The 72,089-nt window shown below is 38.1% G+C and overlaps 1 pseudogene; it reads left to right on the top strand.

Annotated features, from left to right (window-relative positions):
• The first annotated feature begins 37,029 nt into the window (after positions 1–37,029).
• LOC142450821 (zinc finger CCHC domain-containing protein 9 pseudogene) lies at positions 37,030–37,889 on the top strand (annotated as a pseudogene).
• The last annotated feature ends 34,200 nt before the right edge of the window (positions 37,890–72,089 follow it).

Here is a 72,089-nt window from a genome sequence, read left to right as displayed (position 1 = left end):
GTCTTGAAGCATGGTGTAGCATGGGTAACAGTCTTACTATAATATGTGTTAATATGTGTTCTCTGATGGTCTTAGGTGACTCCTGTGAAAGGGTCATTTGACCCCCAAAGGGGTCATGGCCCACAGATTGAGAACCACTGCTCTAGACTATTTCACAAATCAAAATCCTGCATAACCGAGACATAGTTTACTCACTGGTCTCTTAACAGCCATGTCTGCAGTTGGAAAACTCCAGCTTCTCCATGGGAGAAAGAGGGACTTTCTAGTCCTCTAAAGAATTATAGTCGCGAAAAGAGACAGGGGCGGTTCTACTCGGTCGTACAGAGTCGCTGTAGGTGGAATCAATACTATGGCAGTGACAAGAGATGTCTCTTATCACCTTTTATGGAATCAAAGATAGCATGCTTGCTTTAAATTAGTAGGTCAGTATGACTTGTCCATGTATCCCTTTTCCAGCATGACTTGTGTTATATGACACTGTGTGCATCCCTGCAGGTTTATACCAAGCAAGCCTGCGTCCTTCTGCATCTTTACACTAACCTCAAACTCCCAGCCTTCAAGTGGATGCCGACGCACAGTGACAGCATAGAACTGCACCTGTGGGTTTCCGAGATTCTCACTCTTTATGGGAGTAGCATGAATCAGCTTCCCTCTTGTCCCTTAGTGTCTACACACCCCAGTCGAATAAGTCTGCCCTTTGCACACCCACCAAGTTCTAAGTCTCAGTTCCATCATTTACCCCTGACTGTGAGCCTGCCTGGCTGCCTAACTGACTCCGGTGCCTCCACGGGTCTGTTTGTCCCTCCAATCGCATGTCTGCAAGGGCTTTCTTAATTTTGGTCACCAGTGTCTTAAGTTGCTTTTGTCGAGGATGAATTCAGCTATTTAGCATGGGCTTTTCCTATATCATATTTTTAAAAGTTGAAACCATTATTGTTCTGCTCACTTCAGCTGTGAAAACCTTTGATTCCCAGAGGAGCAGGCAGTCAGTCTGAAAGTAGAGGTGAATTGCTGAGAAATGGAAGATCCTTGGGTGATTTTGTTTCTAGTAGGCTAACGGCAATTAACGAAGGTAATTTTCACAGCTGAGTTAGCCTGTCAAGGAATTGGGAGAGAAAAGAGATCTATGCTTAGACTTCTATCCGCAGACTCCTAATTTAGAAAGCAGATCCTCAATACTAGTCAGGATCCTTAGGAACATGATGCTTTCATCTGATTCCAAATTATTTATTTTCCAAGTTGAATGTTTGCCTCTATACTTATATCACCATAGAACTTTATGATTAATAGTCATGACCTTTATTATTAGTATTTATAAATATTGTACACTAGTATCATGTTTTCATATGATATTCCAACATTGCTGTGGAAACAAATTAATCTGTGGAGTGTCTCCCATCTGAAGCGTTCAGGTTGATATATGTTACAATAACATACTATATTCTGATATCGCATGATGATATCCTGTCAAGACAACCAATAGCCATCATTTGAATGCTGACAAGATTCTTGTTGAATCTCCTTGCCTGCATTTCCAATTTATAATTATTATCATTAAAATCACATTTTTAAAAATTATGTAAACAGTAAAAAAGAAAAAAATACCCGCTGAATTGGGGTGGACAACCAATTCTGAAAACAGCATACTGTTTTACCATCTTTTCCTCAGACGCATGAAGCCCTGATCATCTAGAAGATTACACTGGACAGATAAATACCGGGTCTGCGTTTCCAAACCACAGGGTGTCCTTCAAGAGAAATGAGGCTTTCTGCTCCTGTGAAGATTTACAGCTTCACAAAGCCAAACGGGGCACTTCTGATCTGTCCTAGAGGGTGGCAAGAAGTCAGAAGTGACTGGACACCAGTGAATTTGGAAAACATACAACCCCTGCCAAATAACAACTCTCTAATGCCCTGTTTATAGCCATAAGACAGAACCCTACCAAGAAAGTTGGAAAACTAAGTAAATACACACACACACACACACACACACACACACACACACACACACACACACCTTATGGCTTCTGGAGGTCAGATAGATACACATATGTGAGGATAATATATATATATTCACCCAATATCTTCTTGAGGTCTTATATATATATGAAGATATAGATAATGTATTATATATGGATATATATCACTCACTATATGTATATTCTCTTTCTTATGTTTCTGTTTCTCTTTTCACACACCACCAACTCCTCTCTTTTCCTCTCTCATAAAGATTTGAATATATATATCCAAATCCAAACCAACAACCACTATGTCGACTGTGACTCACAGTGACCCTGTAACAGTTTCCAAGGCTGAAAATCATTATCAGAACAGAGAGTGTCCTCTTTCTCCTTGAACCCGTGGTTTGCAGTCCAATGCTTACCTGACAGCAATGCAAGAGCATACATATATGAATCTATATGTATCTATATGCATGTATATATTTAATTAAAAGCATCTGAATGTAGTGAGACAAGAAGGAAATATATCCCTAAAATTAAATTGCAAAGAATATAAACATGTCTCCAAGGATATTTTTTAGAGAAAGAAATATCCTAGAAAACACAGGAATCATAGCAAGGAAATGCCAATATGGGAGTAGGGATAAGGAAAAGCTGCTTTCCTTTAGGCTACATGATAGCTCCTTATCAAGAGTTGCCCCAGGAGACATGCATACCAATGGTCATTGCAACACCGTTCACATTTGCCAAGAGACAGAAATAACTTTAATGTCGACCAGCATACGAATGGATAAACAAAATGTGATTGACCAGTGGTTACCATGGGTGAAGCAGAGTTTATTCTAAAGGAAGTGGAATAATTTGGAAAATGTTCTCAATAATGGTAGACAACATGAAGAGTATAATCAGTGACACTGAATTATACATGTAGAAGTTGTTGATTGAAGAATGGTTTGTTGTGTAAATTTTTGCCATAATTAGAAAAAATAATATTTACATGAATAACAATGAGTACAAGGAAGAAGAAAATGCCCTAAAACTGACTGTGGTGATAACTGTACAAGTCTTCTGGGTATGATTGAATTATTGAATTGTATGATATGTGGATGAAGTGCTAGTAAAACTGTTAAAAACCAAAGATCAAAATGTGATACGCACTTTTAATGAAGTAGTATTCAGTCATTGAAGTGAAGTCTTCATATAAACTACAGTACGCATTGAGTCCAAAGACATCACGTTGAATAAAAGAAGCCAATCTTAAATGAACAAATGTTCCATGGCTTTACTTTTGTAATAGGAGCCCTGGCGATGCTGTGGGTTAGGTTGCTAACATCACGAGGTTGTCTGTTCAACCCCAGTTGCTCCTGTACAGGAGAAAAGGAGGCTGCTAAAGATGTACAGTCGCACAAAGTCTATACAGGGAGGGTTGCCCTGAGTAGGAGTTTATGCATTGGCAGTGGGTTTTACCTATATAAAAATAAAAGAAAGAAGCAATGTATAAAAAACAAAGTTTGCTAATAGTTTCCAGGTTTATAAAAGAAGAGGAAAGGGAGGTTGATGGTGATGAAAAGTCTCATTGATTAAAGGGTCAATAAATTGGAAAAAACTTGTTTGCTTTGATAAATTTGCAATAACAACAACAAAAAAGTAGCTCTGGTGTGTGTTTATGTGTATCTGAACCCTCCACACAGAGTGATAGCTCTGTTTGAAGGTGTAGGGTCACGATTCATGGGAGAGACTGGTTTCACGCGTACCTCTCCAACACACAAAAAGGTGGAGGACAGATAAGGCACGTGTCCTCCATGGAAGAGACCATCAATAGAACTCGGTGGGGAACGAGAGGGTACTTACACTACACCCACAATGACTAAATAGACTCTTGGGTTTGGGGTCCAGAGACAAGGGCACAACATAAACTATGGAAAGCTGGAATGCAGGTACTCTCAGACACAGAAAGAGGAGGTACACTACACAGAACCAGCCGATATCAGCAGACCCTGTCAGAAAGAGTCAATGGTGGGAAATTAGCCAAATAAAAGGTTCAATACTACATTCTACCAGGACTTTTAGACTAGCAAAGGACCATTAGGACTCCCCCACTCCCCCACCCCAAATATTCCCTTCACTAAGCTCACCTTTTCTGTTCAATCCTGCCTGATTCTGGTCCAATTTTTTTGTCCCTTGCCTGAAATCCTTTTTGTGCACGGGACCAGAACTGAGCAGCAAAGAGGCTCGAACCTTTTGCGCCACCTCCAGTAACACTGGCAAGCACTAATACACTCTTCATCTCTCTGATTTTGTCATTTCATGAAGTATATATAGAGAATAGACATAGGTAACCTTTTGATTTTAGATTTTTAAATATTTCACACTTGAAATCCATTGAAGCTTTTCTAGGTAGACACGGTTTGCCTCTTCTCATTGTTGTGTAGTACCCCATGATCTAGATGTACCGCAATTTGATTAGACATTCAAAGGACGTCAAAGAGCTCAAACATTCAAAGAGCTCATGACATTCAAAGAGCTCAAAGGATTTTTAAGTTATTTTCAGTATTACACTCTATACATTTTCTATAGCAATTTTTGTTCACCCCAGAATGTAACTACTGAGCTGTATACTGAACATGTTTAGTTTTATATAAAATTGCCATATTCTTTTTTTATGAATGACTATATGCTTTAATATTTCTACCAGGTTCTTTGCATATTTACTAGCATTGATAATATCTCTATTTTCTATTTTGATAATGTACAGAGATATGTTATTATAATTTAAATTTCATTTCTCTGATATTTAATTCTTTTATGTAATTAATTGCCACCTGCATACAACTTCGGCGAAATGTATTCATGCCTTTTGTCCATTTTCGAGACAGATGATTTGCTGTATTACTATTCATTTTATACATACTTTAGAAACAAGTCCTTTGATGATAATATGGCTTGCATTTATCTGTTTTCTTTTTTGGCTTGTAGACCGAATCTCATGTCTAAGATCTTTTCACTTAGTCTTGAACCCTGAAAGTTTCCAATTTCCCTTTTTTAAAATTCTAGTATTTTGCAATTTTATTTATTACACTTAAGTTCTATAATCCCCTTTGAATTTCATTTTGCATACAGTGTGAATTTAGGTCAGAATTCTTGTTTCCCCTAACTATGGATGACTATTTGCTCAAAACATTTGTTTAGGTTTTTTTTAAAACATTTTATTGTTGAACAGACTTAAATACAAAATTCCATTGTGAGTTAATGGTACATTTGCTTATATATTTTTTAAAATTTTAATGTGAAAATTTAAAAGCTGTAATATTAATCTCAATGCTAACTCATCAACATCTTTACAAATATATGTAGTAGTTTGGATTACTCATTAGATTTTTTTTTCATTTTGAAACACATAATCATAAATGATCCCACTGTTTTGATCATTTTAATTCTTGTAGATAGGATTTAAATGGACAACTTTAGCTGTTGCAAGTGTATTTTGGCCCTAGTACAATGTTTAATATTCCTTTTATTTTGACAACATATCACCAAAGCTTTGTATATATGTTATAATTTTTAAAAGTAATATAGTGAAGGAAAAGGATAACAAAGAGAATAAACAATACCTGTAAATAAAATGTTTCTTACATCTGTTGCTATGAGTTAGAATCACATCTTTGTGAGCTCTCTGCTGATACTAAAATGAGGAGTTCATTTACTTCCAGACTTATATTTTATACGTCCACATAGGTCTTTTTGGCCCTCCATTGTCTGTTATCTTATTTGTATACATTTTCACAGAATAACCTGCATAAAACAAAGATTGCTTACCTTCATGTAATATGACTTTTATAGAAAAACAGCTGTTAGAGGAAAAAATTAACTTATATTGAAAAATGTCTGCATCTGTTCGGCATGAATTTAGAGAGAATAAGTTCTTTCCAAAGCACCCACCAATCAGCAAGAGAGAAGCCCATAAGCATGACGAGGTTTCCCCAAGAGATCGAGCATGTGCTAGAAGCTAGAGGTCAAGCATGTGCAGTAAGAGTTAATTACATCCCAAGCCTACCAAAAGGCAGCCATTGAAACATGTACACAATAAGCCCACCAAGTATCCAGTCACATGCGCACAGTCACTGGAATGCCTTCCAGCACTTAAAACATCTTTTAAGTGGAGGGAGAAGGACATAAGCCACGGAAGGACGCATCCAGAGCTTTCTAAGCATACATCTCTTCATTTTTCCTGTGGAGATGATCCATTCTAGTCTGTGAGAGCATACTCTTAAAGCTTTACTTTTGCTCACTTTCCTGCAATGTGAGTTCTTCCCACACCAAGAAACAAGAACACAGATAAGTGTCTCAGTACCTAACATTTCCAGCAATGACAAATTATGCAAAATGAGCCCATTCTACTGCAAAAAACTAGAACATACATCACAATTTGTCTTAACAGGTCTAGGTAAGAGTTAACACAAACAAGCAAAAAAAACCAACCCTATGACTTACTGCTATCAAGTGGATTTCGATTCAGAGTGACCTATTGGACGCGGTAGAACTGCTTCACATGGGTTTGCAAGACTGATCACCTTTATAGGAGTAGAAAGCCTCATATTCCCCCTTGACTAGTGAATTTAAACCACTGTAACCCAACGCATAACCTACCACACTACTAGGGCTTCTTAGGATTCAGTATATTCAATGTAAGATAACATTAAATACATGCATGATTTTGCTATATCTTTAATTATAGTATCCTCTTTAAAAAGCCTTTTTCAGGATCACCTTTTTAATTTTCATAAAGTCCAATTTATCTGCACTCTTTAATTGCTATACTTTTAGTCTCCAAGTCTAAGAATCCTTGTAAACAGATTCTAAATGAGGATGAAGTCTATATCTGTTAGCAGATCTAAAGACAAACTTTGAAAAATGCACTGTCATCTCTGCAAAAAACTTCTTAATGATTTTCTGCCCTGTTATCACTTCTTAAATAAATGAAGCAACCTACAGAGTTGAAATGTTCCTGCCAGATGCCTGCATTCTCTTACTGAGCCCCTATAATAAGCATTCCATACCTATTTAGATTAATTATGATTCAATTTAAAAGCTGAGCTGGTTGAATTGCCCCACCATTTAATTAAGATGGAGACAAATTAATTGTTTTTATATGCTTCTTTTTTGAAACTCTGCGAGTTTCTGATTGTTGCCTTAGTTAAAAGTATTAGGATTTAGAATTGAAGCTTTGATTCCAACAGAAAATTTAACTGTCTCATGATTCAAATAATATGTTTTGTGAGAAGATTCTTTACACATATGTTATAAATTAAAAAAGAAATCTCAAAGGTAATATCTCAGATCTCAGGGGAAAATTACTAATAGAGAAGAATTCATAATCTCTCCCTTATTACTTGTACATATTCATACTCACCTTCTGTGGAGGTACATTTATTTGGTCTACTTTTTTGTTGGTCTTTTGCCGGATTAATCATGATAAAGTAAAGATTGGAAAAAGGGCAAGAGTAAATAAATGATAAATCATATAAAAGAGATGTATGTTTGTTAGGTGCTGTTGAGATCAATTCCAACTCATAGCAACCTGTATACAGCAGACTATAACCCTGCCTGCTTCTCCACCATCTATATAATCATTGTTGTGTTCAAGTCTATTCTTGTAGCCACTTTATCCATCCATCTATCTCATTGAGGGTCTTTATTTTTTTCACTAACTCTCTATTTTATAAATCATGATGTTCTTCTCCAAAAACTGGTCCACTGTGGGATCCAGTCCCACATCCGGATGGATCCTCCGGGACAGTTGTGTAATTGAAGGGAAGAAATGAAGAGACACACGAGTTTGGGGATACTACCTTGGTAGTGGCAGGAACCAGGTCCAGGACAGAGAGAAAATGTATTCTTAACATCTTAGCATTCAAGACCCCCAAATTACAGGTACCCACATAGGTAACAAAGTGGACTCTCTCTTAACGCTAAAGGTCCCTGAGTTCATTGGGGGAGTAAGCTAACAGCAGTGCTGGTGGGGGGAGGAGGCAGTAAGGGGTAGAGACTTTTCCCTGAGTCAGGAGAGCAATAGCAATATGTCTGCTCCTATAGGTAGAGCTGCTGGCCAGATAGCAATCAGCTATGTGCTTGCAAAAAGGTGACTTTAAGGTATCACTAGGATATCGGGGATATTAATTTTAGTTATGAGAATACTTCTCTTAAGGAGTGGCTGTTGGATTTGAACTGCCAACCTCTGGTTAGCACTCAATGCCTAACCCACAGTACTACCACAACTCCTTCATTAGATTGTGTTGTAACTATTAGGTACCTTTGGGTTAGCTTCAACTCAATGTGACCACATGTAGCAGAACAAAGCCCTGTCTGTTGTGCTCCATGTTCACAATGGTCATTGTGTTTGAGTCCATTTTTGCAGCCACTATGTCAAACTTACTGACCCAGCAGTCCCAGAAATATGATATGTTAAAAATGCTAATAGGAACAAGAGAGATGAATCTCTCTCTTTACATTTTCATTTTAATTCTAAATCTTTCCTTTCCCACTCTATATTACCAGGTTTAAAAAAAAAGTTTACTGGCATTGGCATTTTTGAATCCAAGTATTCAATAAGAGTCTCCAAACTCTTGTCTTGACAAAGACCAATCTGGTTTAAGAATTCTTTCAAAATACATCCCTCAAGCTATATGGCTGTATTATCATTTTCATTAGGTTTTGTCTCTGTGGTAATTAGGTTTTGTGTCTATTTGACTGGGCCAGTATTCACAGTGTGTTAGTTGGAACCTCCCCATAATATGATCTAACATAATAGAATCACCTCCCTGTGATCACTATGAGCAATCATGCAGTTTGGGAAGATGAGGCACACATACTACTGTCATGACCAGGTCACAGCACTGATGTAATTAGAAGGAAGTTCAACAGGTCTGTGTTGACGCTATGGAGAAGCTAGCTCATTTGTTGTTCAGATCCTGCATTTGACACACAGATCTGCCATACTGCATGCTGACCCTGGGAAATATTAGCAGCCTGCCATATTGTCTGTCAACCTTGCATTCATTTGGCTCTGCAGCCACTAGCCTGACTTTCTGTCTGGTTAATCTCCCTGCTTCTGGATTCATTAGTCCCCACAGCTTTGAAGCCAGGAAAAACCGAGTCTGGTTTACTGAATTTGGATTTATCTACCTTTGTCTCAACCAGCCTATGGTCTTCCTTTCAACTCCTGACCCACAGAATTGAAACAGGCAAACAGAGTTGAACAGGACTAGATTGAATTGCTATAACAACTGTGTGAGTCATTTTATTAATATAAAATTCCTTATATCTATCTATTAAGAGAAATATAGATATAATGATGGATGTAAAGATAGATGTAAAGAAAGAAAGGTACTCTTCATTACCCTTTCATTTTTAATTCTAAATCTTTCCCGTCACTGACTTCACATCTCTAGAGAATCCAGCACCTAAGACAAGGATGTTACTTTGAGTAAAAGGTAGAAAAATTAAGGATAAAGGGCGTTGTCTCCACCAAGTGCCTAAGCTAAACAAAATTAGCTGGTCATTCCAAAATAAAGAGGTTTGAAAGAAATCAGGCACACATTAGACATTTATAGGGACAATCCAAAGCTGGGGATGCTCACACCAAGGTCACCTAGACATAGATGAAGGTCAACAGGGCACACACAGTAAGCAACACCAACGCCACACCACAAGTGTGCCTGAACTCGGCCACTAAGAATGGCCCATACCTTCAGCCATGCCCCTGAAGTGGGGGGTGAGGGCTAAATAGCACAGCCTGAGGGGAGGTCATGCTCTCCCAGAGGGCTCTTCTGTTAGGTCAGACGGTGGATCTCTCCTGTGTGCGAGTCCTCCCAAGGTCCACTTTTCTTTTTTTGGTTCTAGGACTTTTCTCTTGGTTCTGTGGACTCCCCTTTCCAACCATTTTTGACTCCCTTGAAGCAGCCATTTTGGGTCATTAACTCTCCCACGCCCTGCTGCCATGCGGCCTTGCACACTTTCCAGAGACAGCATGTACTATCTGAGATAGACTGTATTATCTGAAACTTCCCTTTCCCTCAAAGAAGTTACTTGGATTCTGCCTCATGAATTCTTTTAACGTTGAGAAGCAAGAATCAACGTAAACCATCCCAGAAACCTAACATGGGACGAAGGTGTGCCTAACTTATTTCAATTGCTTCCTATCCATGTGGAAGTTGGACATCGAATAACGAAAACTGAAGAAGAATTGATGCATTTGAATTATGGTGCTGGCGAAAAATACTGAAATATGGAATGCCAGAAGAAGAGCCATATGTGTCTTGGAAGAAATACAGCCAGCAGTCTCCTTAGAGGCAAGGATGACAAGATTTCATCTCATCTCCTTTGGATATGCTGTCAGGAAGCAGCCCCTGGAGAAGGACGTCATCTTTGGTAAAGTAGAGGGGCAGCAACAACGAAGATGACCTTCACAGAGGTAGATTGCACTGTGGCTGCAACCATCAGCTCAAACATAAGAGCAATGGTGACGAAGACACAGGACTGGCCAATGTTGCCTTCTGCTGTACATGTGGTCTCTACGAGTCTGCACTGTCTTGATGGCGCCCAACAGCGAACAGCCTACCTAAAACACCATCAGTTCAAAGTTAGGCCCAGCCAGTTAAAGGTACCTTTATTTTTCCTTACACACAGCTCCAACCATGAGTCTATTCTGTTCACATCCTCATATCCAGGTCTTGTGTGTTCTTCTTTTTCTCTGCTAAGATGGTACACCACTTCATTATTTCAGAAAATGGATTTTGTTGACAGCCTCCAACCGATCTTTTGGCTCAGTCTGACTTTTGCCACATATCAGTCAGAGTGACTTGTCCAACATTCATGTTACCTCATTCTCTTGCTTATAGAGCCTAAAACAGTCCTCTTGCCATGACAATGACAGCCACATTCCTTACCCTAGTATGCAAGAGCCTGTGTAATCTGGCCTAGTTAAACTCTCTTTAACCGTTCCTCTAGGTTTTTTCACATTCTTTTTGTTTTTCCCAACCGTGGTATTGACACACAATTTACATATCATAGAATTGAATAGTTCGATCATTCAAACATATCTAGGGCGAATTGTACAATCACCACCACATCCCTCCTAGGGCATTCCCTCCCCTGATGGCTGATTTATCCCCAAAGTAAGCTGTTCAATCACCTTCAGCTCCGGTGTTCCCTCTTACTCCCCTCCCCGTCCCTTTTATTCGAGGTCACACCTTGTATCAGTTGTTATCATTTTACATCCACTCCCCCCTGCCCTTCTCAGCTGGGAAACTCCACAGAAAACAATGAAAAAGAAATCACAATAAGGTGGTAAGAATAAGATCACATTAGTATAAAGGCAAAAATACAAATAGTCCATGAGAGGGAGGAGACCCCATCAACATTCCAGAAGCCAGGGAAGAAGCTTTTGTCATGGAATAACTAAGAGATAGTTGTCCCCCCAGAACAAATTCAGGATATGTGTATGGGGAAGACAACTGGCCAAATATCGAGTTGTATCCAGCATAATCAAGGTTACAATGGTCTCTGCTTGCTGGTAGGGCTGTTCAGGATTCTTGCCTTCTGCTATAGGAGACCTGCCAGTGGCTCAATCTGCCTATACACTTTCAGATGGGTTTGTGGGTTTCCACTGTCCTCCATAGCCTTCCACCAATTGGGTGTTCACAATGTGAGCTTTGATATTTTGTACCTTATTTGAATTTTGTAATTGCCATCTTTGAATCACACTGTCTGGTGTGCTTCTTCTGCGTGGACTTAGTTAATATCTCGCTCAAATGGCTGCTTATTTGAATATAAGACTTTAAGACACCAGTTGTTATTTCTTTTTTTTTTCTTGAACCCTAACCCTAACCCTACCAGTTGTTATTTCAATTGATAGCTGGGCACCACCTATTTACTTCACCACACTCTGCTATTGCACCCTTATTTTTAGTGATCATTTCTTGAGAGTGCATATGGAACAGGGCCATAATATAAGAAATAATGGTTTCTAAGTTGGAGCTAGTATTTAGTATGAGCATAGATCCTGGATCTATGCTTTTTATTTATGTATTTTTATTAATTTGCTGTAGCTTGAGCATTAATACATATGTCATATAATTCAAACATATTTGTATGATTGCTTCCATAATCCATCTCAGAACATTTTATCCTTCTTGGACTTCTTGATGTTCTTTCCTTGTTATCTACCCCACCCTTCTACATCACCCATACCCCCTACTTATTATATCTTATTTCCTCAGAGGTTCCACACCCCTGGGTTTCATTTACTGAAGAACAGAGAAACAAATAACATCGCTTCAAGAGGGTGCTCCCTACTGGCGGCGCACCTCTCTGACATACTCCAACATACACGAGCATTAGAAAACATAGGATGCCTCTCAATATGGTACACAGGGTGCTGATGTAATGTCATCTTGTTTTCCACCAACCACGCAGCACACCACTTCTGGCAGAGGTGTCTTCACTCTCCTCAGCCATCATCTGTTTTCCAAGTTAAGTTGTCAGGCCACAAGTGTGTCCCAGGTAGAGACCAGTTCACCCACTGATTCCCACGTGGGGCCTCTCTGATGCAGTTTTAACTAATACCAAAATAATCTTCATATAGGGGAATAAATCCACCAATATGCTCAGGTTATTAACATTTAAAAGTCTATCAGAATAAGACATGTATCTCAGCAGTTTTATTGACATATAATTTATATATTATACAATTGAATGGTCTAATGACATCAAGAAAAGTTGTACAATCATCATAACAATCAGTTCCAAGGATTTTCATCCTTCTTCTATTCATCATTTTTAGCTCTGCATTTTCCGCCAACCTCCTTTGCTGTGCTCTGAAAGAACCATGAATCCAATACAGTCTCCATAGAATTACCGCTCCTGGATTCCATACACAGAAAACAGACCAAAAATACCCCGAACAAAAACTAATTTCACCTTCCTTTTGACCCATTTAAAATTTGTTTTAGTTTTTAATATGTTCTATTTTCTTTTCATTTGAGTTTTTCCCTGTTTTATTTTTCCATTATTATGAGGAGAGGATTGCATGTTTTCTGCATAAGGCTTCATTTGGAAAGTTCGCTGGAGCTACTGAGGACCCAGAATATGCACACATAGGAGTCTGTTTACTTAAGGGAACAGCAAGAGAAAATATTGATGAAAAGTATTCTGGAAAATTGTCAAGGAGTGGCAATGTAGCACTCTCTTATATATTGACTAGTTAAATATGACATTACTGAATTATAATAAGCCACTAAATTAAGTCTATTAATCTTTTCGACGTTTTTTAGGTAAAAAGTCCAAAACATTTTAAAGAAGGTTTAACAAGTTTTACTGTTCGCTAATTTCAAAGAAACAATATAAAATAGTTGAAAATTTTGTGAAGAGGCTAATTGTCTTTCCAAAGATATATAGGCATGCAACATCCACATCAAATTATAGAGTAATTGTGCCTATCGTGAAACCAAAACCCAATAGATCAAGTGTGCTGTATATAACTATGCACAAATGAGTGGTGAGACTTCTCTAACATCACCGATGGTCAATGTCCCTGCCCTTGCCCAATGCTAGCTTTCTTGTCAAAATCTGCAACAATTCCTCATTTAAGTTTACCTCTTCCACTGATATGAACAGGAGCTCAACTAACAGATGAAACATTTTAACTATGGTCAAATTACATCTTTTAGTTCAGATGAAAATCACATGCACCCTAAGAAAACTGTGGTGAGACCCTGGATTTGGTTTTGTGACACGAGGGAAGATTCGCTGATTCTCTTATTAAGATGGCCTTCCGTGGCACTTTTGTTCTGCACTCTAGGAGCTCTGTAGGGAAATGGGTGCTCCCCTTTATTGTTTTCATGATTCAGGGGTTTCTTTGTCACACTGAATATCCTTAAATATATTTCTAAGCCTTCTTATTTAATCTGTCACCAGTGCTTTGGCTCATTATATACATTTTACAGCCAAAAAACCCCCCAAAATAAGGCGTATTAGATTAACGATCTTTCCTCGTTGCTTTCTGCAGAAAATGTGGTGAGTTAGTGCCTACAAGTCACTCATTTCATTTAGAATTCTGAGTTGAAAAGTAACTTAATTACCTTAACCATTATAATTTTATGATGAAATTTCTAAGCTAATATTCTAATACATTGAAGGAATTTAATTATGTGTACACACATATATCACTGAAATAATTAAATGAGCAATAATAATCATTTCAGATTTATTTTGTTAGTGTTGTGGGTTTTTGTTTGTTTTACCTGTTTTCAAGGTGATGTAATAAAAAGTAGATGACTTTCTTGTTAAAATTAAGCTTTATTTTTATTTTAGGAGTTGCTCAGGAAGGTGTTGAGACTCACTGAAATATCTGTTATTGATGGAATTCCATCAATACTGTTATTCATGAAATTTAGACGTAAAAGAAATTAAATCTTTCTTTTGCTTAAAATATAATGATTGAAGGCTGGGTATTTGTAAAGCAAGAGGCTATCAAAATGTCACAAACCCTGTGATTTCCTTCACTTATTTTGAAATTCCTTTGATTAAATAATTTTTCTTTTGTCTTTATCCCACACAGAGCTTCAATGTTGGCTTCATTAATTTAATTTTTTTAATTACTACTTGATCTTCAATAAGTGACTAAATGGCAAATACTGTAGTTTCTACCTTCAGTCTAGTATTTATAAACATAAATAACTTATTGTAAGTCGATCAAATGAGAACCAGGATAAAGGATACATTTCCCCCCTTCTCCTAGGTAGAGTTTTACCAACCTCCATAAGCTGGATAACATGCTATTTTATCTGAGGAAGAAATATAAAAGTCTCCATTGATTCTTGAATTTCATCACTGCTGAAAATATTTCCCACTTCAAACTTTCAGAAATCCTATTGATTTTGCCTCTTATATTTAGTTTTAGCCTGCTTTTGTTCTCTGTACCTGGACCGCACCAAGGTCACATCATCACAGGATTCCTGTAGAAAGCTTTCCATGATCATTTCCTTTATTCATGTAGGTCTATGCACTTCTGACGGTGGTGGTTCCATCTCTTTAAAGAGTCTCTGAAGAATTTTGAGCTCTTTGGCATATACCATATGAAATAGCATTTGGGCATTCTCAAGGGACTCTGACCATATATTTTTTAAAAAAATTCTTTGACTATTGGGAACAAAGAGAAGTCTGAAGAGATAAGGTCATGGCTGTACAGTGGATAAAGTCAATCCTAATGAAATTCTCATAGGACATTCCTTGTTATCCTTGAAGAATGAACAGCTGCACTATTTCAATTGGGGTGGGAGAGGTTACGCAGAAAAAATGCATGTGTTTATTTTTCTTGCTCTCACCAGTGCAATTCTTAGTTAATGGAAAATTTCTTCAGAATAAGTCCCCATGATTACCCTCTATGCTTTGAGAAAATAGATCAAGATAATCTTTGTAGAATCCAAAAAATGAGCCCTCACATAACCTTCAGATCTAACCATTCTTCCTTGAACATCTTCAATTTGAATACTGACTCTAGTTTTGTCTTTAATTGAGACTCACACATTATAATTCATTACATATCCTTTTATTGATAATTGTCCTTGTAAGGTCTGTCTATGCTGTTAGCCTTCACTAGTTATATGTGGATATAGGATTTTTATACCAGCTTATGTTTTATGATTCTATATTAAAAAAAATACTTAGTGAATGCATATTTTATTGTCTGTTTGGATTTCTTATAAATCAGTATTTATTACTGCGTTACTAATAAAATACATACATTTTAATTACTTATAGTATGTGAATACATTGCAATTACTTCCTCATCTGTCAGTTTGCCATTGAGTGGTGGCTTGTGTGTTGCTGTGATGCTGGAAGGTATACCAGTGGTGTTTTAAACCCCAGCAGGCTTGCATAGGAGTCTGCAGCAGTGTGCTCAGACTAATACAGCTTAGGAATAAGGGTTAAGTGATCTACTTTAAAAAAAACTCAATGAAAACCTGTGAGTAGCAGTGGAACATGATTTTATATGGTTCATCTCAGGTCGAAAGCACAGAAAATTTGACTGGGCAGACCTGCCTGGCAACGCCGAGTTAATCTACGTGACAGGGATGAATAAAGTTTTTAGGAGTTATTTGCCAATGAAGAATGTCTCAAAATGACAAGAAGTAGTTGATAAAATGGACATAGAATGCACAAGCTATATATCTCAGAAAATTTGAGTTCATCAATGAAAGAAACAAAAAATGACAAAGATTGATATCCTAGCCACAAAGAGTTGAAATCAGCAACTTTTAAGCAGAAAATTATATGGTTTATATTTGTAAGCATTATAACTGAAGGGATATGTTATCACATTTACGGACAAAAATCCCCCAAACACTTCAATATCTATCCTCAAGTACAATACTGTTTTCAGTGATAGGACAATATCTATACAAATACAGAGAAGTTCAGTTTATGTAATTAATATTAGATTTGCACACCAAACATAAAGGCAAAGATAAAGAAATGGAACACTAGCAATTTTTTCAGTCTGAAACTGACAAGTATGCCACTGAAGTATTAAGTATTAATTATTATTAAGTATTAATTACTGGTAATTGGAAAGTAAAAGTTGGAAGCAAGGAAGGCTTAGCAGTTGGAAAGCATGAGTACGACCTTCATGATCAAAGCAAAACCAGGGTTCACATAATGGAATTTTGCAGGACTAACAACAAATTAATTACATTTTTTTTTCACCAACAAAAATTGGCGACTATCAATGAGACCTCACTGGATAGAATCCACAGAAAGCCAAGAGACCCCCTCTGTAGAAAAAGACATTGGAAACCACGGTATTAGTGGTCAGAACAAGTCAAAGGGTCACCTGAGGAGAATATCGTCCTTTACTCACATGCAAGTTCAACTTGAAGCTAAAGAGTAATAAAACAAGTGCAGAAGAGCTTACATTCCACCTTGAGTAAATCCCACCTATATTTACAGATAATCGCAAAAAAACACATTGTAGGATGATACCAGGGCTTTCAAAATGAAGACATCCAAAGGTCATTATAAAGAACATAAAACAGAATAACCAACAAATACAGATGTCTCTGAAATTTTCTCTCAGATGAAGAGTAGTTAAAATAAGCAGAAGAAATGATGAAGTAAAAGAGGTGAAAGAAAAATTCAAAGGAGACTCAAAAGGAAAAGGAAAGTATTATGTGCAAAGGACTTGGATTAGAAAACACAAAGGAAATAAAGCACAGACAGAACAAACTAAAGAAAAAAAACTCAACCCTCAAAATTTAATATTGAAGTACCTATGAACAAAATATCAAACAACACAAGAATCATCAAAATATTTTAAGGTGGAGAATATATGGTACCCCCCAAAATTGGTCAGTGTTCAACCATATCAAGAGTAGCATATTACCAAGAAATTACAGTATTGAAGGAAGAAGTATGAGCTGCACTGCAGTCATTAGCAATAAACAAGGCTGCAGAAGCTTCTGTCATGCCAACTGAGACATGGTACCAAAGAAATCTAATGCTGCAGGAGGTCACTTGTCTCTGTCAAACAATTTGGAAGACAGCTACCAGAATAACCACCTGAACGAGATTCTTATTTATGCGATTCCAAAGAAAGATGGTTCAAGATAATGGGGACATTATCGTATCCAGGAATCTCATTAATGTTACATAATGCAGTATTTTACTGAAAACAATTCAATAGCATTTGGACCAGTATATCCATAGTGAACTGACAAAAAATAAAAGCAAGATTCATATGGAGTGAAGAACATTATGGCTGATGCTAAATAGATCTTTACTGAATGCAGAGAATATTGGAATCTTCATATGTGTTTATTTCATTATGCCATTTTACCTTGTAGACCACAACCCAGAGAGAATGCCGAATGCCTTCAGGAGGAGACAGAAGGTAGAGTATAATGCACTTTGGAAGTTTATTGGCAACGCCAAAGCAGATTTATAGCACTTGTGCAGAGAGACGGGGTACCAAAGAGAGACATACCTGTGACCACGGCTACGGTAGGCACAGCTCATCATCAGATCATCTGTATCCTGAGTCTTGCTAATCTCTCTGTAGCCATTGCAGTGGATTCTTCAACCCAGAAGAGAAGCCAAACGTGCTGTCAGAGAGATGGTGGGTTAAAATTGTTTAAAGAAAGGACAGAGAATGGAGGCACGAGTGGCCTCTAATTTAGAGTAATTGGCCATAGACTGGTCACTTTGAGAAATCAGAGCCGGTCAGATCCTGTTCCGACAGAGCCCAAGGGGCAACAATTTGAACAGAACAAGAGGATACTCTGAGGTTTAAATCAAGAAAGGTGTGTGTTAGGGTTGTAGTCTTTCATCATATGTATTCAACCTGCATGCTTAGCAAATAATCCATGGACTGTGTGAAGAACAATGAGACATGGGGACAGGAGGAAAACTTATTAACCACCTGGGTTATGCAGATGGTATAACCCTGCTTGTTGAACATGAAAAGCACTTGAAGCACTTACTGATACAAATCAAAGACCATGGACATCAGCACAGACTACACCTCAGCATAAAGGAAAAGAGTCCTCACACCTGGACCAAAAATTAGCAACATGGTGATTGAATCATATATTGAAGCTGTCAAGGATTTTCTTTTTGTTGGGTCCACCTCCAACACCTAAGGAATAAAAGCATTGACTTTATTGGCAATTCTACTGGAAAAACACTCTTCATAATGTTAAAAAGGAAAGATGTTCCTCTGAGGACTAAAGTAACCCTGATCATAGCCCAGGTATTATCTGTTATGTTATATTCATGTGAAAGATGGTGAGTAAATAAAGAGTACTGAAGAAGAAGTGATGTCTCTGGTTATGGCATCAGCAACTAATATTGACTAAACCACAGATTGTCAGAATGAAGAAACAAGTATGTCTTAGAAGATATATAGCCAGAGGGAGACGCTGGACAGGGCAAGATATGACAAAATAATAATTTGTAAATTATCGAGGGCACATGAGGGAGGGGGCAGTGGGGAGGGAGGAAAAGAAGACTTGATGCAAAGGGCTTAAGTGAAGAGAAAATGCTTTGAAATGATGAGGGCAAAGCATGTACAGATGTGCTTTACACAATTGATGTATGTATGGATTGTGATAAGAGTTGTATGAGTGCCTAATAAAATGTTTAAAAAATGGACAAATTATAAAAAACAGAAGTTACAAATAAAGCTGACTTTAACACAGGGGAAAAAAAAGATATATAGCCAGAATGCTCTTATAAGAAAGGATGCAAGACTTTGCTCCATGTACTTGGTCATGTGATCAGAAAGAATCAGTCTCTGGAGAAAGACATCATGCATGATAAAGTCATGGAAAAGGTGAGGCATACTCATGGGAACGGGTGACACTGTGGCGCCAGCACTGGGGTTAAACACAGCAATGGTTGGTGGCACAGGGCCGGGCCATGTGTGCCGCTCTGACTCAGAGCCAACTCAACAGTATTTCACAATGATAGTATAGCAACCAGAGTAGGAAAGCCATCTTCCTGGATTGTTTATAGCTTTCAGTACTAATAACTGCTGTCAAATTTGTCATATTGAAAAATCTAACTCACCTAGGATATATTCAATTACTACAACATATATTGTCAGTCTCACAGGCACGAGGACCTTCAAATAGATGTCAATCTTTGGTTCAAAAATAAGATTAAATATTAAGTATTTCAACTGTCTTAAGAAGTATACTTTATTTTTTAAAGAGTACATCTTATCTTCCCATTGTTATCTAACAGTAAACAATTGCTATGTCAACATACAAAAATGAATGCTTCCTCAAATGATTTGCCAGCTGGGAGCGGTAAAGGCACGTGCTGACTGACCTTGACTAGGACTCCCAGTGGTTGCTAGACATTGAACAGGTCACTCTTTCATAGTATAATACATTCGAATCACAGTTTGTGATTTGATATGATGTGATCTGTCACTCAGTTGAAAAGGGTGTTTTGGGGAGTGTGGTCTGCCCCTGGAATATAAGTGATCATGTCTACTCTCTCAACCCTGCACTCTTCTTGTCGATTGACCCCCTAGTTCCTGTGAAAAAAAACTTGCTGACCTGCATTTTGAGCTGCCAATTTGGACATGTCAAAACAGACCAGTCCCCAACGTCCTGCTTGGAAAAGTAGAGGAGCAGTGAAAAAGTGGCAGGCCCTCCATCAGATCAAGTGACACAGGGGCTGCAAGAATCAGCCCAAACCCAAGGATGGCAGCAGACTGGGCAGGGTTTCCTTGTTGCACAGGGTCACTGAGTTAGAAATGACTGGACAGCACCTAGCGACCATGTTGGCAGCCTAGTGACAGGAGTGTTGGTGGCATTGTAGGTTAAGTCTTCTGTGGCTCACAGAAAGGTCAGTGGTTCAAATTCACCAGCAACAAAACTGAAGAAAGATGGAGTTATTGGCTAGCAGAGCGAGTTATAAGATCTGAAACCCTATATAAGGATAGGACAGCAGTGGATTTAGTTTGGTGATAGGCCTGTGAGCCCGTAGAAGTCTTCATTCTCTTTGCTGTCTGACATTTGGATTTGGGACTTGTCAGCTCCTGAAATTGTGTGAACTTTTTTCTGAAGTAAAGTTTGATCCTCTGGAGAACACAAAATAATAGCAGAAAGGAATCTTTTCGGGGAAAGAAATATATAAATTGACTTTTTTTTCCCTGCATCTAGACAAGTAGATTTTATAGTAGAAAAGAAACATGGCAATAAATCTCTACAAGGATTTTATTTTTAAATGCGTGTCCATGTACAAGTAAACAGCTAAGCAACCCATGTAGCCTTACTGTTTCCAGACATCCAGATGGTGAGCAACATGGCCATCATTCACTCTGCGTTTGACAGGAAAGCAACTGCTACACTGAGATGCTGGTTGACAAAAAACAGTGACTCCTTGTTTAGATTTGCAACATTTGTTTCAGTCTCAATACCAGCCTATTCATCTTGAAGTACAGTTTCAGACATGAGTTATTTTCAGACAAAAAATTAGGGGGAAGAATTCAACCCAACTTATTGCCATCAAGTCAATTCCAACTCAGAGCAAGCTTATAAGACAGACTCAAACAGCCCTTGGGTGATTCTGAGACTGCCAATCTTTACAGGAGCAGAAAGCCTCGTCTTTCTCCTGAAGAGCAGTGGCTGCTGGTGTAAAGCTGGTGACCTTGACATTAGCAGCCTGATGCATAACCACTCTGTCGCCCAGGCTCCTTATCGCGTCAGACATCGCAATAATACAACATATTTCAGGTAGTTAGTAACAAATAAGTCAGAAAACAAATGGGCAGAAATAAATAATTAAATTATTTAAACATTGACTGTAATCTCTTTCGGCATCCATTATCTTTAACTTCATTCTAACTGTAATTCTAATAAATGAAGTGTAATTCAAACCTTTACTAAGAAATCAAACATCACCATCACTGGAGGAAGAACATTTCTACCCTTATCCCTATCCCCACCTTATTACTAGAGGTATTTTATGAATTATGGATTAAATTTCAATGTTTTAAAGATGCACATAAGTTAAATATGAATGTATTTCTCTAGTTCTGATCACACATGCTTCTTCACATAGCCAAGCTACTAAATGTGTTAGCTCATCAGACAGATTGAATGAATATGACAAGAGGATGCACTGATGCATACTTTTCATGATTTTGAACCATATCATACTCTTTTGTTCTTTTTATACATTCCAAGTAAGTATATTGAAGTTTTTTAGAATTCCCATTCTTCACAAGCTTATTCATAGTTTGCTATAATCCACCCAGTTGAATGCATTTGCATAATCGATAAAACATAAGTAAACATATTTTTGATATATTTTGCTTTCAGTCAAGTTCTGTCTGACATCAGCGATTATGACCCTTGTTCTGCATCCTCTTTGGAATCCAAGTTGAATTTTGGAAGTTCCCTGTCAATGTGCAATTGCAATTTTAGAATTCTCTATCCAAAATTTCACTTGGATGTGCTATTAATGCAACTGCTTGTTGATTTCCATATTCTGTTAGGTCAGCTCGGTATAGATCTCTTCCAGGCTGTTGGCCAGGTAGCTATTAAAAAAATTCCTTGACATGGGCAAGTGAGTACTTTCAGTCTTTCTGTATATTCAGTTCCATTTGTTGGAACCTTTAATCAGTATTTCATCAATTCGTACAGCCTAGTTTTTTCCTAATGCCTTCAGTGTCGGTTGGACTTATTCCTTCCTAACCATTAATTCTTGATCTTGCGATGCTTCTTGAAATGGTTGGATGGTGACCAATTATTTTTGGTACAGAGACTTTGTGTATTCCTTTCATAATGTTTACTGTATCATTCATTATTTTTCAACTAGAATCCTTCATCATGGGGATTTCAGGATTTTTTTTCTCTCTTCAGTTCTTCCATTATGAAATTTGCTGTATGTATTCTTCCCTTATCATTTTCTAACACATATTTTTACATATATCATTATAATACTTGACCTCGTCTTAACCTGCCATGTCTCTAAGTGGAAATGATTTTCTTTTATATGATTCTCTTGGATATGTAGAGTTTATGCAGTCCTCAAGATTAACAATGCTCAGGGGGAAAAATTTCACATTTTCGCTGGTAAACCCACATGCACAATGTGCAATCCAGTTACAAGGAGTGCATTGTCCATGCTCTTTTCCAAGTTCAAACACACACACCTCTCACTGGCTCCTTTGAAACACTGCTTCAAGTTTATTCAAAGGTTTTAAAACATTGCACATCTTTTTTGTTTATTTGTTGGTAGAGAAAACACAAATAAGCAGACTTCAGTATCTCCTTTATTAAAATATATACATCCATTATCTAGCCCTTGGATTCTGTGCTTTATCTGTTTTCAGCAAAACTTTAAAATACACATGGTCTCCGCTTGTCTTCCATTTTGTGTTAAAATCATTCTAGTGAGACTTTTGAACAATAATTAATCCAATTTCACTGAGTTTCCAAGAATCAATAATAACCTTCATATTACTACACAGAATGGAAGATATTATTTTCTCATCTTAATTAATCATCAGCATTTAAAACTGTTGTTTATATCCTTTTCCTTTGAATATTATCTCAACTTAGTTTATGTTAGCTGTTTTCCAATCCTTCTGTCACTTATTTTTCCATTGCATTTTACTTTGGGTGATCTCATCAAGCAGAACTGCTCAATTATTATCGACTAGCTGCTGCTGTCTTTGTTCTTGCTGTGGAGCTGATTCTGACTTGTGACAAACCATGTGGATCGCAAGTTCATTATCTCTGGACCCATCTCGCCTACTGATGGCGAGCTTTTATCTCTAACAGAATTAGTCACACTTACGAGAACTTTCCCCCCATTTCTTTAAAGCCTGCGAAGTTCGGTCATTGCCATCAGGTGGATTCCAGCAAGTGGGGCCACATGTGGTGCAGCGGAGCCAAGAAGGGCTGCTCTGCACGCCCCCCTTGGCCATCAACCTCAAAAGAGCCGGTGGCCTGGTCTTTCTGCTGCCACGCTGCTGACTGGGTTGAATGTCTCAACCTGCAAGTCAGTGGCCAGTCACAAGAAGGAGCCTTGGTGGCGCAGTAGTGGGTTACTAGCCATAATGCCCTCGATTTCTGCCCATCACTCACCCTATAGAAAAGGATGTGACAAGCTGCTGCCTTAAAACTTTACAGCTTTGTAAACATTTATAGCTATGGGCAATTCTACTCTATATTGTGATGATATCAAACAAGCGAAGACTGCAAAATTGAGAAATTGTTCATTTTTTGTGCTTGGAAATCTTTAATTTAGGAATAAAAAGAATCAAGTAAAATGATGACTATTGTGTTAGTCTGGGTAGACTAGAGAAACAAATCCACGAACACTGATACGTGTATAACAAAGAGCTTTATATAAAGGAGCAATTGTATATTAAGAAACATTCCAGCCCAGTCCAGATCATGTCCATAAGTCTGATGTCAGTCCATCGATCTGATTTCAATCTATGAAATCCTCTTTAGACTCATGAAACACATGCAATGATCCTGAATGCAGGAAGATCACAGGCCACTGGGTGGAAGGTCTTGTGGATCCAGTGGTGGTGAAAGCATCTCAGCTCTGGCAAGGGTCTTTATGTGACTCCTTCAGCTCCAAAGCTCTAGTGTAGTCCCATGTGTGTTCTCAAAAGAAACGTCTCACCGTGAGAGTGCATGTGACCCACATCCAGCAAGCTATTTGTCTCCTTAGCATCTTCAAATGAGCTCATCAAGCTGCAAACTGATTGACAGGTTAAATAAACACCAACCCCTTTATTCTTAAGTCTCAAAGTGACAATAGATTATGAAGTACCAAAACTATTAAAAAAGAGACTGCTTATGATTCTTAGCTCAAGTAGTTTCAAGAATCCTATTACCTCGTCCAACTTAGAGATTCCGTAATAAAATACAGCTACCCACGTGGGTTTCTGAGACAGTAAAAGTTTAGCTTTATTTTTCTTCCTCGAAATAGTTGAGCTTCAACTTCTCACCTTGTAGTTAGCCCAATGCTTAACCCACTGCACCACCAGGAGTCCTTAGAGGTGCAATAGCATCTCTAAATCAACATATTTAAAAACAAAACAAAGTACTGACCCTGTGATAATGCTGAGGTTTCTCTTACATGATTGTTCTGATTGAGGGTTTGTAAATTTTCCATAGTGACTGGTCAGATCACAATTTACCAAATGATCAGTCAGTTGCTGTTCACATAGCTGCTTGCAAGGAATTTGATTAAAATTCACTTCTACATGAATTGACTTCCTGACCCCCCCACCCCCAATACTTGACTATTGTCTGGATTGATTAGAATACAAAATTTATAATTGACACACAGTATATCGACTAAACTCAAAAACCTGGCTCAGAGCCATCAAGTCGGTGCCTACTCATAGAGACCGTGCAGGGCAGGTGGAACTTCCCCAGTTTCTCAGACTGTAACTATGTGGGAGTAGAGAGCTGCATCTTCCTCCCGTGGAGTGGCTAGTGGTTTCCAATTGAGGACCTTGTGGCTCTCAGCCCAGTACATAAGCACTGGAGCCTGAGGGAAGAGTCACCCGTATTGGGAGGAGAGGTGTGTTGCCCAAGGAAGACCCGCTATAGCTTGGGCTTAAGTTAAACATCCTCATGTGACGAAAGGAAAGGCATGTGCTCCTCTGGAGGGTCTTCTCAGAGCTTATCCTTTCACCTCTCTGTGTTGTATCCTGAGTCTCCTGGTTTGAATCGGAGTTACGTCCCGAAGGATGTCCTGTTGCTTCCACATTTTTCCTATACTAAAGCTGTGGCTGTGAATACATTCCACAAAAATGTTTGTGACAATTGCTGTGAATTATCAAATCCAGCAGAGGAACAGCAAGGTACATAATGTAGACATGTGAAGGTGGGCATGGAGCTGACTTGTGGCTTATAAAAATGAACTTTCTGCTGATTCTGACTCGGGGTGTTGTTCTTACAGTTCTTCTCCCAAAAGCCAGTGTTTTCTTGCTTGGAAAACATTTTTTATCTTTAAATATCTCTGCTGAATAATAGCTAAGTAAGGTGGCTCAAATTTCCCAGACCAAAAATCTCAAAATACTTTTAATATATATTCCTGTGACAACTTACATCTGGTCAGTCCATCATGCTGGTTTCTTGTTTTTCTCTCTACCACATCACTACTTTGGAATCGCCATCTCATTCACATTAATTTTAATACTTTCCTTCCATTCCTAACTGGCATTATAGAGTATTCAAAATATTAACGACAGAGTGATATTTTTATTAAAAGGGAATACCTAAAGTCTTTCCATATCAGAAAAAAATTAATTTTTTTATTATTAAAAATTGTGATTCTTAACATGGTCAATTTTCTATTCTTACGTATACCAACCAGTCTTCCTGGTTTCACTTTGTTCTCAGAATACTTACTATTTTGCTGTTCTCTAACTAGTTAGGAATCTTTCTGCCTTGGAATCTTGAAATGTTCTGTGTGTGTGTGTGTGTGTGTGTGTGTGCGCGCGCACGTGCGCGCGCGTGCCTTAGAAGTACTTTATCATAAAGATCCTGGTCATGTTTTACCTAATCAAAAGGTCTTTTTCATTTGCTTTATCTAATTGGATGTACCTTTCCGTTTAGTCTGCTTTATTTTTGTCCTTCACTTTTGTCACTCCCTGACATGGAATAGGTGTGATTACTTTCTGTCTGTGACCCTCCACCAGCATGTAAATTGTATGAGATCAGGGATTTCGTGAGGCAGTATGACAGCACTTAGGCCAGCGCTCGATAGAGACCAGACTCCAAAGATGTGTCTGTTGGATGGAAGGATGGATGACGCCAGCTATGTTTCCCTAGAGTGACTTCATCTTTCACGGACAGAAGGTCTTGGTAGTTTCTTCCTTGATGAAAATTTTACTTGGGCCTCCTCTCTTTTCTAAAACAGGACATTAAGCTGTCTCCATAAACGACTGAAATATAGCCAATTAATATAGCTTTTCTAGCCATAATTCTTTATATGTTGCATTATAATGCTAGACTCTCGGCCTGTGGATATAATCCTATTTGGAAGGAGTTTTCTGCTATGCTGATGAGGATGCGATTAAATTGGCATTAAGTCTCTAATTGAATAGAGAGTATGAAACAAGTCATACTCTGCTTCCTTGGGGTCTGCTGAAAGTCAAAACTCCACCTCCATCAGTCATTATTCCGTGTATAAAAGTCATCTTGGACAAGCAACTAAATCTCAGGACCTTTGGAAGTGGAGCATATCATGAACTCTGTCTGAAGTGTCAAAGGCTGAAGCCAGAGGCCCATGAGACTGTGGCATAGACTATGGGACAGAGGAAAGGAGCCAGGCCATGAGCCAGTGCACAGAAAACATGAGACAGAACAGAGGAGCAGCATGGAGATTACAGACTGTGAGGCAGAGAGACAGGCTGCCCAGTCAATGAAGGCAGAGTTCAAAGGACCACATGGCTGAGAAGATGAAGATCAGAGAGAAACACTTGGCTATTGGCTGAGAAGAGGTCTTGTGTAGACCAATGAGTCGGTCTTTATTGTTGTATTGATTCTGCTTTGTGGTAACCTCTGAACTCACTAAGAGATCGTAATTGTGAGCATTGTCTGTGAAGTTGCTGTGGCCATTGTCAATACTTATTGGACCCAGCGTAGACGCAGAGCGGTGTCGGAATAAGTAAGCAGGTGAAGTATGCCCAGCCCTTTTGGCAATAGGGAAGCCAAAGCAGGTCAAATATGGCTCCCATGACTTTACAACCATTATAACATCCAAACGGTTTTATCAAGGATTTGGATTCACTGAGTCCAAATTTGGGCCTGGTGTTTCTTGCCCTGCCCTGGAATCGCTTGTCATCCTACAGAATCAGACTGCATGAATGAACAACGCATCATCATCTGCGAGATCGTGTTCGCATGCAGTTATATAGCCGGCATATACTGTGAACATGTTTTCATTACTTCTGAACTAGCTGTTTTGGGATATAAAGCATCATCAACAATAAAGTTATCACTTTGTGACAAATAGCAACTCATTAGTACAAGTGCGTCACATATATATTCTTTCCATTCCATATAAAAAAGATCAGTATAAAAATAGCACATATGTGAGAATGATTGGAAAATTTTAGCAAGTACTTTTATAACTAATGTTCCTGTTAAGTTGAATATTGTTTGCCTGAGTGGGAAGACAGCAATATAAGAAATATAGAAAGAAGAAAAAGTGGTGTTTCATCTTTATCGTGTATGAAGAGCCTTTGATGCAAACTGAAATATACTAATTTTTACGAATGTGAGTAAATGTTTCCACAGAATCATAAGAACCTCTGATAAATAAACATCTCATAATGTAAAGCTATTTTTTCGCATCATGTCTTCTTGATATACACTAGTGAAAGTAGTGGCTCCATCTCTCTCATTTCTCCTAAAGAAGAATCAGTGCATTTTAATTATGATGTTGGAAAAAAAAACATTGAAAATGCCACTGACTGCCAAAGGAAACAACAGATTTGTCTTGAAAGGTGTACAGCTTGAATGCTTCTTAGAGGTAAGAATGGCCAAGCTTTGTTCCATGTACTTTGGAAATGTCAGGAGAGACCAGTCCCTGGAGAAGGAAGTCAAGCTTAGTGTGGAAGAAGGACAGAGAAAAAGAGGAAGGCCCACAATGGGATGGATTGTTGCAGTGGCTGCAACAATGGCTCAAATGTACGAACAATTGTGAGGATGGCCATGGACTGGACCGCGTTTCCTCTTATCTGTAACTAGCGCTGCTGCTATGAATGGGAACCTATTCTATGGCCCTCAGCAACAGCCAAAACAACAATTCTACTCCAAAGAAACCTGCGACTTCTTTCATATTAAAATGTCACTTTTGACATCCTTGAGGGACTCAAATTATATTGCTTTTAAATGCTTTTTTGGAAATTTGGGAGCAAGCATGTCTTTTAAGGTGGATGGGATTAGTTTTCCAAGAATCCTAAGTGCAATTTACCTGGTCTTTTTCTTACCAGTGTGATTTTCTATTATCTTAAAATGTCTTCCTATAATGCACTTGTGATCTTGGTACACCTTTCTAGGAAAGTCTATCAAGAATAACCCCTTGGATTAATGAGAAGTAGTCCAGGCCCTTCTGAGTGCACCTGCCTTCCTTGAATTGTATGGTGCAGCAGATCCCCTGGCAAACACCCTTTGGAGTGAACCTTTATTTTTTGGGAAGCACCTTATGAGACAAACACCAATGTGCTACTGAGAGAACTTGTCTACATCCAACCACTTAACAGAAAGATCTTTGTCAACATTTGTTTTAATAAACCCGTGCATGTATGAACGGAACACCTCGTAGTGATGCTTCATGACTAAGCTGTGAATGGTGCTGCTTTTGTTTTGTGCTCTCAAGTCGATCCTTATTCCCAGTGTATCTGTGGGTTAGGGAAGAACTGCTCTATAAAATGCCCATGGATCTGAATCTTCCAGAATGCATACTGCTACATTTTCCTCTGGCCAAGTTGCTGGGATGTCTAACCATTGACTTTTTGGTTCACAGCTGAGCTGCTTAATCACTCAGACACCAGGGCTGCACAACTCAATGTATAAAACATAGAATGGCACAATAAACCTAAAAAAGCAAAACACGGCTTTCCAAGATGAAACAATAGACAAATAAGTTGTATGGCATAATATTGAGTGATAGCATCTTCTGAAATACATATTTCTAAGAAACAGGAGGAGAATGGCATACTATTTAAAAATAAAATATAAAAAATTGTTATCAAACTATATTTGCTTTTAATTAAATTTGAATTTTATATTTGAATTAAATAGCTATAAATATTTTGATAATTTAATGATTTTGCAATTATTATTGCTAGTTTAGTTTGGATTTGTGTGTGACTTTTGTCAACTTAATGCTCAAAAATATCTTATCTACCCTCTTTAATATGCTTTTAGTAAATGGAGAAGAAGAAGCTAATGTGCAATAAAAGTATCATTGCATATATAAAGAATTTATAAAATGATAGCATTCTTATGTAGAACTAACAACAGCAAATCAAAACCTTGTGGAAAATACAATAAAAAGATAGGGGGTGCATGATGGGGACCCAATGCCCACCTGTAGAGAGCTGAACACCCCTTCCAGAGGGGTAGTGAGGAGATGGGCCACACAGGATTCAGTGTAACAACAATGAAACTCAAAACCTTCCTCTAGTTCCTGAACGCTTCCTCCCCTCCCAATCATCATGATCCCAATCCTACCTTGCCTTGCGGACCTGGTTGTACCAGAGGATGTACAGTGGTGCAGTGGGGATCTGGAGGCACAGGGAATCTAGGACAGACGAACCTTTCAACACCAGCGGTGGGAGAGGCGACACCAGGAGGGAAGGGCATGTAGAAAGGGAGAACCGATCTCGGAGATCTATGTGTAACCTCCTCTCTGGGAGATTGTCAAGGGGGAGGCGGATGAGGGGAGACGCCGGGGAGTGTAAGATAAGATATAATAATTATTTATAAACTATCAAGGGACCAGGGGTGGGATCGGGGAGGGAGGGGGATGGGGGGAAAAAAAGGGAAACCGAGCTGATTCCAGGAACCCAAGTGGAAGGTGAATTATGAGAGTGATGAGTGTAACGAATGTATAAGGGTGCTTTGCTCATTTGATGTATGCACAGATTGTGATAAGAGCCTTATGAGCCCCAATAAAAAGATTAAAAAAAAGAAAGAAAGAAAATGATTAGGGCAAAGAATGTACGGATGTGCTCTATACAATTGATGTATGTATATGTATATGTATGGATTGTGATAAGAGTTGTATGAGCCCCTAATAAAATGTAAAAAAAAAAAACAATCCTTTTGAAAAAAAAAAAAAAGAAATCCTTATCTAAATTAATTTGTGGTAAATCTTTGTTTTTTTCACAGAAAGTACCATGGGGATAGTCCCACCATGAGACACGACATCCCCCACTGACCCACAGCACTATGGAGGACAACACTGGAGATACAGTGTGGGAGTTGGGCCCCATTCTACCCCACCACACTGGAGCATAACACTAAGGGCATGCGACAGAGCAGCAAGGGGAACAGAGCAATGAAGTCCATGGGGGATACCAAAAATAGACTTTGGGACCAGGGCATGGCACTCCATCAGACTCAACCAGAAAACACTCCTAATTGTCAACAAACAGACCTGGAACTATTATTAGGCTTTTCTTTTTGTCATTGTTTTTTCTGGTGGTGGTGATTTGTTTTTTGCTTTTATTTTGTTGTTTTGGTTTGCTCTGTCTTGTTCTTGTGCTTATGACTGAATCTGTATGTACATCTAGATAAAATAGGCAGTATAAACAATCTGGAGGAGAAAACAAGGAGACCTTCAGTTCCAAGGGGACATGGGGGAGAGGGAGGCTGGGAAAAGGAAATGGAGTGTCAACCAACCCAGGGGCAAACGAACAACAAGTGATCTAAAATTGATGGCAAAGAGGACATAGGGTGCCTGATGGGGCTTTATCAAGGGCAATGTAGCCAAGAGGAATTTCTGGAACCCAAAAGAAGGCTGAACATGATAGTGGGACAAGAGGAGTATAAAAGGAAATAGAGGAAAGAACTAGGAGGCAAAAGACATCTCTAAAGGTCTAAATACAGGCAAGTGCATATATGCTAAGTGTCAAAGTAGAAGATGGGTATTGGGTCTCTACTCAAGTACTCCCTCAATGCAAGAACATTTTGATCTAATAATCCGGCATTCTGTGATGCCCTTCTTCTCAAAAAATTGCTGAAGACAAAATGGGTGCATAAGCAAATATGGTAAGGAAAGTGAATGGGGCCCCATTATCAAAAGATATAGCATCTGTGATCTTAAAGGTCTGAAGATAAACAAGTGACCATCTAGCTGAAAAGCAACAAAGCCCACATGGAAGAAGCACATGAGTTGTAAATGGGATCATATATCAGGCATCCAAGACCCAGATTAAAAAAAATCATATCAATGTGAATAAGGGTGTGTGTGGAGTGGAGATCCAAAGCCCATCTGCAGACAACTGTACATCCCCTTAAAGAAGAGTCACAAGGATGAGAAAAGCCAGTAAGGGTGCAATGTATCACTGATGAAACATACAACTTTCCTCTGTATGGATTGTGATAAGAGCTGTATGAGCCCCTAGTAAAATGATTTTTTAAAAAAAAATCTTTGCATCTTTATCATAATACCCAGCCAGGAAAATTATGTTAGTATAAATTTATCTTTCTATAAATTCCGTGAGCTTATTGGAAATTTTGACCCAAGTTAGATGTGAAGGTAAATAAGTGTATAAGATTTTAGCTTAAAAAAAATATATCTGTCCTATTCGCTCTCTAACACCAGGCTCTAAAATGAGTATTCTTTGAATGCATAAACAACTGAGTTTATGTCAAAAATTACGATGGGTTTGAGCTACATTATTGCATTATGCAGTCAACCTGTCTATTGTGAAGTACAAATGAACACTTAGATATTATAAATTTATACATATTTTGATCATTATATTGGGGGTTCATAGAACACTTATCACAATGCATACATACATCCATTGAGTCAAGCATATTTGTACATTTGCTACTATCATCATTTTCTAAATATTTTCTTGGTACTTGAGCCTTTGGTATCAGCTTCTCATATTTTCCCATCCCTCCCCCAGCATCTCTCCCTCATGAACCCTTGATAATTCATAATTTTTTTTCATGTCTTACACTGACCTATGTCTCCCTTCACTCACTTTTCTGTTGTGCATCCCCCTAGGAGGGGTTTATATATAGACCATTGTGATCGGCTTCCCCTTTCTTCCTCCACCTTCCCCTTCCCCTCCTAGTATGACTACTCTCAATATTGGTCCTGAGGGGTTTATGTGCCATGGATTCCCTGTATTTCCAGCTCTTATCCTTACCCATGTACATGGTCTGGTCTAGCCAGATTTGTAAGGTAAATTTTGGGACATGATAGTGTCAGGGAAGAAGCATTTAAGAACTAGAGGAAAGTTGCATGTTCCATCAGTGCCACACTGAACCTTGAGTGGCTCGTTTCTTCAATACAAACCTCCTGTAAGGGGATGTCCAATTGCCTACAGATGGGCTTTGGATCTCCACTTCACACTCACCCTCATTAACAATGATATGATTTTTTTGTTGTGGGCTTTTGATGCCCGATCCATGATCCTATCAACATTCCATGATCACACAGGCTACTCTGCTTCTTCCATGTTGGATTTTTCTTTTTGCTTCTCAGCTAGACGGCCACTTGTTTATCTTTAAACCTTTAAGATTCCAGACACTACATCTTTTGATATCTGGGCACCATCCACTTTCTTCATCACATTTGCTTATGCACCCATCTTGTCTTCAGAGATCATGTTGGGAAGGTGAACATCATGGAATGCCAGATTATTAGAACAAAGTGTTCTTGCATTGAGGGAACATCTTAATACAAAACCTATAAATTTATGTACATAGAACTATTTCCCCATCATATATAAATATACATGCCTTTATTTAGACCTCCACAAATACCCATTGCTTTCTACCATTCTATTTCCTTTTATTTTCCTCTTGTCCCACTATCATGTTCAGCCTTCACTTGGGTTTCAGTAATTCCTCTCTGTTACATTGCCCTTGATCGAGCCCTACCAGGTCTCCTACACCCTTCTTGCCATTGATTTTAGATCATTTGTCCCTGGGTTTGTTAACATCCCCTCCCTTTGCCCCGCCTCCCTCTCTCCCATGTCACCCATTGTTTTCTTCTCTGGATTGTTTATCCCACCTAGTTTATCTAAATAGACATGCAGAGATAATATGCAAAAAAACAAGACAGAGCAAACAATGCAACAAAAGAAAACAAAACAACAACTAAAAAAGCCAGAGAAAACAACAACAAAAAACCCTATAAATAGTTCAAAATCTGTTTGTTGACCTTTAGGAGTGTTTTCCAGTCAATTATGATGGAGTGACATGCCACAGTCCCACAGTCTATTTTTGGTATTCCTCAGAGATGTCCTTGCTCTGCGTTCTTTGCTATTCTGTTGCACGCCCTTAGTGTTTTGTCTCAGTGTGGTGGAGTCAGAGCAGGCACAATTCCCACACTGTGTCTCCTGTGTTGTCCCCAGAGCACCATGGGTCAGTGAGGGACATTGTGTCTCGTGGTGGGGCTAGACCTCTAGTCCTCTCTGTGCATTGACTGCTCTGAGCAGGAATATTGTCCTCAAGTCCTGGGGGCAGGGCCAGGAAGTGCTCCACTTTCTCTCCCTCCCCCTTTGTTTGCTCCTGTGTGCTCTGATCAGACATGTCCCTCTCCCTGAGCTGTACCTTCAGTGCTGTCCTCAGAAGTGAATTGTTCTGGTGGGCAGGAAGGCTGTTCACGTAGTTGGGATTGGGCCACCCCTTAATATTATAAACTTTTTAATAAGTTAAAATGGTGAAAATAATTTCAAATAATCTAGTTCACAATATCTGATAATCATTTAATCAAAGAATCACATAAAACTACTTTTTGGGCTACTGAGAATTCCACACATAAAATGTATTATACCGTTATCATAACACTAAGTTCTTCATGGCAAGACTGAATGTACCTGTGGGAAACATTTTATGAAAATATGTTTCCAAACCTAGTGATAAAACTGAGAAACATAATTAATGTGATTGTTAGATGCTGAAATGTTTTACCACCTTTATGCTGTACTTTTGAATATGTTATTCCTAAAGGGGTCATGTTTTTGTTATATAGTGTAAAAATAATACAATTTTTTTCTATTTCTTTCTAATCTAACTCTGCTCCTAATTTCAGGTGCATTCATTAAACATAATAAAAATAATTAATTTATTTTGATTGTGAGAATATTGGATATTAAATCAGATAATATTCAGGAGGAAATGGTATACTTACAGTGCAATAAAAAAGTGTTTTCCATTATGAAAGTGAATAAAATGTGTGATTATGCATTTATTTTTGAAATATTATAGTTTTCTTTTGTCTTTCATAAGCTGTTTATGTAAAAGGTGACTATATTAATATAAATAGGATTTCTGAAACAAGGTGATTATATCATATATCCTGGGAACACAGATATGACTCCTGATTATATGTCTGAATCTATTTGGCCATGAGTTGTACTTCTATGAAATTATAATATAGATCATTTCAAATCAAGACCCATAGTGATGATCAAATGAGATCATTAAGAAAAAACATTTAAAATGCAAACAAATTTGTCCAAAACTAATTTCTAGCTATGGCAGAGGGAAGGTACTTAAAACGATGTCTCTGAAAATAAAAGTAAATAACTCTACAGTATTGTCAGGAGAAGTATTTTAGGTCCTTATTCAATCTGTATACTGAGGAGATAATCCAAGAAGCTGAACTGCACAAAGAAGTATTTGGAGTCAGAATTGTAGGAATACTTATTAACAAATAATGCAGCCTAAGAGTCCTGGTGGTGTACTGATTACACATTGGACCGTGATCTGCATATTAGGCAGTTTGTATCTACCAGCAGCCCTCAGGAGAAAGACTGGGATTTCTACTCCTGTAAACAGTTACCATCTAGAAAAACCACAAGGTGTTGCTCTGAGTCAGCATTGACTTGATAGCGAGGAGTTTGGTTTTGTTTTTAACTAGTTGAATTCAAGAAGCCTTGGAGCAGTTAAAGAGCAGACTATAGTGCTTAGTGTGAATTATACTTACTGTAAAGAAAACAAAAATACTCAAAACTGGACCAATAAACAGCATCATGGTAAAAATTGTCAAGGATATCATTTTACTTGGTTCCTCAGTCAATGCTCATGGAAGCCACAGTCATGACATCAAAGAATATATTGCAATAAGTAAATCTGCTTCCAAAGAGTTCCTTAAAGTAAAAGAGTAAAGATATCTCATTGAAGACTAAGGTCTGTCTGACCCAACTCATAGTACTTCAATAGTATTAGATGCATAGGAACACAAGGTAAACACAGTCAATATACCATGGACTACCAGAAGAATGAACAGATGTCATATAAGTACAGTCAGAATGTTCTTTATAGAATCAGATGAGTATACATTTTCTCACATACTTTGGACATGTTATCATAGGAGAAGAATGTGCTAGGTAGAGTAGAGTGTTAGCCAAACAGAGGAAGAGCTTCCACAAGGTGGACCGACACAACGGTTGACAACAATGAGCTCAAACGTAACAACTGTGACAACGGCACAGGACTGAGCAATATGTGGTTCTGTTGTATATAGGATTACTATGTGTGGGAACTGACTCGAGTAACCAACTAATAAGCATAAGAAATTAATCAAAGATAAATGCAGATTGTGAAGTATTTGTTTATGAAAAGCAGAACCTTTGCTCCTGGAGCTCATAGTCTTCTCCGGAGCAATTCCCATCCCTCTTTCCAATTCCATTAAGACAGTGGTTTAATCAGGCAGGGATGGTCAAGGAAAACAACTTTGCTGACCCAGGAGACTGACTTGATTTGAAGCACAAAGTGAAAAAACAATCCACTGAGAAGTCATTACAGAGAACTAAATAGAGAGCAAGGTAGAAACTTGAAGCTCTGCTCATCTGAGCTTGCAGACCTGGTTGGAGCAAATGGGAATCATTTGAGATCTTAAAATGGCAGTCTGGTCCCCTCACAGAAGAGTCACAAGGATGGGATGAGTCAATCAGGGCATGGTATAGCACTGATGACACACACAATACTCCTCTGGTTCTTTGAGGCTTCTTCACCCCCGCTATCATGACCCCGGTCCTGCCTTTCACTTTGGGCTAGGCCAGAGTGTATGCACAGGTACAGATAAGCGATAAGAGCTCATGACACACAGAATCCAGGAACAGGAATGGGGGAGGAGGGACAGGAGACAAGGGAAGGAAGAAGGAACCAACCGCAATGATTGAGCCAACCAACACATAACCACATTCCCCCTCCCCAAGGAGATGAACAACAGAAACTATGGGGGCAGGGAGACAGCAGTTGGTATAAGGTATGAAAATAATAATAATCCATAATTTGTTAAGGAGTCACATGGGGGGAGTAGGTGAAAGAGGAGCTGATACCCAGGGCTCAATAGAAAGTAAATGTTTAGAAAAATAATGAACATATGTACAAATATGCTTGATACAGTTGCTGTATGAATTGTAATGAGGACTGTAAGAACCCAGAATAAAATGATCTTTTAGTAAAAAAAAAATACTGGGGAAAATGGCAGTCTGGAAATGAAATGGTTATGAAAGTTTCCCACATAGCCAAACCCATGAGCAAGTGAAACGGTGTGGGTCCAGGGGAAAATAAGAAAGGAATGCTTTAGGACAGGGGTGCTCAATACGCCAATCGCGATCTACTAGGCAATCGCAAATGTAGTGTGGGTAGATCACATGGCATTGAAAAAATAGACGTAAGCCTATAATCAATCCCGTTACTTAATTGATTTACAGCTCAGCCAGTCAGATGCAATCTTAGGTGTCAAACACATGCACAAACAACTGAGCTAAGTGCAGCAAAACTGACAAGCTGGGCTGGCCAACTCGCCTGCTCTGGAGGATTCACACGCGATTGATCAGGTACAGCTTGGGAAACCATGACCAGGTGGGCACGAGTTACGGCCACCGCTAACAAGAGACCCTTGGCAGCAACACCATGGCAGGATTTGAAGAAGGGACCCGATGACGGAGGAAGTCAAAGCCAAGCCAAGGGGAAATCATTCGAAGCCCATGGACTGTCCCTTAAAAATGACACACTTCAAACAAAACAGAAAAAGAACAAAAAGAAAAAGGAGTACTTAAATGAAGATGTGAATGGGTTCATGGACTACCTAAGGCAGAGCTCACAGGTGGCTCACAGTGGGGAGAGGGGAGCCGCTGTCCACGCGGAAATCAGGGAAGACATTGCACTTGCTCTAAAGAAAGACAGTCGGAGGGAAGGAAGAAGATTAAAAAGGCAAACAACAAAGAAAAATGCAGTGGTCTGTTTCCATTGCAGACAACCTGGACATGGCGTTGCAGACTGCCCCGCTGCCCTGGACACTCAGGATGCAGGCACTGGCATATGCTACCAATGCGGGTCCACAGAGCACGAAATAACTAAGTGCAAAGCTAAAGTGGACATAGCTCTTGGTGAATTTCCTTTCGCAAAATGTTTCGTGTGTGGGGAGATGGGGCACCTGTCCAGATCTTGTCCTGAGAACCCCAAGGGCGTCTATGCTGATGGTGGTGGCTGCAGACTTTGTGGGTCCGTGCAACACTCTCAGAAAGACTGCCCAGGAAGGAAGAACTCTGATCGAGTGGTCACGGTTTGTCGCTGGGAAAAGGGAATGCGCGCAGACCATGAAGGCATTTTGGATGCTCCCAAGCTGCAGGCACCCCAAACCAAGTTGCCCAAAGTTGTTCATTTCTGAACATGTCTGCTTCACCAGGGGGCGCTGGGCTTCCTGTCACGGCCAAGCCTCTTGTACTGCGTTTGGCCAGCCAAGGAGGACCTTCTTCCACTGTTTGGAGAACCCCCCTGGAAAAAAGTCCTCGATGTGTACATGAACGTCTCCAAAACACAATGAACACACACAACCTTGGTATACGTAGGCTGTTACGTACCTGATTTTCACAATCCCCTTTTCTTAAAAACAATCATGCATTAATGCAAACCAGCTGTAAACAAAAGGTGTATTTGCCTTTGAAGATCACCTTTTCTCATTATGTTTTCTTCAAAATAGAAATCTTATTATTACAATAGAAATGTATCTTAAATGCCCACAGGATTGCTGTATTTTTACAGTCTAGAATAAAAGCCATTACTTGGCAAAAAAAAAAAAAAAAAACCTGACAAGCTAAATTATCACCAATTTTCAGACCTTGTTTTTTTTCCTCTTAAACATTAGAGAGGGTTTTAAAATGAGTGGGGGAGCTGGACCAAGTTAGAAGACAAAAACGTGTCACTTTCATACGGAATGGGAGATTTTGACACTACAAGACGACATTCAGCTGAAGTCCAGAGCGCACGAACAGTTCTGGAACTTACTCACAGAGGGAACGTACCCAAACATGAGAAAATGTGCTACCTCCTTGACTGCTCTACTTATTTTTGTGAGTCAGCTTTTTCCCACGTAAAGACTCAGGCTGGCTGTCAGCAGCTACTGTCTGGATTATGCATCCCTGACTCATTCCATTCAGTGCAAGTCAGCAGAGTAAACTCAGGCCATGACAAAAAATGTACATAGCTAATTGTGTTTTGTTGTGAAATATGCACTCACACAGTTATGCAAGGTACATAAACACACATTGTACATAAAAAGAATCCTCAATGCATTTATGAATAAGTGTAACAAATAAATAATAAATATATGTTTTGCACTTTTTAGTTGGTAGATCATTTTGATTTGATCATTTTATAAGTAACTCACATGCTTGCAAAGTTTAGAACCTAACCTCCACTTAACCATTGGCTAACTGACATATATACAGGCACATGCATCTGGCTTTATAATAACAGAAGTTAAGAAATTAAGAGAGAGATTTAGTAGCTACTGTGTTAGGCTTGGTTGTCCAAAGAAAGAAAATCAGTGGCACTCATTGATGTCTAAGAAAGAACTTTAGATCAAGCAGTAAGAAGACATCCCAGACCAGTCCAACTCAATCCATGGGACCATTGCTAGCAGGATCTCTCTTCAGACTCATGTAGTTACAGGCTGGTGACAATGAAAGGTGAATTTGGAAGCAGGGCATTCACAAGTCGGTGAGTTCAGAGTCAGGTGGATCCAAGGTAGATGAGAACATAGCAAGGTACAGTGTGGAGGTTGGCTCCCAGAGTCAGAGTCCCACAAGGGGCTGCTGCTGGAGGCAGACCCAGAGTCTCAGCCAGGAGGAAGGTGGATGGCCACAGAGAAGCGAGTTTCCCAGTGTCCTGCTCACAAAAAGGTCAGTCCTCCAAGGGAAGATCATCAGGCTGTGACCTGATTGATAACAGATGGTACTGCACCCCGACACATTCACACAGGTGCAAGTAACAAAAAATCTAACCGCCACAGTACCATTTATGTTCATTTTAAGGTATTATCTATTTTTGCAGGAGTAAGATTAGGCTCTCTGCTTCCATACATATTTACATCCTCAAAATCCCTATACAGGGTTGCTATGTGCTAGAATCTACTCAATGCCAGGGAGTTATGAAGTTTTACTGATCAATTTTGATTTTACTGCTAGAAATAAGTAACCTTATTTTCTACTGTTACTATTAAAAGCATTCTAGAAGTTTGCAAATATGTTACAAGGATAATTTAAGCACCCTCTTAACTAATTTACCTTTTAAAATCACAAACAGGGAGATCTGGTGGCCTAGTGGGTTACGCATTGAACTGCCAACCACAATGTCAGTGGTTTGAAGCCACCAGATGCTCAGCAGCAGAAAGATGAGGACATCTATTCATGTAGAGATTTAAAGTTGCAGAAACACAAAAGGGCAATTCTATTGCCCTCTATGGACATCTCCGGCTTCCTGTTCCAGTCCCGTGGGAGAACCCAAGGGTCAGTGGCTTGAACGAAACAGTAAAGTACCACAAAAATGCACCATTTCACGCAGTCAAAATTAACTTAAAGTAAAATTACCTCCCAAAATACTAGGAATAATTTATTGTTGGAAGAATGGAGAAGACCTAGAGGTGTTACAAAGTCAGGCTTTTTATTTAAATCTAAAATATATATGTGTTAACTAAGGAGAGGAATTGTTGGTATTTTTCTGGGACTAGGAGAGGATGTCTCAGAAACAGGGTGCTTTCCCTTTTCAGTCCTTATTTGGTCTTAAACGGATCTGTCATGGCTCTAGGAGCTATGCAATTTAATGTGTAAATACCACAAAAGGTATCTTGGTGTCACTTGTGACCCCTACTACCATGCCCCAGTTTGGGAAAGGCCCTCGCCTCAGTGCCTGCTCTGTGATTTTAGTTTCTTCTTTTTTTTTTACATTTTAATATTTTCATTTTTTAAATCAGCATTTTATTTGGGGCCCTTACAGCTCTTATAACAATCCATACATCAATTGTATCTAGCACTCGTTTACATATGTTGCCATCCTCATTTTCAAAACATTTTCTTTCTACTTGAGCCCTTGGTATCAGCTCGTCATTTATTCCCTTCCCTCCCTCCCCCACCCGCCCTCCCTCATGAACCTTGATCAATTATGTATTATTGTCATTGTTAGTTCATATCTTACAGCAGTCAGACCGATATTTCTTACTCTGGCGGAATCTTCTTGCTCTGTCACTCAGCTGTCTCCTCTGTTCTACAGAGTGTGTATCCCATAAGACACAGTCAACTTCATGGCAAACATTTTGGTTTTGTTTTTAATATCTCAAATGAATATGTAAAAACAAATGAACAAGCTCACTGTCATCAAGTCAATACCGACTCACATCGACCCTTTGCGTCAGGGGAGAACTTTCTCTGTGGGTTTCCGAGATGGCAATTATTTACAGGAGTAGACAGTCTCATCTTTTGCCCACAACAATATACAGGAATCACTAAATGAACAGAAAAAGTTAACATTACCTATTGTTACAGTGATTGACTTGATAACATCAGGATTTAAGTCGTATGCAAATTTATAGACAGAGAGAGAGTTTGTTATTTTGTGCCATAGTCATAGATTTAATACCACCTAACATTATCTTTTGTTCAAGGTTAAAAAGCATAATGTTGTTTTAAAAATGTTAATAGTCAGTGATATTTATTAAAGTACTAATCTAATAGTGAAAATGTTCTATATCTTAAACTTTATAATTATGCTATCTCTCAAAAACAGATTAAAATCTGGTAGTTGAATGGTCTTTCCTAACAGTAATCCATTTTGCAAAAAATAAAATAAGGAAAAAGAAATCCCATTTGGATACTACCAAATATATTCTTCACATTTTGAATATTTCGACAGATGGAGGAAAAACTTGCATGAAAATGGTAGATATTCATAGGACAAAAATGATTTCAATTGGGCGTAAATTCATATGCTTCTAAAAATTTGAAGATGAATTCACTTCATTACCCTCATCAAATAATTAGAAATGGTACAATGCTCTCAAGGAGAGAACTAATAAAAAAGAAGACACTCAGGTACCATGGTGTGAATTCCTACAAGTATTTTATAGGAACATTTTTTTTTACGGAGCCCTCAAAATTAAGTTTGACACTTTGTTTATGTTATGCCGAGTTTCTTCAAGTAGTAACAAAATAACATTCAAACGCCACTTTGACACTGCATTAATGAGGACTTTCTTATTTATTAAGGGAATTATTTCGATAGCCATCTGATTATTTCTAATCCTGATTGTGAGAGAATGTGGAAAAATACTAAAATTTCTAGAGATGATTCTGCCCAGCACAGAATTATGCTTGGCAAGGTACAGGTTCAGTGAAAAAGAAGGAGGCTCTCTGTAAGATGAATTCACACAATGGGTTCACGCAATGGGTCCTCAGGATGGAGGAGCATCAGGCAACGTTTGGGGACAAGGTCAATATGAGCCAAACCCAGGTCTAGGTTACTTAAACATCAACCATATCTTTTTCTAAAAAGTAAACTACTTTTTACTAGACTATCAAAAGAAGGTAGAGAGAATTCTGGTAATGCCCTTATCTACATAAAGACTACTTTGGGGCTGGGAAATAAAACACCCATTCCCTCATTTGACAATCACGGATCACTAATTAACAAAGATAAGCATGATTTACTACAAAGTACTCTAAAATATAATTTTGTTAATCTTATAAGGCTACATTATTACATGCTAAATTACTGACAAATGGAAGTCCCACAGTGAAAGCCATTGTACAAATATATCAAAAGCATGCCTCTTTAATAAAATGCATAAAAATATGTATTCCAACTTGATAAAAACTACTCGATGAACAGTGATGTCCTAATAAAAAGACTTATAGTGTTTACTCCTTTCTGTGGTACAAATTATATCATCAAGACTATTTCCAAGCTACCAGCAGTTACCAGCCTGCTCACAAAATTCCTAAGAATTTAGCATCATTTCTTATCAACTGGTGTAAGCTCATTGAAGCACACCATTGATCTAGTGGATATTCTTAGAATAAATTGGGTCAAATCTCCTAAACATTCTAATATTTCATTTTTATATTTTCAAAATGAACTAGCATGTTATAGTGTTCAGTGGTTTAAAATAAAATTCTTGGTGCTTTATTTTATTCTTGATTACCTCAAAATATAGATTCAATAATGGTACTTATTTTTATTGTATTCTCAAAATTATATTGTATGCAATGAATGCTAAAATACACGTATTAGCAAGGTATGATTAGTATAGTGATCTATAAAGGGTAATACAAACGTGGAGCACAATATAGTTATTTCAAAAGATGAAGGAGAATTATTTGCTCAAGTCTATGTTTTTAGGGACTAGCGAATTGGTTATGAGTAGTGACTGTAGGCATGAAAGATGGAAACACTGCCCAGTCCTGCGCCCTCCTCACAATTCTCATGCTTGCTCACTTTGTTGCAGCCATTGCGACAATTCAACTCTTCAAGGGTCTTCTTGTGCTCACTGTCCTTCTAAGCATGATGTCCTCTTCCAGGGACTGGAATCTCCTAATAACATGTTCACAGAACTTGAGATAAACTCTTGCCACTTTTGTTTCTAAAGAGCATTCTCACTGTATTCCACAAGACACATTTGTGTGTTCTTTTGACAGTACTTGTTGCTTTCAAAATTCTTTGTCAATTGTAATTGAAATGCTTTGATTCTTCTTCTGTCTCCCTTTTTCAGCATCCTACTTTCACATGCACATGAGGCAATATGTAATACCATGGCTTGGGTCAGATGCACCTTAGTCCTTTAAGCAACATTTTTTCTCTTCGACATTTTAAAGAAGTCGTGTGCAGCAAACTTACCCAATGAAATACGTTGTTTGATTTTTTAACAACTGCTTCCATAAGCACTGGCTGTGGATCCGCAACTTCAATTTGGTTTCTGTGTCTCATGATGTATGTATTGGTCCATCTGTGAGGATTTTGGTTTCCACTGAGTAAACCATACAGAAGGCTGAAATCTTCATCAGCAAGGGCTTCAAGCCCCCCTTTGTGTCCTGTGTCAATATTATGTCATCTTCATATTGCTGGATGTTAATAAGCTTTCTTCCAATCCTGATGTCTGGTTCTTTTTCATATAATCCAGATTATTTACTCAGTGCACAAAAAGTGTAAGTATGATGAAAGGATACGACCCTGTTGTATGCCTTTACTGATTTTAAACCATGAAACATTCATTTGTTCTGTTTGCACAGCTGCCTCCTCATCCTAGTACAAGCTCCATATAAGCACAATGAATTTTTCTGAAATCCCCATCCTTGTCAAGACTATCTAAAGTTTATTATGATTCACACATTGTGGAGTTGACCACAGTATGTTCCTTCATAGCCTTGGAAAATCCTGGCCCATTCAAGTTGACATAAACCTGAACTGTTAAAGCCTGGCATAATGTGTCTTGCATATTTTTCTAATGAGACAGTCTCATCAATTGTGTAAACTAGATGGAAGATAATACTGGAAATACCACAGCTCCACAATGGGAAGTAAGCAAGCAATGATTGGAAGAATCTGATCACAGCCTTGGTGCATTTGAGGCAGGTTTCAGTAGGGTGCGGTCTACTTTTAGTATGGATTGACACCAGGTGAAAGCTAGCTCACTTCTGCTCAGTCTGGATACTGCATCTGGTTTATTTCACTCCTACCTGCTGAATTGAGGAGCCATTAGTGGACGCCAACCTTCAATTCATTCAGGTGACTTCAGATTCACGTTGTCAAACTCAGAGTCATTCAGTTCTGCATCCATTAGTCTATCATCTTCCTGCTTCATTTTCGTGGTTCTTGTGCTCAGACACTGCAATTATGTGAGTCGGGAAAGCCCCTAACTTAAATATGATCCACACACTTGAACTGGACTAGACTACCTCACTTCTACAATAGTGCAAGCCATTTCCAGATACAGATCTTTTTCTATATGCCTACACATACCAGTGTCACTGGTTTTGCTTTTTTAAAAGAACCCAGCATAACACATGTGCATTGTCTTAAACTATAGCTGAGCAAATTAACTATTTCAATATTTGAGCAGTGCCCATGATTCTACATTCACCCAGAACCCACTGATAGTGCACAGAGTCTGACTCAGCAACCATATGAACTAGGGTTGAGCTGCCCTGTAGAGATTCCGAAGCCACTAAGCTTTATGAAGACTGACTAGCACATTTTTATGCCATTGAGCAATAACTGCGAATCTGCTGGATTATTTGAGTTTCAATGTTGAAGTATTAGATGGGCAAAAAAAATAAGGAATCCAAGACGCATCAAAAGAAGATCGATGGAATACCCAGTCATTGTACCTAGTCAACATTCAACGATTACAAGAGATAGCATATGATCAAGAACAAATGATATTGAAGGATGAAGTCCAAGAGGCTCTGAAGTCATTAACTAAAAACAAGGGTCCAGGAATTGATGGAATACCAATTGAAATGTTTCAACAAGCAGATGAAGCACTGGAAGCACTCATTCATCTATGTCAGAATATTTGGAAGACGGCTATCTGGCCAACCAATTAGAAGGCATTCATATTTGTACCCATTTGTAAGAAAGGTGACCTAACAGAATGTGGACAGTATCAAAGAATATCATTAATATCACCTGCAATCAAAATTTTGTTTAAGACGATTCAACTCTGTTTAGAGCAGTCCATAGACAGGAAGCTGCCAGAAATTCAGACTGGATTTACCAGAGGAAGTGGGTATCATTGGGATTTCCTTGGCTTCAATTGGCTCTTGCCTCAAAGCAACGAATACCAAAAAAAGATGTTTAATTTTGTTGTATTGGCTATGCAAAGGCATTTCACTGTGTGAATCATACATCAAAGTAGCATATGGAACCTCTTCTTTGAGAACTATGCCATGCCAGTTGAGCTCGTAGCCTCTGTAACTGTGGTCTTAATCTACTAAGCCCAGCAACACATTCCTTCAGGATGTTTAGTTGTTCTAAGAATGTTTCATAACTTAGGCTCCTGTTTGCTCCCCCACTTTCATGACTATATTTTCAGCAAAAAAATACATATGTACACATATCCTCTATCAAACCTATATCCATGAGAATACTGCTACTTTTCCTCCTGCATTTGTTCAATCTGAATGTGTTTTCAAATGTCTATCATAGATCACCTCCATTGTTTGATTGTGTATGTAACAGTGTTTTTGTCTATTACCTTTATCTCTTGCAAGTCTTCCAGTGTCTTCTCCTGCCTACATAATTTCTTTCTAACTTCCTTCATTTTAAATATGGCCTTCTCTTCCACCCACCGTAATACTTCTCTCTCCTCTAGCCAGTGATCGCCCCCTCCTTTCCTTTCCTATTCCTGGTAACCATCAGAGCATTTAAAAAAACTTTAGGGATAGAGATATTTTTTGACTTCTTATAATGGTGGGCTCATACATCATGTGTCCATTTGTGTTTGAATAATTTCACTCAGCACGAGGTTGAGGCCTGGAGTCTTTCTCGCTTTCCTGTGGAGACATAAATAGCACTTTCCCCATGAGTGGGTTAGTACCTGTTGCTCCACTATCACCTTCCTCCTAGTTTTTTCTTTCCCTCTTTTCTCCTCCCTTTTAGTTGGCTGCCATATGCATCCCTTGGTTGATTCCAATCCCTGCCAGAGTGCCTTGATCTCCGCCTGGGATCTATGCATTTGATAGCTTTTCACCTAAGACTCTTGTGCTTTCTAAGCTTACCTCAGTGTATTCATGTACTTTTGTGCTTGGCTTACTTCACTTAGCATAAATTCCTCCAACTCTTCCCATGTAGCAATGTGTTTCATGTGTTCTTCACTGCTTTTATGGAATGCGTAGTCCTCCATTATAAGTATATATGAGAGATTTAAAATCCATTCATCTGTTGATAGAAACTTAGGTTGTTTCCAATTCTGTGCAATTGTGAACTGCACTGCGATGAACATTGGGGCACAGATGTGTGGTCTTGGTCCCTGCATTTCTTAATTCTTCTGGATATATACCCAGTAGGGAGATTGCTGAGTCATATAGTAGCTGGATTTTCATTTGTATTAGCTATTGCCATATCGATTTCCTCAATGGCTGCACATACTATAGGACCTCCAGCAGTGGATGAGTATTCCTATCTCACCACATCCCCTACAACACTCGTTGCTTTCTGTTTGTTTGTTGTTTTAATTGGGCTATTTTTGAGGGTGTTAAGTGGTTTCTCATAGTTATTTTAATTTGTATTACCCTTATGGCTAATGATGAAAAATATTTTCTCATGTTTGTTGGCCATTTGGATTTCCACTCTTGTGAAACTTCCATTCAGGTTTTTGACCATCTCTATGATTTATTTTTTTTATTATTGTAGGCTAGCAGAGTATTATAGATTTTAGTAATAAGGACCTTTGTCTGATGTATCATAGCTAAAGATGTTTTCCCAGTCTGTGGGCTCTCTTATTACTCTCTTAGTGAAGTCTTTCAATGTACATAGGTATTTTATCTTTAGTATAACCCATTTGTCAAATTGTGTTTTCCCTGTGTTTGTTTCTATCCTATTTCCAATAGCCTATGTATTCCTTGTGCCAAATTTCTTAGGTTTGTATCAATTCCTTCATTGATAGCCCTAATAGTTGGAGGTTTAATTCTAGGTCTGTGATCCACCTGGAGTTTATTCTTGTGCATGGAGTGAAATAAGGGTCCTGCTTCATTTTTCTGTAGTTAGATATCCAGTTTTTCAACACCACTTGTTGAAGAGGGCATCCATTTCCCATTTGATAATTTCGGACCCTTATCAAAGATCAGTTATGTGTATGCTCATGATTTTATTTCTGGGTTTTTAGTTCTTTTTCGTTGGTCTGAATATCTGTCATTATACCAGTACCATGCTATTTTGACCATAGTGGCTGTATAGTGGGTGCTAAAGTCTGGTAAAGTGAGTCCTCTAACTTTGTCCTTCTTCTTGAGAAGTTCTCTGCTAATTCTGGGCTTCTTTCCTCTCCATATGGCAGTCAGTTTTTCCAATTCTTTGAAGAAGGACATGGGTATTTACATTGGGATAGCATTAAATGTGTACAATGCCTTGGGCAGGACTAACATTTTTACTATTTAAGTTTTCCAATCCATGAGCATGGGATGTGCTTCCATATGTGGAGGTCACTCTTGGTTTATTGTAATAGTATTCTGTAATTTTCCCAATACAAATCTTTTGTCTTCTTGGTTAGGTATATCCCTAGATATTTTAGCTTGTGCTTGGCTATTATGAAGGTGTGATAGTTACATAATCTGATGTCAATTTGAAGATTCAGTGTGAAAGGGGGGGGTGTAGCCTGTTAATCAGATGATAGCCAATGTGACCTCAGTGTGGGCATGGTCTTCTCCAGAGAATTCTGGGAACTCCTGTATTCCTCCTTAGAGGCAGGAGACACTCTCTCACTGCTCACTCCCTGGGAGACATCCCTGTGGAGAGGACACATGGAGAGAAGCAGATGGAGTCAGACCTCTGGAGCCAGAGAACCCACATGGAGAACCCTGCCAATGCTGAGATGCTTACAATGCCACTGGAGCCACAAGACTTCCCACAAGAGGCTTGTGATCTTTCTGCATTCAGATTCATTGAATGTGTTTTATGAGTCTGAAGAGGACTTTATAGATTGGTATCAGGCAAATGGGCTAATATCAGACTTATGGATTTGACCTAGACTGGACTAAGATGTTTTCTCAATATTCAACTGCTCTTGTATATAAAGTTATTTCTTATACCTTTATGAGTGAATTTGTTTCTCTAGTCTACCCAGACTAACACAGAAGGCTACTACCTTTTTTATCTCCATTTCTGTGGACTCATCTGATGTATATAGCAGTCTGGTAGACATCTGTTTGTTGATCTTGTATGCTGTCAATCCGCCATACCCCTCTATTACATCCAGCACACCTCTTGGGGAGCTTCTGGAATTTTCCATATATAAAATCACATGATTGGCAAATAATGATATTTTCACCTCTTCTTTCCCCAGATGAATAAATTTTATGTATTTCCTTTGCTTTTTGTTGTTAGCTAGGACATCCAGTATGATGGTAAATAGAAGTGGAGACAAGGGGCATTCTTGTCTGCTTCCCTTTTTCAGTGGACTTGTTTTCATCTTTTTCCCATTGACTACCATGTTGGCTGTTGACTTCTCATATAGAGCTTGTATTATATTGAGGAATTTTCCTTCTATTTCCTATGTACTTGAGTGTCTTAAACATCCTGAGTGTTGATTGTTGTGAAATGCTTTTCCTGTGTCTCTTAATATTATCATGTGGGTTTATCCTTTATCTTATCAATATCCTGAACAATGCTGATGGGCTTTTTGGTGTTAAATCCTCCCTGCATCCCTGGAATGAATCCCACTTGGTCATTATTTTTTTAAATAAATTTTTGTATTCTATTGGCCAGTATTTTGTTAAGGATTTTTGCATTGATGCTTATTAGAGATACCGGTCTCTAGTTCTCAATTCTTATGGGATTCTTGCCTGCTTTAAGTATCAGAGTTATACTAGCTTCTGAGACAGGGTTAAGGAGTTTGCCATCTTTTTCTATTCTCTGGAAGAGTTTGGGTAGCATTCACCTGTGAAGCCATCTGACCTGGGGGGTTTTTTAGTTGGTATTTCCTTAATAGCCTTGTCTATTTTCTCTATTGCTGTGGGTCCGTTGAGATGTTTTTCATCCATCTGGGAGAGTCTAGAGAGGGATTGTTTTTCCAAGTATTTGTCCATGTATTCAAAGTTGTTGAATTCATTGGAGTACAGGCCTACACAGTACTGTGTAGTTGGCCTTTTCATTTTACTAGGGTCCATTGTAATTCCACCTGTTTCATCCCGCATGCTGACTACTGATATTTGTTCCTTTCTTTCTTTGGTTATGTTTGCCTGGTCTATCAATTCTGTTAAATCTTTCAAAGAACCAGTTTTTTGCTGCATTGCTCTTTTTCATTCTCTTCTTGTTTTAGCACTCATTTATTTCTTCCCTAATTTCTATTATTTCTTATATTTTGCTGTTAGTTGGGGTGTCCTGTTGACAGGACTCTAATTGCTAGAGGTTTTGTGCCAGCATATCAATAATAAGTCTCTCCTCTTTTCTTCATGTGTGTATTTATTGCTATAAAACTTCCTCTGATAACTGCTTTTGCTGTGTCCCAAAAGTTTTGGTAGTCCTATTTTTATTCTCATTGATTTCTAGAAACCTCCTGATTTTGTCTCTGATGTGGGTCAATACTCACTCATTTTGCACTAGAGAGTCATTTATCTTTCAATTTTTTGCCCTTGTTTTCTTAATTCTCCTTTCGTTGTTTTCTAGCCTTATGGCATAATGGTCTGAAAGGGAAGTCTGAGTGACCTCTATGTGTTTGAATCTACATAGCCTCTACTTACGTCTATCTTCAAGTATGTGACCTGTGGGTTTTAACAGAATGGAAATATATATATATATATATATATATATATATATATATATATATATATATATATATATATATATTTGCATTGGATGGAGAGCTCTGAAAATGTCTATCAGGTCAAGTTGCCTAATTGTAGAGTTTAGTTCTGTAGCTTCTTTGTTAAGCTTTTTTACCCTTATTCTAACTTTCTCAAGGAGCAGTGTATTAAAGTCAACTATTATGATTGTTGAACCTGTGATTTATTTTTTCATCTTTTGGAGTATTTGATTGAGGGATTTTGATTGTCTCTAGTCAAGTGCATAAATGTTTATTATACTCACTAGTTCTTTGAATTTCTGTTTGCTGGGTATATTTTTTCCCCACCTTTGATTCTCGGTCAGTTTCTGTTTGCAAGCTTGAGATGTGTCTCTTGTAGACCACAGATCAATAGATTGTGTTGTCTAAGCCAGTCTGCTAGTTTCTGTCATTTAATGGGTGAGCTCAGTCCATTGATACTCAGTTATAACATCCATCAGTGGTTTCTGTGATATCATCATGTGCCTTCTATGTTGGGTGTAATCTTACCTCACTACTCAGTACGTTGTGTGAATGATTTTGTGGTTCATTCTTGCCTTCTTTCCACCATTGATCCAATGTTATTTTGGGGGATGTTTTCAATGTGTTGACCTCTGAGTAGAGTTCCCCTATATGGTGGTCTCCTATTTGTGTTTGAGGAATGCTCTACTGACAACACTGGGTTGGCAAGGAATTTTTTTGTAAAGCTGGGTTTCTTTTAACATATTCTATTAGTTTTTCCTTGTCTGGGAAGACTCTTACTTCTCCATCTAACTTAATAGATAATTTGGCTGGGGTTTGCATTGTTTACATGTCTCACTTTCAGAGGATGTTACTCCACCCTCTCCTCTTCTTCATGGTGTCTGCTGATAAGTCTGTGCGTATTCTTATTCGGGTCCTTTTATAGGTGACTGCCTTTCCCTCCCTACCTGCTGTCGTGATTTTCACTTTTTCCTCAAAGTTGGATAGTTTACAATTACATGCCTTAGCTAATTCTTCCTAGGATGCAGTCTAGCTTGTGTTCTCACTGCTTCTTGGATGTTTGCCTGATCCTTACTCAATAAGGTGGGGACATTTTCCTCTAGGAATTTCTTCTTTATTTTTGTAGGTGGCTTCTTTGTTGTGTCTTGTTCTGGTAGTCGAAGTATTCTAAACTTGTTCCTCATCATAGCATCCAACAATTTTCTCAGGTTTTCTTTGGCTTCTTTGATTATCTTGCTTCAATGTCTTTCCCATTTGTTGAAGTCTGCCTAGTTATCCTCAAGGTCCCTGATACAACTCTCAGCTTCTTCTAGTCTGTTGTAAAAGACTGTTACCTTGTTATTTGCTTTTGCTAGTTTGTCCCTTAACCCTTGTCTTTCCCTCCAGTGTTCGTCCCTTACCTCTTGTATTTCCCTGTGGTGCATGGCCTTTATCTCCTCATAATGCCAACCTTTTTCTGTAGTGCTTCTCTGATATCCTGTATGGCTCCAAGCAGCATTCTGAAGATTTCCTTCTGTAGTAGCTCAATTTCTGCTTGATTTATGTACCTCATTCCTCTGCCAATGAGTTTTTTTCTCATATTTTTTCATTGAGGATTTTGTTGGTGGTGCATATCATTCTGGAGGAGTTTGGTGCCATTTTCCAGGGAGTCAAAGAGCCCTGTGTTCTGTCATTGTGAAGCTGGTAAGAGTGTTTCTGTGCACTGCCAATAGCCAACTACTGTGTGTGTGTGGTGGGTGGGTGGGAGGCTACTTTTTGTTTCACTAGGGTTTTACTCTCCTTAGACAGCGGGGATTCCCAATTTGGAGGGCGGGTCTGGTGGTCTTCTTAGGGAACATGGATGGGGTGCTAGCAGGTAGCAAGTTTAGCTAAGTACATGCGAATGCCAGACAACTGTGGGATAAGCCCCACTGCAATAGGAGTGCGTGCCAGGCAAAAGCTGGGAAAGTCCCACTGCCGCTGATGGAGGTAACTGACAAAGGCAGGGAAGGCCCTCTGTCACAAGAGGGTGCCAGGCAACAGTAGGAATAGCTTTCCCTCTGCTTTTAGAGGTGCCGGGCTACCATGTAGCCTCACTGCTATGAATCGAGGTGCTGGGAAAATGTGGGGAGGGCCCTGTTTCCTGGTGAGGGGGTACGGGCAACAGTAGGAAACGTCCCACTGCCACAAAGTGATGGCAATGGATACCATTAGGGGCAGGTGCCACAGCCATTGGTGGGGACAGTGTGAAGCGACTGGAGAGGCTGCTGCAGCCACGGGTTGGGGGCATTGCGTGGTGGTGGGAGAGGTCACTGTTGCTGGAGGGTTGAGGGTGTGCCAGGCAATGGTGGAGAGAACTGTCGCAGCTTTAGGTGACTTACTGGAGGCAGACTGCAGACAGGTCCAACCATGGTTGTTGGGGCAACAGGTGGGTGGTAGGAGGGACCGAGCTTGGAGGAGGGATCTGAAACCATGTGGGAAGGAGGGAATATCAGAAGAAGTGAGCAGCTCCCGGTGGAGAGTGCCCGCGGACAGACAGTTGTGATGTGGGGTCCCCCATGGTTGTGAGGGATTCAGCAGGGCAGCTGGCTAGCTCCATGCATGACAATCTGGCTGAGGGGGGCTATTGGCAGGTGGTGGCCCCAGCATGGTCTGAAGTAGTGCTGTCAGCACACGCTGGGCAATCCCTGGGACCAGTCACAGATCCCTGGGACTCTGGAGCAAGGCTATATGTGGGAGAAGGTCTCCTCACAAGCTAAGAAAATCCTCGTGGAGGGGCCTCTTTTCACATACCAGAATTCTCCCACTGGTCCTCTTGGATACCAGGTTCCCTGATCATTAAACAGCTCCCAACTTGGGTGCCATCTTGCCGGAGCTTCTATTTCGTTTTATTGTCTAGTCACATTTCTCTTGTTTACCCACCATTTTTTGATTGCTTGTTGGAAACAATAGGATTGTGTGTGAAAACAATTTTAGACCTTATGTAAATGACAGATTTCTATAGAGATAATTGTCTGTGTTTCGGTTTTGCCAGATGCTTTGTCCTTAAAAATATGCGACTACATTGTAGACAGAATATCAATTTGTGAATGGGTTTGCATATTTTTGGTTTATCTTAGCCAAAAGTGAATATATTATTATTTAGATTGAATTTACAGGAAAAATTAAATGTTGTTTAAATATATATATATGTTAAACATAAAATACTGTTTTCTTTTTACTTAGTATGCAAATCAATTTTACTCGAAAATGTCTGCATATTGGAATGTAATTTTAAGTTCTTGTTTACTAAATAGTATTTATGGAATTATTACTATATCCCACTACCCCCAAAATTATATATTTATTTTATTTTAACACTGTGCAATTGATAGCATCATATTTGATGATTTCTAATTTTTTGTTTGTCTAAATTTTATCCAGTGTGCACAGAAAAGATTTTCAGAGGCCTTTAAGTAGCTTTACTATTTTTTTATATTAAAAAATACAAGAAATATGAAATAGCTTTGATTTCACATTTATAATTAAGGATTGTTCGCTTAAAATTCTGACTTAATCAATTTAGCTCTCATAAAAAATGGCCATAAAATGTGACCATTGAGAACAAATGATTATAAACAGTATAGTCTAGTGAAAACAATATTCTATCAGTACCCATGAGCATTAACTTTAAGTTCTGCCAATGCCACTATGCTACTATGACTATGTACCTAAAAATAAATTTGGCTGCGGTAAACAGAACGCTGACTGCAGCGGTGTTCCAAATGTTTATGCATTTCCTATTTGGATGCATAATACTTACTACAGTAGTACTCAAACAAGGTTATGTATTTTCTATTTCTAAAAATGTGTAAAGATAAACTGTAATTGATGAAGTCATTAATTATGTTATGATTCATCATCCTTAGCATGTATTTCCTCTTCCTTTTTATTCACTCAGTTACAGGACAATTGCTCCCTTTCCCGACATTACATGTGCCATTTATGCAGGAAGAAAATAACAGGCAAAAATTAAAAATAAAAATTCCCTGTTATGAAATCATTTAGAATCGCTCTTTTGGGTTTCGGAGGCTGTAAATCTTTATCAGAACAAACAGCCTTATCTCTCTTCTGAGAATCAGTTAGCTGGTTCAAACTGTTGACGTTCGGGTTAGGAGCTGAAGCTGTAATCCACTATACACCGGGGCAAATAAGAGGTACATCAGCTGAGTCTAGATGTTTACTAGAAAATCAAACTGTTAGATGTGTGTTCACATAGCATTGGCTATAACCATATTACATAGTTATGTCTCCATCGATGACCGACAGGAGAAAGAAAAGGCTCTTTACTCCCTGAGATAGGCACAGTCTTGGAAAACCACAGGGGCAATCCCATCCTGTTCTATAAGGTTGCTATGAATCAGATTAGAGTCACTGACAGTGAGTTTAAGTTGATATTTGGTCTGTCATCATGATTGATGTGAACTGCCATAGAGTTGATTCCAACTCATCGTGATCCCATGTGTGTAGAGTAGACCTGTTCCATAGGGTTTTCAAGGCTATGACTTTTTGGAAACAGATTGGTAGATGAAGCTTCCAATGCCTCTGGGTAGGTATGTTCAATCATTCACCAATAGTACAGAAATTAATAATTTGTGTCATTCAAGGACTCCTATTATCAATATAATGTTAGTAAAGAAATGCTTTAAGATAGACGTCCATATTATATTGATCTAATATCAGTAATAAAGTGAGAGGATACTGAAGAGGCCACAAAATTATGATTTTCTTCATTTGATACATAAAGAAATGTCATGATCTAAAAATCCAGAATAACTCTAAGAATTTTTGATTGTATAACAATTGAAAAAATCACCAATGTATTTGGATCTTGATTATATTTCAAATCATACACATAACAAAAATAATAACCTGGTGAAAATGCCACAACTCTGGGAATTATATTTGTGATTAAGATAGCAACATGTTTTGTTGTAACTCAAAGTTCCTTTTTCATCAGAATAAGCAATATCTCTGAATACTGAGTAAGCTAATGCCAGAAATGAGTTAATTAGACTTTTTACTTTTTATATTGTTTACATCAGATAAAAAGACTCTTGCATTCCAAAGTAGCAGAAATGCAATTTCATGGTATTCTGCTTAAGTGACTTAGAGATACACACTAACTGCCTGAAGTTTGATTATTTTAATGATTTTGAGTCTGCTGAAACTCAGATACTGATTTGTGATTTTCTAACCAAGACACTTGTTCCAGAATGAAGACTCCAATCTTGACATTAAATTATAAATTTGCTCATCAAAACTAATGTGCAGATCACAGAGGAGACAATCTTAGTAAACAGAAACTATAAGTCTATAAAAGTTCTACACATAATTTATGACTCTGTGTAGCCATAAAATAAACTATCAGAGGACTTAATCATAATTACAAAATAACCTGAGGTTATTGGTAAAACTAACCTATCTTTTTAATCAAATATTCACTAGCATGTTTAGATTATTGACAGAAGAATTAGTTAATAGATATCTTAATTTTTATCCAGTTTTTTTCAATTATTACTTAACATAAAAAAAGTTTCATAGCCTCATAGGTGCTGAATTAAAGTATTAAAATGAAAAGCTATGCTAAACTTTGTTAATAGAATTATTTTATTATCTTCGAGTAATTTAAAGAAGCACATTTAAAAACTTTATTTTGCTTTAAATTCACTCATTAATAAATGTAGTACCAGATCTGATAAGAATTTTCTACAATGACCTACAAACAATCAAACTCTTGCCTTGGGAATGCAAGTGCAATGTCTATGTAATAAATAGGATGCTGGAGCTTAATATTCTTATATATTTAAATAGTTAATATATACCTCTCTTATATCCTTAAGAGATTATCTCAATATGATAATGATTGTATAGGATTTTTTACCTTGATTAATAATTTTTTGTTTTTTTTCTCTAAAATAAAACATTCTTTCACCAAATGATTTTGTTAAGACATAATTCAGTCAGCACACTACTCCATTGTTGAGTTCTAAGAGTAGTGGACTGACAGAGTGGCTACAACAATGGGCCCAAACAACAATCATGAGGATGACGCAGGACCGCATGGTGCATTGCTCTGTTGTACATCGGCATGCTCTGAGTTGGGACTGACATGACGGCCCCTAACAGCAACCACAGCATCGTCTGATAGTTAGTCTCTGACAACAGATCGGCTTATCACGTAAGATCACCACATGAGCAATCACTAAATAAGTACCAAATCGCTGAAAAGAATGCTCCAACTCTGTTGACACACATATTGGGGGGGGGCATAATTCCATTCATGACAGAATGACCTCAGAGAAAAAGGTTAATCCAGACAGTGCTCCCTAAGGTATCTGCTGGGTCAGTTAAATTCAAGGCAGAAAAGTCAGCTCAGAAAGTTACGAAAACTATTTTTGGAGATTTCAAATGGTTAGTCGTGATAGATTTCCTCAGAGGACACACAATAATCATGGAGCATTACTATTAAGATGCTTTAAGAACATTGAAAAATCAATTGGTGAGGAAAGGCCAGCAAAATCACACCTGTTTAAGGATGGCAAGCTCTGTTTCAGGAGCGTTTTGTTGGGAAAGCTTGTCCATCCGGCTTACAGTGCTCATATAGTCCCTTAAATGTTGAGTTTGTTCCCGAAACCCAAAGAATATTTGAAAGGAACCCGACTTCGAGTACACAAGAATGCCAACATTGCTTTTTAGAAGTGCTATAAATCAAAGAGGACAGAATTCATTCAGGAGGAGTTCTCAGACTCACTGTCTTCAATTCAATTCTGAGGCAGAATCACTGTTTTCAGCTCCTCAGAGGAATACACATACCAAGATGGAGACTATGTGAATAAACAATAGCTTCACATTTGGGGGATTTTCAGGGGTTGATTATTCACGAATGAATGATTTTGGGAGATTTCATAAAGAACCAATTGCCTTCAAGTACCATCAGTCCATCAGGTCTATTTCACCTCTAGAAGATCCACTACTATTCAGAGTAGAACTGATTGCAGGTTACAGAATTAATTAAAAAAATAGTTTGTTTATTTTAACGTGTCTCACTAACATACAATTCACATAGCATACATTTAAATCAGAGTTGCACAACCATTACAATACTCAATTCTAGTATACTTCTTCTTTCTTGTGCTCTTTGTTCTCATGGCTGTTAGCGCCTCACTTCCCACCAGGTTTACCTAGCACACTCCTTTGGAGTCATCAATCACGTTGCTGTCACTATACGTTTCCCTCTACTGGGTTCATACACATGAAAACATACAAATCAAAACAAAATACAAACAAACAAACAAAAACAACATAGAAAGAATGGAACAGAGGGGGAAAACTCACTTGAAAACAAGGCAGACAATAGTAAAAGCTGGAATGATTATAAATTGGACAACAGGGAGATGAAGGACACAGTGACACTTTGGCCTAACGACAACTGTAGGAATCTCTCCTATAATGCACCCGATGACAAGGTCTTTCCTGTCTCTGCTCCACAGTCCGAGGGGACTCGCCAGAGCTGAATAGGCATATGGGATTGGTTTTGAACTTTCGCTGTCATCCATAACCTTCTGTAAACTGTGTTCAAAATGCATACTATAATACTGCTATCTCCTACAGGTTTTGGTTTTATTTTAAATTCATAGAGTCTACTGTGCTTCTTCCATATGGACTTTAGCTGAAGCCTTACTTAGATTGCTGCAATTGAGTGCATATCTTCATATTTTTGCTTTAGTAAGGATTTTTATAATTTTGTATACCTGCTTTTTAAACTTTAGCCTTATACATGCAGAATCTTTTGTTTTTAATTCAGTAATACCTTTATTTTTGGTTAAAGTTTTTTCTGTTAGGAGCTAAAAGGAGCTATGAAATCCCTTGAAGTTACGAGGAAAATCAACAATTACACTGTAGTTAAAGTCATGTTTTGAACACGATTGCATATGTGAACTACCGAAGCGGCTGGCATTAAGGACCACTGAAAAATAAAAGCACAAGCCTTTGTGACAGTTGGTAATTAACAATCATGCTCATGTTTTGCTGTGTAGGCAAAACCATTTCAGTGTGTAATGAAGAAAACATATACATTACTTGAATAAATCAATAACTTTTAAATTTTCTAGATCTATTTGATAGCTCAGTAGTTTCTGTGACCTAAGTTTATTATTAACCTCATTACCATCTTGATGTGATCAAATAAAGTATTTAAAATGCCATCAAGCTCTGATATATTCATGTATTCTCTCCTCAATTATGTTTTATCACCTTTTACTTTTACTTAATGTTTCTTTCATTTTTTTCTCCTGTAAGTTCACCCTCCAACATGCATCACAGATACTAACTGCCGTCCAAATTAGGATCATTGTGGTATTTCATTTTGTTTCTTTTGACTTTAAGGTGAAAATAAGTAAGTTTCTAATTTTTCTTTCAATCTTTAGTTAGCTTTTTGTTCACAATTCTAATTTTATTGTTGGATAGTGGGTTGTTTTTTTCTTTGTGTTTTTATGCAGCGAGAAATGTTGTATATTAGTGGATAAGGTTCAAATACCACGTCTAATTTTGTTGTTCTTAAACTAGCAAAATGTCCTTTTAACTTCTGGGAGCTACGCCAGTTTGAAAGCTACATTATGAGGCTCATTTCCTTTGGTAAGGCACAATCCAAAACAACAATGATTGCTGAATTCATTTTATAAATTTAGAATGAGTGAATTTTTTAATTAATGAAAATAGAATTACATTCGCTGACTTCCATTACTTAGTTATGTGACCCATGAAAAATAGTTGCCTGCAAAATAATACTTATTTAATAAGCTTTCATTTATTATGAGAGTTTATCAGTAGGAAAAAATTTAAAATATTTAAGCTTAATCTAAAACTGTTTTAAGAGTTACTTAAATTACAAGGTTCAAGTTTTAAAGTACTTCAATAAGAAGTTTGGAATTGTGGATCTTAAAAATTAAGAATGAATTTTCAATGTCAGTCGAAATGAGTAGACCTATAAAAAGGAATATAGGATATAAATGACCATTTATCATGTCAAAATGCATTTGAAAGCATATTTACTTAAAACAATATAAAATCTTTAAAAAAGGATTATAAGTAACAGACATGAGAGTCACATATTGCATAAATGTGAATTGCATGAAACTGCGGAATGTCTATCAACAATAGGCAATTGCACCCAAATTCTACCACATTACGTATTATCAGTTTAAGGACGAAAAATTAATTTGATTCCCACATCGGCAAATTGTTTAATTGTGCAATTGAGTAATGGAAAAAGTCTGAGGATATTATATCTATATTTATATCTATCTGTTCTAGGAATAATGATTTCTGCTTGGAGAGAGGAATATAATTATTCAAGCCAATTTTTCACATTCTTACTTATTGTGTTTGCAATAGTTTACAGTATGGTTTATAGTCCATATTATATTGCTTTTTTACCTATGAAATATTAGATTCTCCTATTGTGAAAAAGTTATTAGACAACTATTTGTTCAAAGTAAAAATTGTAAAAAATTATAGGCATTAAAGGTAAAGACTTTATAGAAATTAAACTATAATCTTGGAGAGGATAATTTGTAATTTTCCTTCTAATAAATAATGACATTATGCATTTAATCGATTTTAGAACATTTTAAATTAAAAAAAAATCTGAAAGGAGTATGGAGAATTCTATAAAACCTATACTCTTCTGATCAATTATGATACAGGGAATCTAAAATAACTTATGGTTCATATGCTAAGAACTAAAATGGAAATAAAAAACATACAAAAACTGATTGGTAACATATAGAGAGATACAGAAACACTAAGAAAGAACGCAAACGACATGTTTTTATTGATTGCTATTAGGTGCTGTCGAGTCCGTTCCTACTCATAGCAACCCTGTGAAATGGGTTGGCTTCCTGATTTTGATGTGCCTTCTAGCAGACTCCTTCAGTGTTTATGGTACCTTCAGTCAATGCCCCCCACAGTACAATATCCAGCAACAACTGGCAGGGAGTGACTTCTGCTGTAGGTTTCTTTCATGGTTTTGTGGACACTTGTCTTCATTGACTTACCGTTGGTGAATAGCTCTCTTCAACACCCTCTTGGGAGGGACAATCCAGCAATGTCCATAAGTCAAATCTCCTGCAAGTTCCACTTCTCTGGCACAACAATAACTTTCTACAATGTAATGAGCCAGGGAGTGTCCTTGCATATGGCCTGAACCTCAGTGGTGGGGTTTTTTGCCTTAACTACTCTATCTCATTCAGTATCTGCGGTTATTTCTTACATCAGTTGTATCTCAATTATTTAGACTTTCCTTTACTACATATAGGACAATGTCTAGTATTAAAATTCATCATTTTAGTTATAAATTTTTATATTAATTTCATATCAAAATGTCAGTGTGGTTTCTTTCTCCTGCTTGAACTCAGGAAGTAGCACAAATTAAAAAAAAAATCTATGTAAATCCCAACACTATGAGGATCATCAATGAGAAAATTGGGGAAAACTATTGCAGGCCAAATACAGACTACTAAATATAAACAGGTAAACACATACAGTAGAAGACAAAATAGAAGATTGGGACCGACTAAAAATGACATTCATATTTAGCAAAAAACTTCTTCAAAGGAGGAAAATGAAAGCCCTCATATTGAGAAAACAACTTTAGCAATGACACAATAGATAGGGGCTAATTATTCAAGTCTATAGAATTCTGTAACATGTCAACTAAAAGCAAAACTGAATAGTATAATTAAAAAGTGTGCAAAGACATGAACAGTATACCAAAAATTACATGTAAATGGCTAACAAAACCATTGAAAAATGTTCATGATACCAGGCATCTGGGAGATAAAATCAAAAGAATGATGAGATATCATCTTATACTAACCAAGATCCAAATTAAGAGAAACAAGAAAAACACAAGATGGAGAGAGTGCTGAGTGACTGGAACACCTGTGCGCTGCTGTTGGGCTTGTAGACCTGCATAATCATTGTGAAAATGGATCTGGCGCTACCTAAAAGCCCTGGTAGTAGAACTCTTACACTGCAAATCAATATCTCTGCTGGGTTTACACCCCAGAGAAGTAAGGGACACAGAAAAACCGACATATACCCCCATCGCAGCATGGTTCATAATGGCAAAGTCTGCAAACAACCTAAATGCCTACAAGTAGAAAATGGATAGAGAATGTCTGGTATATATACACACTCATGCATACAATATTATACACCCCTAAAAATAGTGATGAAACCATGTAACCCTTAAAATATGGACCTGAAATCCATTATTCTCAGCGAAATTACTCAATCACAAACTATAGGTACTCTGTGAGGCCACTACTATAAGACATCTTTTCTCAACTCATGTCATCTAATCTCGCCTCCCAAGCAATGAGATGATGTGCTAGCTGAATGCTCATGATCTACTTATCACCCCCTTATTTGAACAACTAAAAACTACTTTGACAGAGAAGACCTCATTTCTACAAGTGTCAGCTTCCCACATTGTGGGAAGAGGTAGAAGATCAACCAGAACCTGCCGTATATTGTTCCATGGTCACCTCAAGCCAACAAACACTTCTACAAAGGTGCTCAGTGAATTTGAATGGAAATTCAAATTTTAGAGAAAGTGATTTCACTTCTTTTTATGGGTATGTTAGAGTTGGAAGTCAGTGGATTTAGATTCAAATCTCTTGCTTTGAGGGACCCAATAAATGACGATTGAAGACTGCCGCATGTGCTATAAACTCAGAAATCAACGACAGGGTGATTCATCCCAAACCACTGTGAGTTATAGGCAATTAATATGTCCCTTCCAGCCATCATCTCTCATGTTCTATAACTCTGTACTCCATGAACCTGTGACTATAGTCCCCCTTTGGAGGGCACCATCTGCTAATGAACAGGAAGAGGATGAAATTAAGGTCACACCGTTTAATAATGATCTTGGTTACCGTTGTTTGGTAGTGGATGTAAGGAGTGATATGCTACAGCCGAGGGAAGAAAAGCTTAAGCAGTCTGGCTCCTTAAGGGCAGTAGAAAGCCAATGTCTACCGGAAACATTAGTGTATGAATCACTCACCTCAAGGTACAACTCTTCTTGATGTGATTGAACTATTGAAAATTGTATGATATGTGAATTATATGCCAATAGAATTGTTAGGGGGAATACAATATAAAATATAAAAATATTGCTAAAATTATATAAATGTTATTAGACAAAAATATCAAAATGTAAAAACATTAATTTAGATGAGAATGAATGAAGGGATAATAAAATTATTGGATATATCACTCTGGTCACATGGAAAGAATAGCCAGCACATGAATTACAGATTATATATGACAATATTTAACAATATTTACTTGCACTTGTTCTTTCAAAATATTTGTTCTTGTAGTTAGATTATATGATAAGTAGGTAACAACTCTGGTACCATTTCTGACCATTGAACAGATTTGTTCAATAAGATTTATCTTCTGCAAGGTGATATTACCTCTTCCTTTTAAAACTTTTTTTCAAAACTAAAAATTCAAATCCAAGCTAACACTGTACTGAAGATATTACTCAATCTTCACACATTTTTGGTGGATTATTAAGTCTGGCTCAATGTGCCATGATCCATGACGAAAGGATGACTTGGAGATAGAACAAATGCATGAAAACACAGCTGGTGTGGTGTTGACATCAATGCATCGACATGCATAAGAAGATATGAAACACGGAACTTATTGTTTATCCTGTTATTGTAACTTCTTTAACATTATGGTAATTGCCATCTATTCAAGAGAAGACTATAGAATTTCCTATATATAATAAGCTTATCAAAATAAACAAGCAATCATTAAATAATTAAAATATAGTCAGTGTAGCTTGTGGATTCTCAAATTGCAAATAGTATATTTGAGATATTCATATGAATAAAAGGAATTAGCAGAATGCCAAATGAAATATTTCAACAAGCTGATAAAACATTGAAAGCACTCACTGGTCTATGCCACGAAATTTGGAACACAGCTATCTGGCCAATCTACTCTTAGAAATCCATATTTGTGCTCATTCCAAATAAAGGAAACCCAACAGGATGATGAGATTTCCATTAATATCACCTGCAAGTGAAATTGATTGAAGATAATTTAAAAATGGCTACAGAGAACATTGGCAGGGAGGGGCTTAAAGTTCAAACTAGGTCCAGAAGAGGATATGAAATGAGGGATATCATGGGTACAGTGAGATGAATCTTGGCTGAAAGTAGAGCATACCAAGAAAATGTTCATTTGTGTCTTATTGCCTATGCAAAGCCATGTGAGTGTTTCGATCATAACTAACTATGGGTAACCTTGCGAGGAATGGGAATTTCAGAACACCGAATTACATTCATGCAATATCTTTACGTAGAGTAAGAGGCAGTCATTCCAATAGAAAAAGAGTAGACTTCGTGGTTTAAGATCAAGAAGGTCTATATGAGGGTGCATCCTCTTAGAATAATTACTCAATCTGTGTGCTAAGCAAATGTTTTATGAAGCTAGACTATAAGAAGAACATGGCTTCAGGATTGGAGGCAGGCTGATTAATAACCTGTGATATGAAGATGACATAACCTTGCTCCTTGAAGCTATAAGGACTTGAAACACTTGCTGATGAAAATGAAAAACCATAGATATCATTCAGATATCATTTACATTATATTCAACGTAAAAAAATGCCAAATGCTACCAATAGACAGCATCACGATATCAGAGAAAAATGAAACTTTCCAAGATTTCATTTTATTTGGCTTCACAATCAATGCTCAAGACATTCAATTATGTATCAAGTGGGCAAGTATGCTACACAAGTCATCATCGGAAGTGTTAGAGGGCAGAGATGATGCTTTGAAGACTAAGATATGCCTGACCAAAGCCATAGTAAAGAGGCCTTCTACTCCTGCAATGAGCCCCATACAGTCTCGAAAATTCACGAGGTAGTTAGACTGTGCCCTGTAGGCATTAACTTGTTGGTAGTGTCCATTTTTGGTTTTATATATATCTGAAAGTTGAGCAATGAATAAAGAAGACTGCATAAGAAATGATTCATTTGAATTATTGTGGCAGCAGACACATTGAATTATGGCAAAGAATATTGAAAGTGTCATTGATTACTCAAAAAAAAAACAACCAAATCAGTCTTGAAATAAGTACATGATATTTCTTAGACGCAAAGTTTGGAAAACTTCATATAACTTATTTTGGACTTATTGTCAGGAGTGACCAGTCCCTGGAGAAAAAACATCTTGCTTGGTAGACAGTCACTAAAAAAAAAGAGACAAAGATCATTGGCAGGATGGATTGATACAATAGCTACAAGGGACTCAAATTTAACAGCAATTATAAGGAAGGCAAAGGACCAGGCAGTATACAAGGGGTACCCCCACAAGAAAACTGGATTTTTTTCAAAGCTATGTGTTTAAATATTTTTACATAACAATCTTAGCACCTTCAAAGTACTCTTCATTTCACTTAATACATTTATCAAACCTGCAATTCCATTCTTGGAAACATTTTTCAAACTCATTTTTTGAATGGCTGACAGCACACCCCTCAATTTTTTCTTCACCACTTCTGTCATCAAATCACTTTCCTTTCATGTCCCTCTTCATTCATGTAAACTGAAGGAGTTGCGTGGAGTGAGGTGGGATGAGTATGGTGCATGAGGCAAGAGAGATGCTGCATTTTCCCCAAAACTGGAGCACTGAGATGGGTGGGTGATCGGGTGCACTGTCATCTTCTTCCATCTGCCACAATTTGTTCCCTTTTTGGTTGTATACTGTTAGGCAATCTTTTCAGAATTTCTAAATAGAAAGTGTTTTTTTGTCACTTTAAGTAACATTTTTATTATATATATATATGTAGTTATATATATATATATATATATATATATATATATATATATATATATATATATATAATTGCATTGGGGAGTCTTACAGCTCTTATCACAATCCATACATCAATTGTAATAAGCACATTTGTACATATGTTGCCATCATAATTTTCTAAACATTTTCTTTTTACTTGAGCCCTTGGTATCAGCTCCTTGTTTTCCCCTTCCTTTCCAACACTCCCACCATCATGACCCCTTGATAAATGATAAATTATTACTCTTTTCATATCTTACACCATTTGCTGTCCCCCTTCCCACATTTCTGTTGTTCAATTCCTTCCTGGTGGGGAGGGATTATACATTGATCATTGCCATCAGTTCCTCCCTTTTCCCACTTTCCTTCAAACCTTCCCCTACCCTCATGGTATCCCTACTCCCATTATTGTTACTGAAGGGTATATCTGTCCGGGATTCCATGTGTTGAGAGCTCTTATCTGTACCAATGTACATACTTTGGTCTATCTGGATTTGTAAGGCAGAACTGGGTTCATATTAGTGGTGGGGAAGAAGCATTAAAGAACTAGAGGAATATTGTGTGTTTCGTCAGTGCTATACTGCACCCTGGATAGCTCATCTCTTCCTTGTGATCCTTCTGTGAGGGGATGTCTAATTGTCCACAGATGGCTTTGGGTTTCTACTCTGACTCCCATCGTTCACATCAATGTGATTGTTATGATTGTGTGGGGTCTTCTGATGCCTGCTACCTGATCAGGTCAACACCTCATGATCACACAGGCTGCGGTGCTTCCTCCATGTGGGCTTTGTTGTTTCCTTGCTAGATGGCTGCTTATTTAACTTCAAGCCTTGAAGACCCAGATGCTATATCTTCTAAAAGCTGAGTGCTATCATCTTTCTTTACACTTGCTCATGCACCCATTTGGACTTCAGCAATCGTGTCAGGAAGGTGAGCATCACAGAATGCCAGGTTATTAGAACAAAGTGTTCTTATGTTGAGGGAGAACTTGAGTAGAGACTCAATGCCTTCCTGCTACTTTGATATTTAACATATGTACATAGACCTCTATCTCTAACATTATATATTGATATATTTACATATATACATGCCTATACTTATACCTCTATAAATTCTTTCATCGCCTAGTAGTTTCCTCTATTTCTTTTTGCTTTCCTCCTGTCCCACTATCATATTTTACTTTCATTTGGCTCTCAATAATTCCTCTCAGCTACATTGCACTTGAACAAACCCCAACAGGTGTTCTATACCCATCTCACCATCAATTTTAGGTCTATTTTCTCCCTTTTTCCGGGTTTGTTGGTTTTCCCCTCCCTTTCCCTCACCTCCTCCTCTCCCTTGTCCCCCAGGATACATCCGTCCAATTGTTTTCTCCTCAGTATTATTTGTCTTGCCTATCTTATATAGATAAACATGGGGAAAAAGAAGGAGAAACTTTTGTTTAAAGAGCCTATATATAGTTCCAGGTCTGTTTGCTAACCCTTATGTATGTTTACTGATTGAGTTTGATGGGGTGCCAAGACCTATCCTCTGAGTCTGAAGTCTATTTTCAGGTTTCCTCAGGACTTCATTGCTGTGCTCCCCTTGCTGCTCTGTTGTGCTCCCTTGGTGCTTCACCCTGGTGTGGCAGGTCAGATCAGGGACCATTCCGCATGGTGTCTCCAGTGCTGTCCCCTTCAGTGCTATGGGTATGTGAGGGGGACAGCATATCTTGGGGTGGAGCCAGCCCTACGCTCCTCTCTGTGCCTGGCCTTCTCTGAGCATGAGTGTCATCCTCGGGGCTTGGTAGGCCAGGATGTGATTCTCTCTCCCTCCCTCCCTTCCTTCCTTCTTCGTGCCCTCCTTCCCTCTCAGTTTGCTCCCCTGGGAAAGACAGAGGAAGCTAGAGATGGGATGGTAGAATTTTCCAAGATGAACAACAGCTTCACTGCAATACCCTGTTCTAAACAACTTGAGAAACAACCACACACAAAGGCCCTGTCAGAGGAATAAAATAGACTCTGTGGGAAGACTCAAAGACATGAATCATCAGTAGTCAAAACAAAATCAGGGACAAACGTGATAGCACCTAACAACCACAAAACAGTCTCTGGAGAAGGACATTATATGTGGTAAAGTGGAGGATTAGCAAAAAAAGAGGAAGAATTTCAAGCTGATAGATTGACACTGTGACTACAACAAAGAGCTCAAACAGAACTAAACAGAGCTACACTTGTGAGGACGAGTCAGGCCTGCGATGTTTGCCGCTGTTATAAATAGGGTCGCTATGAGTCAGAACTAACTCCAATAACATCTACCTGACTTCCATGCCTGCAAAAGTGGACAATCAACAAAGATGCCAGAAGAAGAGCTGATGCGTTTGAATTGTGTGGTTGGTGAGGAATACTGAATATGAATTGCCAAGAACAGCCAAATGTGTCTGGGAAGAAGGACAACTGGAATGCTCCAGGCTGGCAGCATTGGTATCACATACTTTGGACATACTAAGTCCCCGAAGTAGGACACCATGCTTAATAAAGTAAATGATTAATGAAAAAATGGAGAACCTCTTGACATAGGGGCTGTAAGAACAAGCCAAACCCAGCAACCTTTGGGAGGCGAGTGCAAGACAGAGCAATGCTTCATTCTGTTACACGGAGAGCCAGTGTGAGTTGGCACCAAACAACAAAAACAACGTGACTGCAACCTAGATCTCACATATTAATTAGTTCAGTCTTCACTTTAGAAAGGTAGATGTTATTATCATCCACTTCTAAAAGAGAAAGATTATCATGGTCCAGCCAGGGAGAGGCAGATGGCAGATGAAAGGCCAGAATTTCTGACTCCCAGGCAAGGCTTTCTCAATTTCACGTTACTCATGCAAAACAAGCTGAGATTGTTTCCTCTGCTTCTTCTGCACACCCAGACACTTAATCAAAAAACGGGTGAATATTCAACCAAGAATGTGTTGCCAGGATACTTACTGGCTGAGGCAGAGGAATAATGGCTGTGTGAGAGATAGTCCCACCAGGCCAAATCTAGGAATCGTCAGGAGAATATCTTCCTGATGCCATGTGGGAGGTGGACGCAGGCCAAGATATTAAGATTCAGATGAAAAACATAGCCAGCTGGCATTATGCTAACAAGGCTATATGCCTTGAACTAAGCATAAAAATAATACACAACACAACCTTCGGTAGATTTTAGGCCATTTTTGGTTGAGAGAACAAAGCTTTAAAAAACTACTCAGAGCCTTTTCTTTTTAACATTGAAAATGAAATCTGTCCAATTCTAAAGGACAATCTGTTCACTTGCCATTTTTCCATTCCCAGCAGCATAGGTGCCCATCCAATTACTCTGAGAAAAACTCAGCACTTGGACTGTGAGGCGTATACCAATCAGCAGCTGGATGAGGGTCGAGACTTCTCCTTCAGCAAGTTGGCATTCTGCGCAAGATGGGAAGCGTTGGAGAACAGCCAAAGTGAAGAAACAAACACAAGTGCTGTCCATGGATTTACTTAATGTTATTGTTGTAAATATGAAGTGTTTAGGCATACTAAAAGGGATATAAAATTACAGCCTAGTTATTTCTATGGTTATAATTTAAATTGCCTTTAAATTTATTTAGTGTGTTACATATTCTTCACAGCCAAGTCTATCAGAAATATAAAGTAGAAGATTTACATCATTGTTTGCATGAATCAAAGATAAACAAACACAATCTGACTTCCTTCTAAATATTTTAGAAAAGTGCCTTTTGGCATGCAGATTTACCAAGATAGTCATTAAAAATCTCTACTTTATTTTGTGACCTGGATCCCAAAATCTGTCTTTTATGAGAAAAAACTAAATTCTATGAATCTAAAATATATTTGAGTTTTGATTCGATTTAAGGGTAAAATGAACTATATCTACATATGTTGAATGTAACATAAATTATGGAATTGCTATTTGTTATTCATTTTTTCTTACTAGCAATCATATTAACTTATTTTATCTCCTTAAAGGAAACATGTATATAAAGATACATTCTTACATCATATATGTATTTCTTGCTTTAAAGAGCAGGACATTTAAATACATTATTTTCATTTTATAAAATGCAATTACTATAAGCAATATTTGCAATATATGCATAAAAATATTTCTTCTTCACCTTCTGAAAAACTGATTTTTTATTCCATTGTGAAAACAAAACTATAATTGATTTCAATACTCCATTTCTCATTAATGGAAGCGTAGGTTAATTTTAGGACTCTGGTGGTATACTGATTACAAGTTGGACTGAGATCAACAAGGTCAGTAGTTCAATACCACCAGTCATTCTGCAGAAAAACAGATGAGACTTTTTACTTCCATAAAGAGACAGTCTGGCATAAGCAAATATGAAGAAGAGAGTGGATGGTGGCCAGCTATCAAAAGATACAGCATCTAGGGTCTTTAAGGCTTGAAGTTAAACAAGCAGCCTTCTAGCAGAGAAGCAAATAAGCCCACTTGGAAGAAGCACACCAGCCTGTGTGATCATGAGGTCTCGACGGGATCAGGTATCAGGTATGAAAAGATCCAAAAAAAATTAATTATATTGATGAAAATGAGGGGAATTGGAGTGGAGACCTAAAACCCATTTATAGATTATTGGATATCCCCCCACAGAAGGGTTATAAGGAAGGGATGATTCAACCAAGGGGCAGTATAGCACTAACTGAAACACACATCATTCCTCTAGCTCCTGAATGCTTCCTGCCCCCCCCCCCCCACCCACTACCATGGTCCAGTTCTACCTTACAAATCTGGCTAGACTGGAAAATACATATTGTATAGATAAGAACTCTCCACATATGTAATCCAGGACAGATAAACCCCTCAGGAACAGTAGTGGGAGTAGAGATATCATGAGGGTAGGGGGATGGTCAGGGTAGGACAAGGGGGAGAAAAGGGGAATCGATCACAAGGTTGACTATATATCCCCCCAAAGCTGATGAATAATAGAAATGCGGGTAAAGGGAGACATTAGCAGTGTAAGATATGGACTAATAATAACAATACATAATTGACAAAGATTCATGGAGGTAGGAAAGTGAGTGAGGGAGGGCAAAAAGGAGCTTATACCAAGGGCTCAAGTAGAAACTGGAAATGATGATGGCAACATATGTACAAATATGCTTAATACAATTGATGTATGAAATGTTATAAGAGCTATAAGAGTCTCCCATAAGATAATTGAAAAAAAAAAAAGAGGTGGTCCGGTAACTCACAGAGGCAGTTCTATCCTGTCCTAGCAGGTCGCTATGAGTCTGCATTGACTTGATGGCAGTACATTTGGGTTTGGTTGATGTAGGTAAATTCTATAATGCTACTATTATAAAATAGCCGCAGTATCTCCAATGCCCATATATATATAACTTTAAAATATGACATGTCTTAAAATTGCAGTCAGATCTTTAAGCTAAGATCTCATATAGGAGATTTCTGGAAATGATACTAAATACATCTGCAATTCCGATCATGTTTTTAGGAGACATCAAGTCAGCGCAGTGACCCTGTGCACATCAGAGAAAATGCTGCCCCCTACCGTTTTATCTTCACGGCCTTTGCCATGTTTGAGTGATTTTTGCAACCACTGTGTCAATTCACTGGGCTCCGGGTATTCACTTCTATTTCCTAGAAGTCTGACTTTTCAAGCAAGAGGTCCTTTCCCAGGGCCTGAGAATATATGCAAAGTGAGGTGAAGACTTGACCACCCTCATCACATACCCTTGTTGACTTTCTTTCAAGACACATCTGCTCATTCTGCTAGAAGTCAGGGATGGATTCAATAACTTTTGCCAAAACTATAATTCAAATCCCTCAGTTCTTCCTTGGTATTTATTCCTTATTCATGTCCAGCTGGGGCATGCATGTTAGGTGATTGAAAATACCAAAAGTTGTATCAAATATATCTCAGCTCAAAAGTGATATCTTTGCCTTTTAACATTTTAAAGAGGTTTTGTTCGATGCAATTAAAATTTCTTCACTGATGCTCAAGGGCATGAATTTTGAGTCAAAGTGAAAGAAATCCTTGGAAACTTCAATATTTTCTCTGCTTATCATGATGTTGTTTATTGGTATAGCTTTGGGATTTTTGTTTCATTTAGGATAAAATATAATCCATCTTGAAAGCTATAAACTATTATATTTATTAACAAATGCTTCAAGCACCCTTAGCTTTCAGCAAGCAACATTGGATTAACTACACATTATAAGTTATTAATGAGTTTCTCTGAAATTTTGATGCCAGATGATATTTTGTAACTTCTTGGATTATTTACATAGCATTTGGAAATATAGAATCTGTAATAAGAATAATTCATCAACATTCAACATTTTCAAGCGGGAGGTAGCAGATGATTCAGAATCTGTCGTACTAAGAAGGAAGTCCCAGCTTCACTGAAGGTATTGGTCAAGACAAAACTCTGGGAATGGAGTGAAACCCAACTGACATGCCTCTGCAAGCCAAGGCAGCACTGCAAACACTCGACACTGAGACCACGGAGTTCGGAAGCTAGCTACTGGGCCCACTGACTGAACTAGAACCCTATGTGTGTGCATTCCAAATAAAGCAAACCCAACAGAATGCAGAATAGGTTGAATATATCATTAATGCCACAGGTTGTAAAGTTTTATTGAAGATATTCAAAACCAGCTGCAGCAGTACCTTGAAAACGAGTGCCAGAAAGTCAAATTGAATTAAGTCAGAAGAAGGTTTGGAGCATGAAATGAAGAAAAGTTAGATGCATCTGGCTGAGAGTAGGGAACACCATATCGTTGCTAACTTGTGTTTAACTAATTATGCAAAGTCCTTTGACTGTGTGGATTATAAGCAACTGTGAATAACACTGTGAAAAAAATGGAATCACTGAACATTTGTGTTCACATGGGACCTGTGTATAGCCCATCAGCTAGTCTTTCAAACAGAACAAAATAATAATGCATGGGCAAAAGCAAGGAAGATATGCATCAGAAGGGTCTATTTTCATATTTTTGCTCAATATGTATGCTGTGTATGCTGTGAAAATTATTTAAGAATCTGGAATATAGGAATTCCATGATAAAAAATGGAACAACCATGCTTACTAAAACAAGGTAGGAGAACTTGAAATAATTATTGATGAAAATAAAAAGATGACAACCTGCCAACTCAATGTAAAAACAAAACAAA

The sequence above is a fragment of the Tenrec ecaudatus genome, chromosome 6 (assembly GCF_050624435.1).
Source record: "Tenrec ecaudatus isolate mTenEca1 chromosome 6, mTenEca1.hap1, whole genome shotgun sequence".
NCBI lineage: Eukaryota > Metazoa > Chordata > Mammalia > Afrosoricida > Tenrecidae > Tenrec > Tenrec ecaudatus.
This window is presented reverse-complemented; position numbering and strand designations above follow the sequence as displayed.